This window comes from Bidens hawaiensis, unplaced genomic scaffold (assembly GCF_021521415.1).
Source record: "Bidens hawaiensis isolate Kalapana, Puna unplaced genomic scaffold, B.hawaiensis_p1.1 tig00055198_1, whole genome shotgun sequence".
NCBI classification, from domain to species: domain Eukaryota; kingdom Viridiplantae; phylum Streptophyta; class Magnoliopsida; order Asterales; family Asteraceae; genus Bidens; species Bidens hawaiensis.
In genome coordinates, this window is record NW_027499975.1 from 1 (window position 1) to 60,372 (window position 60,372).

General features: G+C 38.5%; 3 protein-coding genes, 2 non-coding genes and 2 pseudogenes across 6 annotated transcripts; 3 read left to right on the top strand and 4 right to left on the bottom strand.

The window, feature by feature from the left end:
• Nucleotides 1-14,550: 14,550 nt before the first annotated feature.
• LOC143601003 (UDP-arabinopyranose mutase 1-like) lies at nucleotides 14,551-17,359 on the top strand (annotated as a pseudogene). Its single transcript, XR_013147578.1, has 3 exons — nucleotides 14,551-15,090; nucleotides 15,817-16,056; nucleotides 16,711-17,359. The product of XR_013147578.1 is annotated as a UDP-arabinopyranose mutase 1-like (transcript).
• A 3,244-nt stretch (nucleotides 17,360-20,603) lies between these two features.
• Nucleotides 20,604-22,971, bottom strand: LOC143601004 (gamma carbonic anhydrase-like 2, mitochondrial). Its single transcript, XM_077078527.1, has 2 exons — nucleotides 22,575-22,971; nucleotides 20,604-21,009 (listed from the first exon to the last, which is right to left on the bottom strand). The coding sequence occupies exons 1-2, from the start codon at nucleotides 22,969-22,971 to the stop codon at nucleotides 20,633-20,635; spliced, it is 774 nt and encodes a 257-aa protein (XP_076934642.1). The 3' UTR covers nucleotides 20,604-20,632.
• A 1,798-nt stretch (nucleotides 22,972-24,769) lies between these two features.
• LOC143601006 (CBS domain-containing protein CBSCBSPB5-like) lies at nucleotides 24,770-29,403 on the top strand. The gene is made up of 13 exons (XM_077078528.1): nucleotides 24,770-24,886; nucleotides 25,569-25,701; nucleotides 25,786-25,956; nucleotides 26,045-26,123; nucleotides 26,222-26,335; nucleotides 26,439-26,505; nucleotides 26,578-26,683; nucleotides 26,769-26,827; nucleotides 28,228-28,337; nucleotides 28,396-28,529; nucleotides 28,620-28,705; nucleotides 28,786-28,875; nucleotides 28,984-29,403. The coding sequence occupies exons 1-13, from the start codon at nucleotides 24,812-24,814 to the stop codon at nucleotides 29,161-29,163; spliced, it is 1,404 nt and encodes a 467-aa protein (XP_076934643.1). The 5' UTR covers nucleotides 24,770-24,811; the 3' UTR covers nucleotides 29,164-29,403.
• A 1,151-nt stretch (nucleotides 29,404-30,554) lies between these two features.
• LOC143601007 (mediator of RNA polymerase II transcription subunit 30-like) lies at nucleotides 30,555-32,027 on the bottom strand. Its single transcript, XM_077078529.1, has 3 exons — nucleotides 31,722-32,027; nucleotides 30,772-30,855; nucleotides 30,555-30,671 (listed from the first exon to the last, which is right to left on the bottom strand). The coding sequence occupies exons 1-3, from the start codon at nucleotides 32,025-32,027 to the stop codon at nucleotides 30,573-30,575; spliced, it is 489 nt and encodes a 162-aa protein (XP_076934644.1). The 3' UTR covers nucleotides 30,555-30,572.
• Nucleotides 32,028-32,514: 487 nt separating this feature from the next.
• On the bottom strand, nucleotides 32,515-32,596 carry TRNAS-UGA (transfer RNA serine (anticodon UGA)). Its single transcript has one exon. It is a non-coding gene; the product is annotated as a tRNA-Ser (tRNA).
• Nucleotides 32,597-36,823: 4,227 nt separating this feature from the next.
• On the bottom strand, nucleotides 36,824-36,905 carry TRNAS-UGA (transfer RNA serine (anticodon UGA)). The gene has a single exon. It is a non-coding gene; the product is annotated as a tRNA-Ser (tRNA).
• A 5,709-nt stretch (nucleotides 36,906-42,614) lies between these two features.
• LOC143601008 (shikimate O-hydroxycinnamoyltransferase-like) lies at nucleotides 42,615-44,617 on the top strand (annotated as a pseudogene).
• The last annotated feature ends 15,755 nt before the right edge of the window (nucleotides 44,618-60,372 follow it).

A 60,372-nucleotide genomic window follows, 5' to 3' on the forward strand; every position in this document is an offset into this window, starting at 1 on the left:
AAGTTAACATCATAAGGGAGACTGAAGAGGTATGTCCCAGCAGAGCCCAGTTGGACCCGCAAGACTCACCTTGAACAGGGACGTCTGCGCAGAAACCAACTGGATCCGCAGGACCAACCATGCTCAGAGACGTGACGTCCTTACGCGCAGTACGCAAGCTGTTCCCGCAGGAAATGTCTCCCAATGGTGAAGGACTCCGCCTGTCCCCGCAGCCTCGGATACAAGCCATTAGGGAAGGCCACCCGCGCAGCAAGGCTACACGCACAAGGCACTTAGCTCTCGATCATTCAGTGTCACCTGAAGGAATGAGCAAAGCCGGGAACAATCCCGCACAAGGGCGGGAGGGGGAATACTCCCGCCCAAATAAGCCAGTCCGTACGATACGGGAAGATCTTCTGTACTGTACCTGACGAGGTATGGGAAAAAGATCTGACTAAAGATACGACAGCTTATTGACAACAGTATGGCGAGCAGCATGCTCCTGCACTGTATGTCACTATTAGCCGCTGCCTACTCACCAACTACTGCCATACCACGTGCATAGCCGGCAGTTGGTGGAAAATGAATAGTACACAGCAGGCCTGGTCACTATCAGCCGCTGCCTACCCACCAACTACCCGCAGGGCACGTGCGTAGGCCACTGTTGGTGGAACAGGAACACTGTTGCAGCCGGCCACACCTCCTTGGAAACCCACCTTCGGCTATAAATACCACAAATGGTATGATCATCTCATCTGAACATATCTTATCTTTTATCATCATATTATACCTGATATCTGCTCTAGCAATCTCTTAATATACATTTATATTTAAAGAGCAATCTAGTCTGATTCTCACGCCGGAGGGTGGTCACAAGGAGGAACCCCCCCTTCTCAGTGACAAGCTCACGGTGTCTGTTTTGCAGGTTATCAGAAGAACCATCTTCTCAGGGCCTAACCCCTCGTGGGAAACATCTATCTAACCCCCAGGTTACCCGTAATCTGCCCAGGGTCCGGTTAGTGTTTCTTCATTGGCGCTATCCGTGCATAAAGCTATAACTACATTTTTCTCCAGTTTTTTCAAACTTCTACAAAGATGGTTAAAGAAATTCCGGTAACCACAACCCCAGCTACTGGGGGGAATACCGGCAACACAGTATTTACAAACACTACCCCGGTTACCCAAACCGGGGCAAGTGAAGTAAATTTTACGAACACTACCCCAGTTACCCAAGCTGGGGCAAGTGCAGTAAATAATCGCTCACTGGGATTCACCGATACCCAGTTTGAGAAACGAAGACTCCCCCGCCAAACTCTCGATGAAGTTAAGGCATGGGCGGAGGCGCGACAAAAGGAATTCCAAGCTGAGTTGGACGAACGCTTGCGTTCCGTCCAACAGGCCGACGAATTCGAATACTTGGACGATGACTCGGAGGAATCCGACTCCGACGCGAACCCTCGCCATAGGGCAAAAGGGAAGCGTAAGAAAACGGACTTCCAACCGAGAAGGCATTTTGGACAAGCCTTCAAACCAAAAAGCACAGGAGGAAGTCCACGAGACTTCTCCAAAACATTCAGACCAAACGTTGCAAATGCGGGAACGTCCAAATTTGCAAGGGACATTGCGGAAGCAATCGCCCCAAAAAGTGCCAAACAGATGTCCAACATCGGCACTTATGATGGTATATCTGATCCAGACGATCATTTGAACAGATTCATAGCGGGGGCAACCGTCAGTAGTTGGACGGAACCTACGTGGTGTTACATGTTCCAAATGACGCTTGTGGGGGCTGCTAGAGCGTGGTTTGATCGTCTACCGGTCAACCACATCTACGACTGGGCAGACTTCCAACAGAAGTTTAGCCAACACTTCAGCCAGCAAAGAAAGTATACCGAAGAGCAATGGACAATCCTCAAATGCATTCGAGAGAAAGATGAATCTTTGCTGGACTTCATCACTCGCTTCAACTCGAAGAAGCTAAGTCTGGGTAACATTAGCGAAGATCTTGTTCGCGCTGCTTTCATCCAGAGCCTGAACTTCAACCTCGAGGGCCTTGAAGGCCTTCTCCTTCTCCGCAGCCACTGCGGTAAGTTTTTGGTTCTCCTCCCGGACAGCCCGCGCCTGAGCTACTTCTTTAGCGCGAGCTGCTTTTAACTTGTCGTTTTCACGACAAAGCAGCTCGACGCGCGGCTGCATCCGGGCCAGGAGAACCCGAAGCTCATTGCTAAGCCTACCCTCCTGGTAGCTAGCCATGGCTTCCCCCAACGCACCACTAGGAGCAGCGTGACGAGCCCATTCCACGCACTCCACAGGGGTACGAAGGGTTGTTCCTCGGCGAATGTTCCATCGTGGAACATACACTTCATTGGAATCCGACACTGCAAAAAACAAAAAGCAGTTAGGAAAAGATGATAAAAAATATATATAAAAAAGGGCCAAAGGAACCCTACGCACCTGTAGGGTCAATAACAGGCCGATAGCCGCCAAACCCATCACCTGAACCCAAAGGAAATCCATCCAAGAGGTCAGGCAGATGGGAAGGTGGCAAAGATTGGCGAGAAGCCCCATGCGTACCTGATGGACCGGCCGTCGTTGCCGATGGCGGGGGCATGGTAGCAGCCGACGCGGTCGCCGCCGCGGAATCCGCAGCAATAGTAACCGCCGGCTCGGTGAAGGATGCTGTAAAAATCGCACTCACAGCCGGCGGTGACGTCATCTCGGCTCGAACAGTCGGCTCAAATGAGTGAGCAACTGAACCAGCGGAAGCAGGCGCAGGGGGCTTGGTCGATGCCTCAGGTAGGCTGACCAAGCCTACCGTCATTGGCGGAGAGGTACTCATCTGCGCTCCACCCTGGAATGCGTCAACATCCACGCCTGCGTAAAGAAGAAAAGTGTTAATGATATTAAGCTATGAAGTTAAAAGACAAGAAATTTGTACTTACGGGTTTTCTTGAGCCTGAAGGTACGGAGAGGCGGGGACGAACCCGATGGAGCCGGCCTCTTTGCGCCGGTCACCGTCGTCTTCTTGGGCTCTCCGGAGGTGACAGTCGCAACCTCCGGAGCAGTGGTCTTATCACCACCGGGATTCCCCGCCACCTCTTCGCTCTCGGTCTCCGAATCAGACCGAGGCGCTGGATCGGCAGTGGAGGCCTTCTCCTTCCCCTTCCCGCCGGCAGCCTTCTTCTTCCGCACCAACGGAGGACCATCTGCGGATTCCTCATCAGAGCATACGATTAAAGGAATTCCAGCAGAGGTTTCAACATTGTGGGGTCGAGGGTTGAAGAGCGCCTTACTTGGCCGCCTGGCGCTCAGGATCTCATGGCCTTGCGGATAGACCTCCACGAACCGATCCGCCGTTTGTTCTAGGATGGGCAACTCGTTCTCGTCCAGAGCGCGAGTACCCATCCGAGCGGGACCATCAGCCTCCCGCGGGTTAAGGAGCGACTGCAGGTCGTTCCCCTCTGAAATAAACAGGAAAAAAGTTATAAGAAATTCAAAATCAACAAAAGGAAACAAAGCATACCGTAAGGAACAGAGTTCGAACCGTATTCGAGGACGATTGGGACCTTTTGCGCATCCGCCGCCTTCCACACCCGGCTCATCCCCAACATCACCATCCCGGACTCCGCAAACCGGTAAACCGGAGATTGGACCCGGGAAATCCTCGAAAACCATTCCGCCTCCTCGTAGTTGGAGGCGTGAAGGCTGGGAAGAGCTTGCCCATTTTTGAACTTCATGGCAAGGGGGATGGCGCGAGCGGAGATGAAGAAGAACTCCCGCTTCCACGCGCGAAGACTGTGCTCGGTCGCGCAAATCTTCAAACCCTTAACCCGGGTTATCAACGTGTACCACCCCTGGATGCACCTCCAAGTGTAGAAGGTCATCAGGCGGTCAACATAGGGCTCAATGCCCAAAATCCGGCACACCCACTCGAAGTGGCGAATCTTGGCGATCGCCATGGGGTGCAACTCGGTCAAATGAACGCCGTGCCTCTCAAGGACACGGTAAACAAACTTTGTCAATGGGAACCTAAGATTCCCATAGACAAAGAATGCTGCATAAACCCCGATCTTGCCTCTGGGGGCATCGTACACGGTCTGATGGGGTTCAGGAAACTCAGGCTCGAGAGACTCGAGCATGAACTTCCTGACAACATACCGGTACAGATCGCCAGGCAGAGCACACTGGCACTCGCCAGCAGTACTCTTGTCATCGGCTGTGGATTCAACATCACGAGACGACATCTTGAGAAGGAAAGAAGAAAGCGATTTCGAGAGAATGCTTGCCTGAAAAGGGGAGTATTCGCCGGAAATCGCTTAAAAGATGAAGAGAAGAGTGAAAGTGTGATTACAAATAACCCTCTCCCCCTTTATATACTAATCGCAATTAATGCGATGCATTTAATGCGGAAGAGAGAGAAATCAAAGGTGCAATGAAACTATGACATGTGGCAAAAAGCAAGCTGGCAACAGCTGTTGACAGGACGCGTACCATTAATTTCGCGGCCACGCGCCCGAAAAATCGCGCCCACGCGCCTGAAAAAGCGTCTGGAATGACCATGTACTGTCACGTCACCATAACTTCCTGCACGTCCTGACACAGTCAGAAGAAACCGTCGCACGACGTTTCAGAGGTTTGGACTGTTCTTATCCTTTCACCAACCTTTCAAATTTCAAAATTCAAAGACTCAAAAGTAAGCGGGAAAATACCCCTTACCTTGGCAAACAAGTAACCGTAAGACGGATGCGGGTACAGTGTTAAGGCAAAACCCTTCACATACCTAGCTGTCACACCCGGCCCTGAACGGCGGAAACAGCCGAGCGCGCGCGAGTGGGGATTGATACTTAAGCACGGGCCATTGCAAACATTCAAGATAAGATTTTCATTGCGCATGAAATGTTTAATACAAATACATTACATTGTTAAAATTTACATACAAACATCCAAGTATAAAAACTGTTGAAGATTTCCACGCCATATCCCCTTGCGCGGCGGAAACAACCACGCGCATCGAAGGGATAGAACTAAAATCTTCCAAAAAGCTAGTCTTAGATGTTCGGCGTGAGGTGCTCTAAGTGTGACTCCATTCGCTACCTAGTTATCTCCTGAAAGACACGTAAAATGTTTGAATCAGTATAAACTGAGTGAGTTCACAAGTTTTAGTAACTTGATAAATCGTATCGCGTCATAGTCTTGGCGAAAATCATATTAAAACACATTTCTAATTTCATGACTAAACATATGCTTGATAATCCGTATGAAAACATAGATCTGACAACATGTTTCTGTTAAGACCGTTCCGCGGGTTACGCGCGAACGTTTCTGGAAGACGTACTCGTCTATGCAAAGTGGCGCTGCCACTACGAGCTAAAAATAGTGTAATACCGTCCCGCGGGTTGCGCGTGGACATTTCTGAAAAGCCGTGCTCGTCCATGCAAAGTGGCGCTGCCACTACGAGCGAATAATACTGTAATACCGTCCCGCGGGTTACGCGCGGACGTTGTGCCGGAAAACAACGCGCTCGTCCATGCAAAGAGGCGCGACCCCTACGAGCGGGCTCAATCCCATAGTACTGCCCCATTCTAGGCACTCGTCCATGCAAAGAGGTGCGACCCCTACGAGTGGGTGGATCAAACCAGCAGTCCTTACCCTTAGAGTTCCAATGGTAAAGTGATCACTTACTCGAGTTTTGGCGCACATACATCGTAAACCATAGATAACCGTTTGCATTGCTCATCATGAAACATAATTTAAACACAATCGTTTACATAACTTGTAAGTATACCATGATAAATCGTAATTTAAGCACGTGTCCCTCGCCCCGAAAACAGTTTAAAAACAGTGAAAATAGTGAAAATAGGGGCTGTGAGACTCACCTGTGGTTCTTGTTAAGGGATTAATCGAGATTCGGGTTTTCTTGGTGTTGGCCTTTGAATTGAAGGTCTAGAATACGATTAAATAACAAGAAGTATATATATTAAGATCAAGAAATAGGAGAATACAAGGGTTGGAAAGTAGATCTCAAGGTTATAATCTCGGCTTACCTAGTAACAGGATCGGAAATGAAAACAACGGATGCTTGGGAGATGATTAGTGCAAGTTTGCAGTTCTTAAGAGAGGAGTTTGAAGTGTGTTTGGGTGATAATTTGGGTTACATATTTATAGGCAAACTCAAGGGAACACAATCCCTTGCTTTAGGGGATTGTAATCTTTTCATATCTAGGTGTAATGATGATAAAGTATGGAAATTATTATTATTTATTTAAAAGTGGAGTAGTGGATAAAAGATTTTGATTTGATTTGGTCAGGACATGCAGGTCTGTGGTTGGTGGGAGTAGGGTGGCTGACAGTTGACTTTTCATGTTACAGTGTGCTTTTTCAGGTACTTTTGTCAGTGTACAGTAAAAAGTGGAAAATCTCTGAAACACGCTACTGTTTCCTTTTGGGCGGGAGTAATCTCCTTACATTTGGAGAATAGACTAAGTGTTCTGCGCGTATCACTTTGTGCGCATAGCTTTCTGCGTGAAGGACATTTCTTCGCATGCGGGTAGGTACGTAACCTTCTCGCAGTTAGGGACATTGAGTTTCATTTGTAGATTCTCCAGGTGGTCTTGGTATTTCAACATAGTGATCAGTCATGTTGAAGTCAATTCCATCTTGGAGCTTCAGACAAACTAGCTCTCAATGTTCCCGCCATGCGGGGAGGTTAGTTCCCTTCCGCACGCGCATAAACGATTTAGGATGCACCCGCCTTAGCATCATGCGAGACGGTCAACCCAATAGACAACATTAAGTTACATGAAAACATAAAGCCAAAACATTCGCGCATGGCGCATATAACATATGCCCACGCTGGTTTTTACATCGCGCGCTCGCGCAGGGCGCACATAACGTGCCCGCGCTGACTCTAACATAGCGCGCTCGCGCAGGGCGAACATAACAATTGCCCGCGCTGATTCTAATATAGCGCGCTCGCGCAGGGCGAACATAACAATTGCCCGCGCTGATTCTAATATAGCGCGCATAATATTCACAATCACCTAATTATTAGGTTGATTACTTAGTTTATAGGATTGGGAAATTACCGGGTGTCACATTTTCCCCCTGTTAAGAGAATTTCGTCCCGAAATTTAGGAGACGTTGCTGGCAGAAGCCATGCTCTGAAAGAGGTGTGGGTATTTCATGCGCATTTGATCTTCTCTTTCCCAAGTGAATTCAGGCCCACGCCTTGAGTTCCATTGAACCTTTACTAACTTGATTCTGCTTCTGCGTAACTTTTGTTCTTTCCAATCGGTTACTGCTATAGATTCTTCTACGAAGTGCAGTTGTTTGTCGATGTGAATCTCTTCCAACGGCAAAATCAACGTTTCGTCAGATAAGCACTTTTTGAGGTTGGATACATGGAACGTATCATGAACTCCACTGAGTTCGGCGGGTAAACGGAGTTTATAAGCAACTGGACCGATCCTTTCCAGGATCTCAAATGGTCCAATGTAGCGCGGATTTAACTTTCCTCGCTTGCCGAAACGGGGGACTCCTTTCCATGGAGAGACTTTCAAAAGTACTTTATCCCCTACTTGAAACTCCAACGGTTTCCTTCGCACATCTGCATAGCTCTTCTGTCTGTCGCGCGCTGTCTTAAGGCGATCCCGTATCTGAAAAATCTTGTCTGTTGTTTCTTGGATCAATTCTGGACCAGTCATTTGCTTGTCACCCACTTCAGCCCAGCACAGTGGGGATCTACACTTGCGCCCATACAAAGCTTCAAACGGCGCAGCCTTGAGGCTTGTGTGATAACTGTTGTTGTAAGAAAATTCAACCAATGGGAGATGAGTATCCCAGCTACCTCCGAAATCGATTGCGCATGCGCGCAGCATATCTTCCAATGTCTGGATTGTTCGCTCGCTTTGCCCATCCGTTTGGGGATGATATGCCGTACTCATGTCAAGACGAGTACCTAAAGCCCCTTGTAACGATCTCCAAAATCTTGAGGTGAACCGACTATCTCTATCAGAAATGATGGACACCGGGACTCCATGTTTTGAAACTACTTCTCGAATATACAATCGGGCTAACTTTTCCATCTTATCGGTTTCCTTGATCGGCAGGAAGTGCGCTGACTTAGTTAGCCGATCTACAATCACCCAGATCGTGTCGTAACCCCCAGATGTCCTTGGCAGTTTGGTAATGAAGTCCATAGAGATTTGTTCCCACTTCCACATAGGAATTTCTGGCTGTTGAAGCAACCCTGATGGTTTCTGGTATTCAGCCTTCACCTTCGAACACGTCAGGCACTTACTGACATACGTCGCGATGGCGCCCTTAAGATTGGGCCACCAATACAGCGCTTTAACATCTGAAATGCTGCTTCCTGATTTTCGCCCCAAACAAACTTCTTGTCTTTCTGAGTTAGCGCGGTCAGGGGTAGAGCTATCTTGGAGAAGTTCTCAATGAAGCGTCGATAGTAGCCAGCTAGTCCTAGGAATTGCCTCACCTCAGTTAGGGTTTTTGGCGCTTCCCAGTTTTCGATGGCCTTGACTTTGGAAGGATCAACGTGTATTCCTTTCTCGTTTACAACGTGACCGAGAAAGTGAACTTCTCTAAGCCAAAACTCGCACTTGGAAAACTTCGCATACAACTTTTCTTTCCTTAACAATTCCAAAATCAATCTCAGGTGTTGCTCATGCTCGGCCTTGGTCCGGGAGTAAATCAGAATATCATCTATAAATACAATTACAAATTTATCCAAGTATGGTTTGCACACACGGTTCATCAGATCCATGAATACAGCCGGCGCATTAGTTAGCCCGAAAGGCATCACTAAGAACTCATGATGGCCGTATCTAGTTCGGAAGGCTGTTTTCGGCACATCTTCCTCATGGACCCTAAGTTGGTGGTATCCTGACCGTAGATCTATCTTCGAATAATAACTGGATCCCTGTAACTGGTCAAATAAGTCGTCAATCCTCGGTAAGGGGTACCGATTCTTGACTGTCAGCTTGTTCAGCTCCCTGTAGTCAATACACATCCGGAAGGAACCATCCTTCTTCTTAACAAACAGTACTGGAGCTCCCCAAGGTGAAAAGCTTGGGCGTATGAAACCCTTATCCAATAGTTCCTGTAACTGATTGGATAGCTCTTGCATCTCGGATGGAGCTAATCGATAAGGCGCTCGAGCTACGGGCGCAGCTCCTGGGACTAAATCAATACGAAATTCGACTTGTCGCGGCGGCGGTAATCCGGGCAAATCTTCAGGAAAAACTTCTGGAAATTCGCGCACTACTGGTAAGTCTTCAATTCTTCGCTCATCTTCTTTCTTCTCTACTACATGCGCCAGGAAGTCGTAGCACCCTTTCCTTAGGCACTTGCGCGCCTTTAGGCACGAAATCAGTTTTGTCGCAACTCCCCTTCTTTCCCCTTGAATTACCAAGGTTTCCCCGTTCAACAGTGGGATCCGAACCAGCTTCTCATGGCAAATAACCTCTGCGTGGTTCTCGACTAACCAATCCATACCTACCACAATGTCAAAACTTCCCAAGTCTATTGGCAACAAGTTAATATTGAACCCGTGACCTCCCATGACTATTACACATTGTTCAGTTTTTTTTTTCGTTCGCGCATAACTGCCTACCATTGGCTAGTTCTATAGTATAAGGCGTGTCTAGCCTACTGGTTGCTAAGCCTAGGGAGTCTTTAAACTCAGCGGATATAAAACTTAGGTCAGCGCCAGTATCAAATAAAACAGATGCAAAATGGCCGTTAAGCAAAAACGTACCGGTTACCACATTCGGCTCTTCTTTAGCTTCGCCTGCGCCGATCACAAAAGCTCTCCCGCGAGCTTGATTTCCCTTTTGCGGGCAATCCCGACTAAAATGCCCTGGCTTCCCGCATGCGTAGCAGTTGTCGCTCGCTCCAGCTTCTCTGATACGGCAATTCATCGCCTTGTGCCCTGGTCTGCCACATTTGGCGCATTCGATTCTTGCGCATTCACCCTCGTGGTGATACTTGCATTTGTTGCACCATGGGCGAGGCCCGCTGTATCCTTTCCTTGATGGCTCCGCGGCTTGGATCGCGTAAACCTTTGCGCTCTCCTGCTTCTTGAACGGTGGCTGCTTGGAGTCGGACCCTCGGTGGTGAGATTTCCATTTCCTCTTGGAGTCAGAGGTTCGCTGCTCGTTTCCGCGCGTAGTCAACATACCCGCACGGACCGTATCCCTTGTAAGGGTGATGGCCCGCGCTACCGCCTCATCAAAGGTTGGAGGCGCTGCGGCGTTGAGCGGAACCCTAACAACAGGAGGTAACCCAAAGATATACCTCTCGATCTTCTTTTCCTCCGTGTTTGCCATGTCTGGCACCAACTGGCAAAGCTCGTTGAACCGGTTGTTGTAGGCGTCGATATCCGTTCCTACCATGGTGTGGTTCCAGAATTCCTGCTGCAGACTCTGGATTTCTGCGCGAGAGCATAACTTTCTCATCATCATTTCCTTCAGTTCTTCCCAGGTCTTGTGAAGAGCAACTTCTCGCCCCAAAGTCTTCACTTGAAGCTTCCACCAAGACGAAGCTGCTTCTTGGAACATGCAGGTCGCGTAAAGGACCTTCTGGTTCTCACTACAACCGCTAATGGAGAGAACTGTCTCCATCTTGTCAATCCAGTTGTAGAGCCCAATGGCCCCTTCGGTACCCTTGAATGGCCAAGGCCTACAGGCCATAAATGTCTTATAGGAGCACCCTTTGTCCAAGGCTCCTGATTCGGGTTCTGGGGTCTCGTTCTGACGACCCTGACTTGATTCAGCCTTGCTGGCCTCATGTGTCGCGATCGTCTGCGCGATTATTTCCGCGAGTTCCTCGGGTGTCATGGTAATTCCCTTGGCTTTAGTTGGAGGCATTCTCGCTTTAAAAGAGAATGAAAATATATCAAACTTAGCGCATGTACTCTGAGCACATAATGTTCTTATCTTTATTCACTAGACACTGTGTGACCCGTGTTCCTAAGTGTGTGTATAGTTTCTTTTGAAAATATTCTTTGAAAAATATTTCATGCGATTCCCCAACGGTTATAGTCTAGGTTAAAACTTCTTTTCCTAGTTCGCTGTAACCAGTGCTCTGATACCAATCTGTCACACCCGGCCCTAAACGGCGGAAACAGCCGGGCGCGCGCGAGTGGGGATTGATACTTAAGCACGGGCCATTGCAAACATTCAAGATAAGATTTTCATTGCGCATGAAATGTTTAATACAAATACATTACATTGTTAAAATTTACATACAAACATCCAAGTATAAAAACTGTTGAAGATTTCCACGCCATATCCCCTTGCGCGGCGGAAACAACCACGCGCATCGAAGGGATAGAACTAAAATCTTCCAAAAAGCTAGTCTTAGATGTTCGGCGTGAGGTGCTCTAAGTGTGACTCCATGCGCTACCTAGTTATCTCCTGAAAGACACGTAAAATGTTTGAATCAGTATAAACTGAGTGAGTTCACAAGTTTTAGTAACTTGATAAATCGTATCGCGTCATAGTCTTGGCGAAAATCATATTAAAACACATTTCTAATTTCATGACTAAACATATGCTTGATAATCCGTATGAAAACATAGATCTGACAACATGTTTCTGTTAAGACCGTTCCGCGGGTTACGCGCGAACGTTTCTGGAAGACGTACTCGTCTATGCAAAGTGGCGCTGCCACTACGAGCTAAAAATAGTGTAATACCGTCCCGCGGGTTGCGCGTGGACATTTCTGAAAAGCCGTGCTCGTCCATGCAAAGTGGCGCTGCCACTACGAGCGAATAATACTGTAATACCGTCCCGCGGGTTACGCGCGGACGTTGTGCCGGAAAACAAGGCGCTCGTCCATGCAAAGAGGCGCGACCCCTACGAGCGGGCTCAATCCCATAGTACTGCCCCATTCTAGGCACTCGTCCATGCAAAAAGGTGCGACCCCTACGAGTGGGTGGATCAAACCAGCAGTCCTTACCCTTAGAGTTCCAATGGTAAAGTGATCACTTACTCGAGTTCTGGCGCACATACATCGTAAACCATAGATAACCGTTTGCATTGCTCATCATGAAACATAATTTAAACACAATCGTTTACATAACTTGTAAGTATACCATGATAAATCATAATTTAAGCACGTGTCCCTCGCCCCGAAAACAGTTTAAAAACAGTGAAAATAGTGAAAATAGGGGCTGTGAGACTCACCTGTGGTTCTTGTTAAGGGATTAATCGAGATTCGGGTTTTCTTGGTGTTGGCCTTTGAATTGAAGGTCTAGAATACGATTAAATAACAAGAAGTATATATATTAAGATCAAGAAATAGGAGAATATAAGGGTTGGAAAGTAGATCTCAAGGTTATAATCTCGGCTTACCTAGTAACAGGATCGGAAATGAAAACAACGGATGCTTGGGAGATGATTAGTGCAAGTTTGCAGTTCTTAAGAGAGGAGTTTGAAGTGTGTTTGGGTGATAATTTGGGTTACATATTTATAGGCAAACTCAAGGGAACACAATCCCTTGCTTTAGGGGATTGTAATCTTTTCATATCTAGGTGTAATGATGATAAAGTATGGAAATTATTATTATTTATTTAAAAGTGGAGTAGTGGATAAAAGATTTTGATTTGATTTGGTCAGGACATGCAGGTCTGTGGTTGGTGGGAGTAGGGTGGCTGACAGTTGACTTTTCATGTTACAGTGTGCTTTTTCAGGTACTTTTGTCAGTGTACAGTAAAAAGTGGAAAATCTCTGAAACACGCTACTGTTTCCTTTTGGGCGGGAGTAATCTCCTTACATTTGGAGAATAGACTAAGTGTTCTGCGCGTATCACTTTGTGCGCATAGCTTTCTGCGTGAAGGACATTTCTTCGCATGCGGGTAGGTACGTAACCTTCTCGCAGTTAGGGACATTGAGTTTCATTTGTAGATTCTCCAGGTGGTCTTGGTATTTCAACATAGTGATCAGTCATGTTGAAGTCAATTCCATCTTGGAGCTTCAGACAAACTAGCTCTCAATGTTCCCGCCATGCGGGGAGGTTAGTTCCCTTCCGCACGCGCATAAACGATTTAGGATGCACCCGCCTTAGCATCATGCGAGACGGTCAACCCAATAGACAACATTAAGTTACATGAAAACATAAAGCCAAAACATTCGCGCATGGCGCATATAACATATGCCCACGCTGGTTTTTACATCGTGCGCTCGCGCAGGGCGCACATAACGTGCCCGCGCTGACTCTAACATAGCGCGCTCGCGCAGGGCGAACATAACAATTGCCCGCGCTGATTCTAATATAGCGCGCTCGCGCAGGGCGAACATAACAATTGCCCGCGCTGATTCTAATATAGCGCGCATAATATTCACAATCACCTAATTATTAGGTTGATTACTTTGTTTATAGGATTGGGAAATTACCGGGTGTCACACTAGCACCCGCACGGAATTGAAGCCAAGTAAACCTTGGCAAACAAGTAACCGTAAGACGGATGCGGGTACAGTGTAAAGGCAAAACCCTTCACATACCTAGCACCCGCAGGGAATTGAAGCCAAGTAAACCTTGGCAAACAAGTAACCGTAAGACGGATGCGGGTACAGTGTAAAGGCAAAACCCTTCACATACCGAGCACCCGCAGGGAATTGAAGCCAAGTAAACCTTGGCAAACAAGTAACCGTAAGACGGATGCAGGTACAGTGTTAAGGCAAAACCCTTCACATACCTAGCACCCGCAGGGAATTGAAGCCAAGTATACCTCGGCAACCAAGTAACTATAAGACGAGTGCGGGTACAGTGTAAAGGCAAAACCCTTCACATACCTAGCACCCGCAGGAAATTGACGCCAGGAATACCTTGGAAGTAAAGTAACCGTAAGACGAGCGCGGGTACAGTGTTAAGGCAAAACCCTTCACATACCTAGCGCTCCGCTGGGAATTGAAACCAAGAAGGATCTTCTGGGCAATGCTTGCGGAAACGGAAATAACATCCCCGCATAGCGGGAACGTCGAGAACTACGTTGTTTGAAGCTCCAGGATGGAATTGGTGGTTTTAACATAATTGATCACTATGTTCAAAACTACCAAAACCTCATGGAGAATCCACACAAGTGGGACTCAACGCTCCTGACTTGCGAGGAGGTTACAGACCTACCCGCATCATACCCAAAGACCAAGCAGGAAACTCGGGAATTTCTGCAAGTGACAAGGACTTCCGCGGGAAGAATCCCCATGGAAAACCTTAAAAAACCCTTTTCAAAACCCTTTGCTTAAGTCCAAAAGTTCACCTCACTTTATTAAACACGCATGAGAAGAACATTGGACTGGGGGGACTTGAAGAGGTAGGTCCCAGCAGAGCCCAGTTGGGCCCGCAAGACTCACCTTGAACAGGGACGTCTGCGCAGAAACCAACTGGATCCGCAGGACCAACCATGCTCAGAGACGTGACGTCCTTACGCGCAGTACGCAAGCTGTTCCCGCAGGAAATGCCTCCCGATGGTGAAGGACTCCGCCTGTTCCCGCAGCTTCGGATACAAGCCATCAGGGAAGGCACGCACATTCTTCACATCACTCATAATTTATTTATCTCAACTGCTTTCTCATTTTTATTCCACAGCTGTCACAAAAAATAAAATAAAATAAAATAAACAAAACAGCTTTTCACCACCCTTCATAACGTGGTCACACCCTCTTCCCATGTGACTTGAACCTTATATATAACACAACACCCGTAACACTTCCATCACAACACAACACAACACGTCTCTCTTGTCATCTTCAATCCCTCAAACCCTCCGCTATGTCTGTTCCGGCCACCACCGTCGTACCGCCTTTAGCCGAAGACCTCGACATTGTCATTCCGACTATTCGCAACCTTGATTTTCTTGAGCAGTGGAGGGCATTCTTCCAGCCTTACCATTTGATCATTGTGCAAGATGGTGATCCCACCAAAACTATCAAAGTACCCGAGGGATTCGATTACGAGTTGTATAACCGTAATGATATTAACCGGATCTTGGGTCCGAAAGCTAGCTGCATTTCGTTCAAGGATTCTGCTTGCCGGTGCTTCGGTTTCCTTGTTTCGAAGAAGTATATCTTCACCATCGACGATGACTGCTTCGTAAGTCGAGATCTCTGTCTCTGGGTGTGAAAAAAACCGAGAAAACTGAAAATTGAACCGTATCTATAACAAAAAGAAAAAAAAACCCACCCGAATGGTGGATTCGGTTTGATTATTAACCGTAACTGAATTGCAAATTTGATTTTGATCGGATATACAGATTTTTGAATTCGGTTAAGCCGAATAACTATCTTTTTTAATTAATATTATTATTATTATTATTATTACGGTTTGAATCAAATGCAGATTACTTTTATTGTGAAAATTATACAATAACTATAGTAATTATATTAAAATTACAGTACTTTTTAACTAGTGTAATTAATTGCACTATACTATTTTTTATAAAATAATTATTTTAATTCAAAACTTTAATTAATCAATGTATTTGCATGCTTAGAATGTTACTTTTATTTGTATCGGATAGTGCCCTATTATTATTATTATTGACCCAACCCAATAGAGCCAAATACCAAATCATCTGATTATAAACATGAAGCAAAACTAGGAAAAATGATATTCGGTATGAATTAGGATCGGTTCATATTTCAATTATCGGCAAAAACATTTTAAATCCGAATAAACTGATCCAAACCAACCAAATAACCTATATCCAAACCTATGAAGGTCTAAAATTCAATCCAAACGACTAGTTTGGTGTAACAAATTAGTTTGTTAATTTAAGCATAATTGGAATTGAATTAATTAATTGTAACTGGATTGAAGGTGGCCAAGGATCCATCAGGACACGAGATCAATGCGTTGGCTCAGCATATTAATAATCTGCTGACACCCGCAACGCCTTTCTTCTTCAACACTTTGTATGATCCGTACAGATTTCGTGCGAGGGTACCCCTTCAGCTTAAGGGAAGGTGTCACCACCGCCATCTCTCATGGGCTTTGGCACAACATCCCGGATTATGATGCACCTACTCAGCTAGTCAAACCGCTTGAACGTAACTCCAGGTCCGTCAACGGTTAACAAACATTTCAGTTATTATCATACCATTTAATGACATTCTATGCGTACCGTTAATTGATTAATAAATAAATAATCACTTTTGGGTGGCAGGTTGACCTTTGTTTAAATAAACGGGTCACGTTCGAGTCGACCTGTTTAAAAACGGGTTGTCTTTTGTCTGCATGTTTAACAATCGGGGACCCATTTATAAAACGGTTCCCGTTCGATCCGACCTGTTTAAAAATGGGTCGTGTCCGGGTCGATCTTTTTAATAAAAGGGGACCTGTGTATATAAAGTATAAACTGATCGTGTTCGGGTCAGCGTGTTTATATGAATGGGCTCTGTCGGGTCGACCTGTTTATGTAAACGGGCCAGGTCCGGATCGACTTGTGGGCTGTGTTCGGGTTGACATGTTTATATAAACGGGCCGGGTTCTGGTCAATATGTTTATATAAATGGCATCTGTTCGGGTAGATGCTTTGTTAAATGGGTTGTGTTCGGGTCAACGGGTTGGGTTTGGGTCGACCTGTTTAGTTAAACGGGTCGTGTTTAGCTTGATCTGTTTAACCTGTTTAGTTAAACCGGTCGCTTGACTAACCCGTTTAACCCATGCTTACAACGCACCAACTCGATTAACACGTTTTAAAACTTAATGCAGGTATGTGGATGCTGTTATGACCATCCCAAAGGGAACTTTGTTCCCCATGTGCGGGATGAACCTCGGGTTCCAGAGGGAACTGATCGGGCCCGCCATGTACTTCGGGCTCATGGGTGACGGTCAACCAATCGGCCCTACGACGATATGTGGGCCGGTTGGTGTGCTAAGGTGATATGTGACCATTTGGGGCTCGGTGTTAAAACCGGGCTGCCATACATTTGGCACAGCAAAGCTAGCAACCCATTTGTTAACTTGAAGAAAGAGTACAAGGGTATCTACTGGCAAGAAGAGATCATCCCATTTTTCCAATCTGTGGTTCTACCTAAAGAATGCACAAGCCCACAGCAATGCTATCTTGAACTCTCTTAAGTTTGTGAAGGAGAAGCTTGGACCGGTTGACCCGTATTTTGAGAAGCTTGCTGGTGAGATGGTGACATGGATTGATGCGTGGAACGAGCTCAACCTGTCTACTGATGGAACCGTGGTCAAGAAAGCGGAGGTTGCAGCACCAAAAAAGAAGTGAAGTTATGCGAATTGGTTCGGTTTTGCCATACTTAAGTAATTTTTTATATTTTGTTTTATTGCTATAAGTTGATGAATTTTTAGTATTGGAATTTGGAATAATGTTTCTTTAGAAACTGTTTGTTCTACAGGCATTTGTTAAGTTATTAAGGAGTTGTAACTTATTTTTCTTTGTGATTCCCTTATAATTGAATCTATTTTAGCATTTTAATTTATGACTTCATTTTTCTAGAGGTGTATAGTTTTCAAAGGAATTCTCTATTTGTTTACCCCTTTCCACCTCTATAAATGGCAACTGCAAACGAGCCCGAACCTGATGGGTAAACCCGAAACATCTCGACGGGCATTTGGGTATGTGACTAGTTTTAGAAGCTTTTGTGATTATTAGACAAGCTTGGTATCATATGATACCAACTCAATTGCCTTAAAAGACCGAAACATAAATAACCGTTTACCACACCATTCCCACAAGCGTTTTCCTTTCTTTTGTATCTTTTTGGATGTCCTTGCGTAATGCAGAAATCTACTTGTTGGGGTAACATCCCAAATAACTCAACAAAGCCAACAACACTGCATTGACACGACCTAGCAAGTAGCATCGCGTCGACATAACAAAGCTACACTCCAACAGATCTACAATACAGTTGGAAAACCTTCATGATAGTGACAGGAAGTGGTCCCTGTGGGGGACCATTATTAGTGGCATCATTGTAGATGCTATGTAGGCTTACATATAGTCCATTGTTAAACCCAATGGAATATACTGTTGGCCACAATAAAACAAATATATTGTTGCACTACATGATTTGGAAAGGAGATGTGTTATTGGTCATGATTTAACATGGAGTGAACAAGGCGTGCCTTTGGGTAGCATCAAGCGTTAAGGCAAGCGATGAGAGATTGAGATGTCCGGGTCATCAACAGACGATAAAGAAAAAAAAAACATAGATGAGACTGAACAAGATATTAAAAGTCATGACTCATGAAGAAGATTGATTGAAAACAAAAATTGCATTGTGTGGACATTACAGGACTGTCCCCTCTTGTTGCGGGTCAGGCTGCGTTGAAAGCAGAATTAGACAAAGTTGCTAAACAAGAGAAAACTTGCTTGGACAATCAATACGTGTTTCTCCACTTTGCTTTTGATACATTTGGTTTCTTGGCCCTGTAAGCTGTTAATTTTCTTACGAGGGTCCAGTGAGTTGTGCATGGTAATTTCTCGGCCCCCATGACTCAAAGTTTCATTTTTAGTAGGATCGGTTTTACTATAAAAAGGGGGTTGCAGAGCAGCTTGTTTTCCATTTACCTATCACTTTATTATAATTGTTTGGAGTTAATGAAATATTTTCGTTGTGAAAAAAAAATGGAGTAAATTACTTTTTTTTTTATCCTTTAGGTATAATGGAAATTGCATATTTCGTTGTTTAGTTCTAATAAATACGCTAAAGCATCCTTTGCGTTTAATGTATGCCACTATTTTTGTTCTTTAAATGGTCATGCGTACTGTTAAAAATTGTCAGATGCGATGCATATGAGATCATTTTCATTGTTTGAAACCCAAGGATATGTAATTTACTCAAAAGATAATTAAAATAATAAAAAAAAGTATATAACCCCGCGTCCCCCCCCCCCCCCCCCAAACCGACCCTAGGCCCCTCCCATCATGTGGAGGTGGTTAGAGACAATTGCTATCGACTGAGAAGGTTTGTGACTTGATGAACACCAGCTACCCGTCCATCACTTCCCTCACCAAGAGGTCAACCGCTCCCATAATTCCAATCGAACACCAAACTCGAATGACATATATGGTCGATGTTGGGTGTTGGTAATTCCGCAACGTATTCACTAGTCGGTGAATATGGGAAGACCTAAGTTGACAAGTCAGTCAAATTGATTTAGTTTGGTAATTGTAATGTATTAGTATGATAATTTTTGGTCGCCAAGTTAGGGTTAGATCTATAAATATAGGGTCTGAGTAGAGGGTATTGATGAGTGATCGGTAGGGAATTATAGAAAGTGGAGGGTTGTAAACGAACCGAACGAACACGAACAAGACCTTGTTCATGTTCGTTCGTTAATGAAATAATTTTTTCATGAACGGTTCACGAACAGTTACCGAACGAGATTTTAAGTTTGTGTTCGTTTATTAAGGAAATGAATGTGTTCACGAACGGTTCACGAACACAAATGAACACAAATATAAAATCGACGAAGCCTAGAAATTGAGACAGATATATTCATCAACGTGAATAATAAAAGCATGTAAACAATTCGAACGAACATGAACAAGGGTATGTTAGTGTTCGTTCATTTAACTTTAAACGGAAACGAATGCTTAATCGAACGAATATTTAAGTTTTTGTTCGTTTATTTAAAATTGAACACTTGTGTTTGTCTAACATAATTCAACAAAGATAAACGAACATAAATGAACACAAACAAACATAAATTAACAAATACAAAACTTTTTAAGTAGATAACTTCTCAAAAAAATATTTAATTATTTTCTATTAACACAAACAAACATAAATAAACATAAACGAACGTTTATGAACATAAATGAACAAACGGAACATGTGTTCATGTTCGTTCGTTTAATTAAACGAACACAAACTTTTTGTTCGTGTTCGTTTGTTTATTAAATAAACGAACATAAACAAACTTCCCGCTGAACGGTTCACGAAAAATTCACCGAACATTCAGTTCGTTTACAGACCTATATAAAACCAATCAATCATGACACACGGCCTTAAACCATTCATGTAGTGGAACCCGATTTTGGTAACACGTTGATGAACTTGAGTTGTTGGCAACTTTCTGCTGATAGATGGAGTGCCAAACCTAGGGGTACCCAAACGGTGCCCCAACACCATGAAAGAGTTTAAAAACATGAATTGCATTAACATATTCTAAAATACAAAACAGCAACAACATCACTTAAACCATTCGGGTAGTGGAACTCGATTTTGTTAACCGATTGATGAACCCGAGTTGGTGCCGGCGTTTTGCTGATGGCTAGAGTGCCAAACCAAGGAGTGCTCGAACACCACGAAAGAGTGTAAAATTTTGAATACTATTTGGATATTCAAAAATACATCGCCAACATCACGTCGGCAAATACAAATATATATCAGAATTCCTAAACCAGTCCAACGAGCAGGGGCCACCGGGTCACCAGTTCAACTACCACTTGCCAAAAACCGGCATGTCCAATAAGTGTCGGTTCAAACAGAACAATGTGTCTAGTCTGGTTTTAACAACACTGGCCCAAACAGTCTAGTTAATCTTTGAATCAAGATACAGAAACAAGCAGACCGTGTCCTCTCAAGTTACTTATTTCTCCCTTTCAAGGAAAGCTGATACACAATAAACAAAACAAAAAAATAGATAATTATTTTATTCAAATTGAAATTCCATGAGCCTTCATCATCTTCTCAACCTCCAAATACACAGTTGAGTACGGCAAATACTCATTGAAATACTCTTTGCTGAGGTCGTTAATGGCAACTGCAAGTTTTGGAATTTCTAGGGTTTCTTCATGAGTAAGTTTCCTCACAAACCGAGCCGGATTTCCGGCCCATAATTCTCCACTTGGAATCCTTCTTCCTGGAGGCAGTACAGACCCAGCTTCAAGTATAGAATGGGTTTCAACCAAAGACCCTTCCATCAGTATTGAGTGCTGACCGATTATGCACTCTGGCTCGATCGTGCATGACCTCAGTAGGGAGTAGGCTCCAACCGTCACAAACCGTTCAATCATTGTCTCTGCTGGTAAACCTGTAAACCAAAGACAACTGTTTATGAAATAATGATAATAAAGATAACCAGTAAACTAATTTCACCTTCTCAAACTTAAGCCCCAAATAACCTTTTATGAAATAAAGATAACCAGTAAACTAAATTGCACTTACTCGAAAGTCAAAACGTGTGATCTCTGTACAACCCTTTCACTCTCTAAATTTAAGAGTGTGCACGGGACAGTTTGGTTCCCTTTTAAGCAAATGTGGTTGCTTCCTAATTTTATTTCCTAACTTTGTGTCAAATACTCAAATCTCGAAAAGAGAATGAGCTAAAACATTAGCAACCACTTATTTGGTTCGAATATTGATCTGTTTTTACGCTTACCCATATCTAAAACATGGTTTTTTCTATATAAAAAAAAGGTTTCTAATTGGGATTCAACCATTAAACTTAAGCATGTCTTAAAAAATGTGAATTGTGCGAGACCCAAAATAAAATGTGGTAAACTCTCAACTGATGAAGATAAGAGTATACACAGCTTCTATGCAAGATTGGTAGCAGGTTCAATTCAAATTTTGATATGAAACTTTTTTTCTATTTTAAAGCACTTAGCCAATGAGCCTAAACCACAAGTGATATGCGTTGAGCTATAATGGTTGTGTGGCCTGGAGTGTGAATCACTTATATAGAAAACCGAGATGTCACTAGCCCTTAGGCCCATTAGCTAGACACTTCAAAACAAAAAAAAGATAAATATAAAAAGTAAAACTGAACTTGTCAATATGCTAGCATACAAGCTGTGTGTATGATCATGTCTTATCATCTGAGAATTCACCACATTCAATATTAGACCTTATATAGTTTAGCCACCTTAACTTGCAACATTTTCCACGGTCATTTAAAAATCTGCTCAATATAAAAAGTGAGAGTTCCAAATAAGAAGATCAACTACTCAACTTGAATGGTTTATACACGCTTGTTGAGTATCATTTGCAGATTAAATAGAACAAACATGCAAAAAGCCTTCACTGAACCGTGCTACTTAATACACGTTAGAAGTTTAGACACAGCATCTCTAATAGTTAGCCACTTCACTTTTCTTATTTCCAGAATTATCAATCATCGCTTCAGATGTGTTGCAATAAACATAGACCAAGATAACAAGTGGTCTATAAAACTTCAGAAACTGCAAAGAGGATATGACATTTGAAGTTTTACACCTATGATATCTATAACCAAGTATTACCACCAAAGAAAACATGAACCCTTAGGCTTGATAACCAGTGAATTGACTATAAAACTAAACCAATCCATATACTTTCTTGGCATTATAACCATAGAAAAACGAACACAAATACTGTAAGTTCTTTACCCCTTGCACATTTCAAAAGTGAAATGTTATCAATTGGGAAACCTGCAAACAATATCTCTTAATAACATCCAAAAAGTATATCTCTAAACTCATCAGTGAAGCCTAATTCAAACATTTCCAAATCATAAAAACCCTAATTCACTAAACTCACATAAAATTTCTCAATCGATGACTTATTAATACAATAATATACTAAAACCCTAAATATTAGCTCAATAAAAAACAAAACCTGTAGGAGACGACCAAGCGGCATGAACAACGCACTTCTCCTGAACATTAGAACAAAACCCCACAGTAATCTTATTCAAATCTCCACGCAGCACAGCACCATTCCAAACAGAAGACCCATCGAGAACGTTGACCTGCCCAGCCAACACAACATTGGGAGCCACGTAAGCGTCCACGGCGATCTTCGGTAGCCACTGACCTAGCGGAATGATCTGCCGTTGGCCTCTGTAGTCCCACTTCACTCGGTCTGGAGATTCGGCAATCTTCTGAGCCGGTGGCGCCGACGGTTCGGATGCCTTGACGGCTGATGAGGTAGCGACGGCGCGGCTGAGCAGGTGGCGGTGGGAGGTGAGTGCGGTTTTCAGGGTTTTTCTTGAGAGCCGAGTTAACGAAGCCATTTCACGATCGGCGTTTGATAGAAGATGAAATGAGTGACGCCGTTAACCGGAGTGGGGGCTGTTTTGCTTTCGTTTGCCTTTTTTTCAATTGTGAACCTTGGTGTTTAAAAGTATTGCAAATAACCCCTATAGAAAGATTGTGTTGCTTAATGATAGCATCTATCTTATCAATATAATTATACTAAAATTCATTACATTTTTTTTTATCATTTTTTCAATTATTAAATAATATATTTTTATACTTTTAACATGACCTTTTCTCAAGTTTTCACTCACAACCACTTTCAATAAACATTAAGGTGTTGCTTGTTTTTTCAGTGGTAAAATGTCTGCAATTTGCAAACCACATCTAGAGATATGTAGAAGAAGATGTCGACCAAACATATGCAGTTTGCAAGAAGAAGACTGCTTGTTTTTTAACGTATGTAGATTTTTGAAACAAACTGGTGGAGTGCGAACTGTGGTATTGGGTGGTGGTGGTGCTGGATGATGATAGTGGCAGTGGTGGTGGTGGTGGACGGTGGGTGATAAACGGTAGTGGACGATGGTGGTGGATGGGTGGGTGGTGGCGAACGGTGGTAGGTGGGTGGTGGCTGGTGGTGGTGGTGGCGAACGGTGGGTGGTGGTGGCGGTGGTGGATCGTGGTGTTGGTAGAGTGTGGTGTTTTAACCCTCTACAAACCTTAAAATATCTCAGAAGTGGATGTGCCAAGTCTGCACCAAGAATAACCTGTGCAGATGTTTTTTAGTGAAACGTCTTCGAGAAAACAAACAGTTTGTAGGTGTCAATGTTTGCGCGGCGCAGACAAAACAGCCCACACAGACCTTTTCTAGAAAAACAAACAGCACATAAAAAATTATAGAGGTGGACAGTGTTTCTCCAAAGGAAATCATCAACAAAAGTTTCTCTATTTTCTCCACTTACAACTACTATATATAATACAGAGAACCTACTCATAAAAATACGAAGGACCTGCTGAGAATGCTTAAACACTGTGTTCCCGAGTTTCGTCTAAATACACAAAAAAAAGGAAAAGAAAAAGGAAAGGAAAGGAAAGGAAAGGAAAACGAGATATATGATTTCATGTCTGACAGTCGCGTCACTGCTAGTCGTTCATTAGAATCAACAAAACAAAAGAAAGAAAAAGAATGAGAATCACCACCTTAACCATCCCACGAGTGTCTGATAGTCCCTGCTAGCTATTTAGTAAAATCAAACACTTTTCAAACGAACAAATAAAACCCAAATGAATAAATGGGTTGAGTCTAGTTATTTTGGTTGTTTTTTATTTATTTGTTTTGTTTTTTCTCATCCCACTTTTCTAGAACGTATATAAATATCCGAAAAAGGGAAAACGTAAAACCCCAAAGCACCCTTTGGCTGAATCGTTAAAATTTTCTCCAATTCGAATAATAAGAGTAAAGAATTTATTTGCCTAAAATCAAACTCATGTTTTACAATCACAACTACTAGGGTTCCTCTCCTATCATTAATCAATCGCTTTAAATCCTCCAATACTCTTGGAATTGATTCAATTCTATTCTTGATCAACATGACCACAGGTTCTTCTCGAAGAAGCCTGGTTTCCACAACTTACTCTAAAAAAAAACCTTCTGAAAATGGCGCCACTCGAAGATCTGTTCCCGCTAATCGTCCAATGTAAGCTTTCATTCAGTTAATGTTTAATTTATATATTATATTATATAATTACACGCAACGATTGATCAAGATAGAACAAAACTTCAATAGGTTGACGGAAGAACGCACTGTGAAGCGATTGCGTCTTTCCAAAGCTTTGACGGCGCCTGAGTCGATCACGGTTGCTGAGGCGTGTAGGCGCATGACTGCTAGGAAAGCTGATGCTCTTTTGCTTACTGATGCGAATGCGTTACTGTCTGGCATATTAACAGACAAGGTTTATGTTCCTTTTTACAGTGCTAGTCGGATTGGAAGTTTATATGTAATTTTTCAATAATATCTGCATACAAAATTGTATGTATAAATATAAAGTTTTAGGAGGGGTTAACCTCAATCAAATTAACCATTCCGTTTTCAGTTAATTGCTTTGGTTAGTTTTTCGGTTTGGTTAGGTTAGGTTAGGTTAGGTTAGGTTAAGTTCAATTAATAACCAAAATCAAACCTGGGGTAAAATTTTTACTTAGAAATACATGAAATGGAACGGAGGCATAAATACATGAAATGGTGGTAAAAACATGAAATACATGAAATGGAGGCATAAAAGCTATAAACATATGAAAATATGAATGGTTTTGGTTCAGTTAATTTCGGTTAACCGAGGGTGCAAATAAAAACTGTTAAACTGATAATCGTTTTTGGGTTAAATCTGTTTTCGGTTAATTTTGGGTGGGATGTTGGTTTTCAGTTCAGTTATTGCTCACCCCTAATTTTCAAATACTAAAAATATTTTGACTGAAATTTGACTGGTACCGCTTTTAAGGCAATTAGGTGAATTGGGGTTGGTAGCCCTCTGATTTCCGATCAATCGGCGCCTAATCACGATTTATAAAACACTGACCTTTTAAAAGAATTTGTTTCTTCATAGCATATATTTTAACTAGATTTCGACATAATTGTAGGATATTGCAACACGAGTTGTGGCTCGTGAGCTTGATCTTGAAACCACTCCTGTCTCGGCTGTGATGACAAGGAATCCTGTTTTTGTAGTTTCAGACACACTTGCAGTAGAAGCCTTACAGAAAATGGTACAAGGTAGGAACATCCAATGAAAACTTGTGACGTGTCGCAATTCACAAAGAAATGTACTTGATTATTATCAAAATGTTTGTCTTGCAGGAAAATTTAGACACTTGCCTGTTGTAGAAAATGGAGGGGTTGTTTCCATTCTTGATATTTCAAAATGTTTGAATGACGCGATCGCGCGTATGGAAAAAGCTGCTGAAAAGGGGAAAGCTATTGCAGCTGCAGTTGAAGGTGTTGAGAAGCATTGGGGAACCTCGGCTGCTGGTTGGTTAATACTTAATAATATCTATTATAAGTTATTTGTTAATAGATTTCAGTTCTTGATTATATGTTATTCACTTGTTTAAAACAGGTTCCAGTACATTCATTGAAACACTTCGAGAGCGACTGTTCAAGCCTTCTTTATCAACCATAATATCAGGAAATCCAATGTAGGTAATATGTTTTACTTTGATAAATTAAAAAAAAATATTTCTTAACGAATTGCACATGATTATGAATTACTTACCTGAAATTGCTATTTTCATAGGCTTGTAACTGTTTCACCATCAGACATGGTGCTAGTGGCAACACAAACCATGCTCGAGGGTCACACGAGCTCCGCCATTGTAACAGTTGATAGCAAACCGCGTGGAATTTTGACGTTAGTATATTTAAATTTGTATTTTATATATGCATATATATCAAACAAATCATGTGGTTTTCAGCTAATGGTATCATAAAAATGTGATTTTAATGTATAATAGGTCAAAGGATATCTTGAATAGAGTTATAGCACTGGGTCTTCGTCCTGAATTAACCTTAGTGGAAAAGGTTTGTGTATTTTAATTATTTGTTTATTAATATATATACATATATATATTTGATGATTTATTTATTATTTAGGTGATGACCCCAAATCCTGAATGTGCTAGCATTGATACACCAATCGTTGAAGCTCTGCATACTATGAATAAAGGAAAGTTTTTACATCTTCCTGTTGTTGATAAAGGTAAATTTTACATCATATTAATATTTTGAATAATTTATATTTATGTGCCTGATTTATTCAGTTCATTTGGTGTCTTTTCATGCAGATGGAGTAATTCTTGCAGTTACTGATGTACTTCAGATCATTCATGCAGCTGTAGCCTCAGTAAGTTAACTTCTTAAATGGGCCAGGTTTAGATTGAAACGACTCAGGTTAAAATCTGATTATTGTTCATTATTTATGCATGAAGTTAAAATCTGATTATTGTTCATTATTTATGTCTAATTATTGTTCATTATTTATGCATGAAGTTAAAAGCGCAACTTTGCCATCTTCTCACTTCTCTCTGCAACCTTTTTTCTCCTTCCAACTTCACTATCACAGCTTCGCTTGATTTCCTTAGAGACAAAAGGTTACTTGCTGATGTTCGCAGACGATATTGTGTTACTTGCTGAGAAAAAACAAGATCTAAACATGAGGCTTGAGGAGTGGCGAACAACCTTAGAGACAAAAGGTTTAAAGATTAGCCGATCTAAGACGGAGTACCTCCACTGTGATTTTGGTGGGATAAACGACAATGAAGACGCACAGATCACAATTGAAGGGCAGGTGGTCCCGCAGGTAACGAAGTTCAAGTATTTAGGATCATTTGTACAGAGCGATGGGGAATTAGACAGTGATGTCACCCACCGAGTTCAGGTAGGATGGTGTAGATGGAAAGCAGCCACAGGTATATTGTGCGACAAGAGTTTCCCGACTAAACTAAAGGGAAAATTCTATAGGGTAGTAGTTAGACCTGCAATGCTATATGGAACAGAGTGTTGGGCCATCAAGAAGGCACAAGTGCGGGAGATGGAGGTAGCAGAAATGAGAATGCTACGTTGGATGTGTGGGCACACAAGGCTAGACCGAATAAGAAACGTTGTGTTTCGCGAGAGATTAGGGGTGGCGAACATAGCAGACAAGATAAGAGAGTGGAGATTGAGATGGTTTGGACATGTAAAGAGAAGACAGACGACGAATCCTGTTAGATCCGTAGAAAACATTACTATAGAGGGGAGGAGGGGTAGAGGACGACCGAAATTGACTTGGATGAGAGGATTAGGCATGATTTGATAGACCTAAACCTCTCCGAGGACATGGTTGAGGATAGGAATTCGTGGAGAAGTAGAATTAAAGTTAAGGATTTTTAGAGAGAATTGAATACCTTAGGGCTTAGACTTAACTTATTTAGGTCGCATACCATAATGGTATTTCCCTTACATATATTATTATTATTATTATAATTATTATTAGCTTTTATATAGCTGTTAAACTGTGATCTTATTATTAATATTATTATAATTAGTAGTAGTTTGTATATAACTGTTAAACTTTGATTTCCTTTATTTTGCTTCATACACATGTACTTAGAGCCGAGGGTCTCTCTGGAAGCCACCTCTTCATTCCTTTGGATGGAGGTACGGTGTGCCTACATCCCACCCTCCCCAGACCCTACTTATAGCTTTGCTGTCGGTGGGATTTTACTGGGCATGATTGATATGATTGATTTATGCATGAATTAGGCTGGAAGTACTGCAGCGATTGATAATGATGCTGCAAATTCAATGATGCAAAACTTTTGGGATTCTGCCATGTCAGCACCACCTGCAGACGATGACAGTGAAACAAAAAGGTATGAGCACTGTGTTGACTTTTTTGGTCAAACCTAAACAGAAATAATGATTTTGCAGTGAGGGTTCTTTCAAGATTGCTTCTGAAAATGGGACAGAAATTGGAAAAGCTGTTTATCCCTCACCTTCGTTACCTTATACGTTTAATTTCAAGATTCAAGATAGAAAGGGTCGGATGCATAGGTTTATGTGTGGTATGTTTTTTTCTTTCATTACTTTAATTATTATTGTGATAAAATTTGATATTACAGATGTTAATTTACTTGATTTTGTCATTGTGTTAGAAACTCATAGTTTGGCGGATCTTATAACCGCCATACTTCAAAGAGTAGGTGGTGAGATTGACCGCAACAACCTCCCACAGATTCTGGTAACTCTCGTCATCTAAAAAGTGAAAAGGTTTACTGAATGTTGAATGACAGACTTTTGACTTTTGGTGAGACATTGTAGTATGAAGATGAAGATAAGGATATGGTAATGCTTGCAACAGATAGTGATCTTATCGCAGCTGTGGAACATGCTAGATCAGCTGGTTGGAAGGTATGAACGTACACTTTTGAGTAAAATTAGTTTTTTACCCATGGTCTTTGGTCCTATTTCATGGTATTTGTATGTATAAGTTGATACAATTTTTTTCATAATACACAGGGATTAAAGTTGCAGCTGGATTATTCTGGGATGCCTAGAAACCGAAAGGGTTCATCAGGTGGTGGTTTGGAGCATGTTCATGCAGATACATGGGCTTCGGCTTACAGTTCGGTTGCAGCCGGGGCTGCATTGGTGGCTGGTTTAGGTGTATTAGCATTCTTGAGAAGAGCTGGCAATTGATGTTTGTTATTTTCTTCTTTTCTTTTTCCTCTGAAAAACGTTACAAGGGTGACTCCAGGTTTTGATGTCGTAAAACATGCCTATTTTTGTGGCGACACATGGAAAAACGAGACTCGGGTGCTCTCCATTTGAGAGTATTATAATTGATATAGATACTTGTATTGTATGATGATTCTATCTTGTTAAGTGAACTGGTTTAACGTTCAGTCCAGTCATAAATAGGATGGAATTTTATAACAGGGAGAATGCTCTTTGTGATGAAAGCACCTTCATTTTTATAGGCATTGAATCTTTCTACAAGACAAGAATAGTGTTTCGATAGTTAAAATCTTTCATAGCTGGCACAGGATTCGGAACTGCTTTCAAAGTAAGCAGATCCTTTTCTACTTGGTAACAGGTTTGAAACCGGGAATAGTTTTGATAAAAAATAGTTTTGACTTTTCTTGCCCTTAACTTGTTTAAAAAAATACCTGGTTTGTACATCTCTATCATGTATGGCTTTTGCTAAGAGTTTTAGGCCCTAATTTGAAAAGAACTCAAATCTTGATAGGGCAATTTTTTTTAAAATAATTATAAAAGAAAATAATGTGTATTTTATATTACTTATATGCTCTAACTCTAAATCTATATTACAAGAATTAAAAGTCTAAAACAGATGGTAAATTTGGTTCCTTTTATCTTTAACGACCAATTTTACTGAAATAATGTATTTAGGATCTAGCACTCCTACTAGTATACGGTATAACAAGTTACATTAAACAAACTATTATTTTTTCTTTACTAAGGTTGATGGGTTTGGGTGTCAGGGTTCCAAACTTCCAAGAATTGTTTCGTTGTAAAAAGATTCAAACTTTCTTGATTCTGGTGATGTTTGTGTGCTTTTATTGTGGCATGTGTTATGCTATGATTAGTAGCCGAAAAGGATCAACACCCAGTTCAGAATCTGCACCAAAAAAAAAAAAAAAACACTAATGAACTTAGGGTTGATTGCAGAGGTTTGCCTAAAGCTGCACGCCTGCACCATTAAGAAAAGAACTGAGCCAGACAAAACAAGAAGGCTCTTATTTCAAATGAATTAGCTCGGCGTGAAAGAAGCTTACACATATGTGAAAGATGCGGTATCAAGGTTAATAACAGCTAGCAAGATCGAGTGCAGATGAATCTGCCATTCTTGACATGGGATCCATAACTAACGATAACCTATTTATTGTACTTTCTCCTAATTGTAAACTAAAAAACTGGAACCAGATCAATCAAGTAACAGTGAAACTGTCTATAGATATCCGATCTAAACTTTCGCACCAATTTACACATTAAATTTGTCAACAAATCAACTGCAAACATCAATTAAAGTTCATGCCCTATTACAAAAAAAACCTATATAATCTTCATCAAACTTACAGTTACCTTCATCCAGAAACCGGACTTTGCCAACTTGCAATGTCAGTAATGAGCTCTCGGAACTGATCTATGAGATTCTTCAAATGCCTGTTCTTGTTTTCAAGCTCCTACAAAGCACAAAATAGATAACACACATATTAACAATAACCTGCAACATACTATACAAAATGACTAATTGAAAACAGAGACAATAATAATAAAATATACCTTTCTTAAAGCAGAAGCCTGCTCTACCAGCTTCTCAACATCCAAATCATCACTTGACATTGGATCAACATCATAAGCCTTTGCCTTCATAAATAAATTTTATGTTTAACAAAGCTTGTAAACAGTTTTAAGACTTATGAGAATCACATCAATAGTTAGGCGTGTGCATGAAACCGAAAAAACTGTACCAAAACAAAAAACGACGGTCTGGTTTTATGTTTTTGTAAAAATCAAACTTACGGTTTGGTTTTGCATGTAAATAAAACCAAACAAACCAAACATAACCGAATTTTTAGATTTTCATTCTTTACTTTATATTAGAAGTAATTACATGAATTTAAGAAATATGTAACTCAAATATTTTATCCCAAAATGTATTAATAATCAATTATATTATATATATATAAGATAAAAATCAACGGGTTGGTGCCGCAAGACAGTCATTGGTCCATGTGGCGGCACCGGTTCGTGCCATGCCATCCAATTTTATTTATTTTTTCTTTAAATTTGTAAATTTTTTGTTTTAGTTCCGGAACCATAACAAACGTAAGCGAAACTGACCCAATTCGCGTCAACTTGCCACCAAAACTCCTGGGTTTTACAAGCTGAATAAACATCGTTTTTAAATACATATTTTTTGTATTATAAGCTATACGAATTTTTGGGTTTAGCGCCAGTAACGAATGTGTCGCTTTGATCATAAGCTGCTTTTTTTCTTTAAAATACTAAACTTTTTATTATAAGTTATATGAGTATCGCTGCTGTCTTCTGCGTGGACAGAATAAAATTTTCAATTCGGTCGTAACGAACTAAACAAATTTATAATTTTTTCAGTCCTAAATTTTCAATTTCAAATGACAGACCTAACAAAAAAAAAACCGAGCCGAAGCTACAGTTTTAGTTAAAACCCAACCCGAACCGAACCGTGCGTGCCCCTATCAACAGTGTACCTTTCTAGAATTGGGAATAGCGGCGAGGACGGACCGGAGAGCTGCGACGGATGACTTGTAGCGGAGACGAGCTTCATCTAGGGCGGCGCCGCCCATCTCGAACTGATGTGTGGTGTCGGATGAGGTAGCATTGGGATGTGGAGAAGAAGATGAGGACCATAGATTAGGGTTACAGAGTTCGTCGTTCAAAGAAGACAAGATCTGAAACGCTGATTCTATTGTGTCTTCGAGGTACTTCTGGCCTTCCATGGCTAGCTCTTGTGTTGATTTCTGACTGCTGATGGATGTGCTGCTGGTTTCTTCCATTATGATTATGGTTGATTGAATGAATGAGAGTAGGAGTGAGTGATGGGAACTGGGAACCCTAATAAATCAATTGCAGGGAGACTAGAGAAAAGAAAAAATTATATATAAATAGATAAAAGAGTGTTGTGAAACCACTAACGATTTTACAAATTGTATAACACCTTTTCACATTTGTCAAAAGTCTTGGCCACATGAACACTCCACATAAGTGTTATGAAAGTGTCGGTAAGACACATCCATGTGATGGATGCCAAATTTTCAATCCCAACTATATGAACATGCCCCCTAAATAGTATTACCTTTTTGTATATATATATCTACCTTTGTAATCTAAGTAGAGACCATCCAAATTTACTGAATCATACATTTTCTTATTCTCTTGTTTTGTTATCTTCAAGTTCTCATATTACACTAATAATATTGTTATAGTTAGAGCTAATATTATAACAAAGAGATATTTATTAAAAATAACAAAAAATTTAAAATTCGTCGACAGCAGGGTTCAATCCTGCGCGGGCGCAGCCCAACAGATTTCAAGTCTGTCTCCTTAACCACTCGGACATATCGACTTGTATAATTTCTTGGCACCAGATTTTGTATTATACAGGACTAGTGAATGGTAAAAAGACAATATAAGGGTTATAGTAATATAGTGTTGATTGATAAGATTTCTTTGTAATGTTATACTCCTTTTTAGCTGTAACGGTTCCTGCTAAAATTAGTTGTTTTTTTTATGCATTTATAAGACATGTTTCATGATCAACAACATTACAAAAATAACGATAATGGTGCATGTGTGTCTTGACAACAAACCGTCTCAATCTAACAAAAGCATATGAAAGGTTGTGGTTGTCGCATGCTTTATATGTCTAGCCATCTTCAGTTTGAATCTTCATGTATCGGACAGCTTCGGACTTATCCTCGTTTTGGGTTCTTAATGAAAGGGATGTTCATATGCTTTGATCTCAAAGGCTCAAACCCGTCCAAAAAGACCCTGTGCAACGCCCTCGATTGTTCGGGGGCTGAAGAGATATGGTCCTGGATCCAATTCGGATATGGGTCCAAACCTTAAAACAACCAAGATGACATAAAGAGAAAACCGCCAAACACCCTCAAGCGCACACTTGACCGGATACACCCAAGATGTTGCACAGAGGGAGGTACAATCGGGACCAATGTCAGTGCCAGAGTTGTGCAAGAAAAAACACCAACAGGGTAGCACTGCCTATACGATAGGTATGTTCTGAACTATTGTTAAGAAGATGATAGTATTGAGAAGTGGCCCCACACAAAACAACACCCACAATCTCCACTATGGCAGCTATAGAAGGGATAGGCCAAATATCCCCTTGACACGCGGCCCAATAATCCTTACACAAAGCTTCACACCTTTGGCTATAATTACAAGACTCCACCAAACGTTAAAGGATTCCGCTCTCACCCTCTCTAGCCATATACTATTTCTTTGTGCTTTTCACACTTGTATTTTATGCACGGAGAGACCATCATGAAGGCGAAGATGACGTTTTTCTGAGCTGGAAACGTTTCTCTCTTCTAACCACCACCACATGATAGTTTTCTCTACATTTGCGTTTATAGATTTTTTATTATGGGGCGCTGTATTGCCTACCCATGATTTCATCAAGTGAGTGGCCCCAATTCCCAAATGGTACACGAGAATACAATAACTTCTTTCGTACCACTTTCCTTTAATGTTGGCGTTCTTCTTGATGGGATATATATTACCTGGTAAACTTAAATGGTTGCTCGAGGGTCGGCCATTACATCTCCCTTATTAAACGTCACAGGTTTCATACTATGATGGATTCATCAAGGGAGGGGCCTCAACTCTTGAGTAGTACCGGAAATTGCAAGAGCTTCTATGGTACAAAATTTCTTGATCATTAACTCTCTTCGGGACGAGATGCATACATAGCGTGTATACCCTAACATTTTAACACAATTTTAGTAAATGTTAACTTAGAAATTTTTGTCATGTCACAAACTCACAATAACTCATAAACATTATATAAAATGTTTATAACTTGTTGGTTACGCTCCGTTATAAGTATGCAAATAAATCAAGAATCTATTTATATGTTTCCTTTTAAGGATTTTTGACAAAATTTGACCTATAGTGGGATTATGTACAAAATTGTGGTATGACCAACGCTATCTGGATGATAATTAGTTTGGACACCATTCAAACTTACACCGTTCAAACTTACACCATTCAAACTTAAAGAGTTCAAATAAAAAGATAAATTGAAAAAATGTGTTTTTTTTAATGATGTATTTATGTTAAAAATGACTCAAATCATGAATTGGTTGATCTAATTGGCTAAACATGGTGTCAATTTTCAAATGACAAATTGTACTTCACAAAGATGAAAAGTTAGTTTTTAAGGCTCATATCCACTAAGCATATTTACAATTTACCATGCTACTAGAATTATTTATAACTAAAAATCTTGGTAACTTGATTTATGGGCTGAATGTTTTGACTTCACATTGAGGTCTATGAACCTCACATACTTGATTGAAGTCTTTGACCTTTACAGTTGATATCAATAAACCTCACACAACTAAAACGTGGTGAGTAGTGTATAGTTTTAAAGTCAAAAGAATTTCACAATGATTTTCATCATTTTAGTAAATGCAATTCTCACACTCTAGCTAGATTGTTTGATGTAGTTCATTAATTACAAGCGCTTCAATATTTGGTTAAGAAGATGCTTATATAACAAACACAAATTCATTACAAGCGCATGACTAATGTGACCAAATTGACATTAACCATGTCTCCAAGGATAGAATCACACGGCTAGGCAAAAAGGCATGTAGTCGTGGTACTCGGTTTGCTGAAATTTTGAATTTTTTTTTTATCTATATATGGGATTTGGCTTTGATTTTTTTAGACATGTTTAACACCACAAGAGATGAAGGAAGAGTGTAAGCTTACTTTGTAGATGCAAATACTGGGACATCTAAATCATGTAAATATGTATTATGGACAGTTAAAAAGGAAAACTTACAAAAAGAAAGAAAAAACGTCGACGGCAGGATTCGAACTTGCGCAGGCAAAGCCCAACAGATTTCGAGTCTGTCTCCTTAACCACTCCGCCATATCTACTTTTTGTTAATCTTGGCCAAGTGTTTGCTTATGGCTCAACATAATCAGTTAGTTGCAAACACTGAATCTTCTGATTTGAAATGGTTAAAAAAGAACAATATAGTAATAATATGTTTTTAAACAGATTTATTAATAAAAACGGGTAAATTAACTCTTGAATGGAAATCTGTTTATAAACTCAGCGCGCTTTGTCCTGGCTCATTTGGCTGGCGCTACAAACCGTTTATAGATCTGTTCATCAAAAATAAGCTTGAATTGTTTTCGAGGAATTCTAATCTCTAATCAACAAAAGTTTCACATCTTAGTTGGAGTTTATTCTTTTCTAGTAGATTCACATAATCATATGGTATGAGCCAACTCTAGACGAATTAGAATACTTGATCAAGAAATTAGTAGTCCATAATAGTTTATCAATAACTGATCGCTGATACTATAATAAAAAATCTTATAAAAAAATAATATGTTAAAACTCAAATAAGAAGATGGTTTTTCCCACTTTCTAAATCTCAACAGCTAATAATAATTTACTTATCTATCTATCATATATATAAACGAAAACACTAAAATCCTACGTGTCGCGATGTGGTCGCTCCCCCTCTTTTATGGAAGCCACCAGATTGCTTGATTTTTAAATGGATGTCTCTCATCGATTTAACCCAAATTCATGGGTATGGTTCTTACAAAAACCAGATAGCTCTTAAACGGGTTATAATATCTCATTAAATTAAAAATTAATCTTACCAATTATTTGATATGAAAATCCTATAAAATAGGGATATACAAAAATTTAATATCCGATTTAGAAAAAAAAGTATTACTTATCATTAATAAATAATTTTATAATAAAAACATAAGCGGGTCATGGGTCACCAAAAATCCAGATAGCTTTCAAAACGGGTTATAATATATCATTTATTTATGAAACCCTTTCATCATCAAACCTTAAGTATATTATTAACTTTCTTACGATAAAGAAAATTAAAATCCAAAAAATAAATATTAAAAAACGAAAAATGTAACAACCATTATCTCAAGCTATCAGATTGCTTTATTTGTAAATGAAGGTTTCTTGCGCATTTGACCCGAATTCACGGCTAAAGATCTCACCAAACCCAGATAGCTCTTAAATGGGTTATAACATTTCATTATATTAAAAATTAATCTCATAAAATATTTAATATGAAAATCCTATAAAATATGGATATACTAAAAATTAATATCCTATTTTGTTTAAAAAAAGATACTATTTATAATTAAGAAACAATTTTATAATAAAGAAAATAAACGGGTAATGGGTATCACCAAACCCAGATAGCTTTTAAACCGGATTATAACATATCATTTATTTGTGAAACCATTTTATCATCAAACCTCAAGTATATTATTAATTATTAACTTTGTTACAATAAATAAAATTAAAATCCAAAATATACATATATATATATATATTAAAAACGAATAATGTAAAATAATCCTCGTAATACGGGGGATAAAATCTAGTAAGAAATAAAATAAACCTTTGATTTCACAAAACCGAACAATAAAAGGCAGTAAGGCACAATCTAGTTGCCTCACAAGTCACAAGCGTATCAACTATTACTTTGCCAAGTCATTAAAATGAACCTATCCGTCCTGTTAATAAGCAGAATAGAAAAATTAAATTCGTCGACAGCAGGGTTCGAACCTGCGCGGGCGAAGCCCAACAGATTTCAAGTCTGTCTCCTTAACCACTCGGACATATCGACCTATATGATATTAATCACATAGCATTATAAATCAATAAACATAAATTCAACCTCTTAAAAAAGAGGGAAGTTTATAAATATAAATATATTATTTTGTGTATATTAAACGTGTATCTTCGGTAATTTATTTTTGAGTTTCGTCCACATTTATCTATATTTGTCTTTTTAATTAGTTAATTAACTTACTCTAATAATGATTGGGGTTGGGGTTAACGGTTAATGATGGTAATCTAACAAACCAAGGGGTAAATTGATAATTTACCAGACTACGGAATGCAACATGTAGAGAAAACGTAAGGGCATAAGCTCAATGGGTCGAATTTTAAAAATTTGGTTGCAAGTTGATTTCGCTCTTCCACCACATGAACACAACTTGTACTTAACTCTTTCATATATAACGTAGGCACAAAAGACAAAGATAGCTTCTATAAACACCAAAAATACTTCAAGGCTTTGGTAGTGAAATGGAAAGAATAGAGAGAGAAGTTCTTGGGCCTTGGTTTGTCAACTTAGAAAAAATAACAAACTATTGATTGTAGGTTTTGTGTTTTAGCTGCGTTGTTGATAGATTTATGAATCTTGTTGTCTCACTTTCATATTAAAGTGTTTTGAGTGTATGAAATCAATAATTGAAAAACGAATGGGCATGAATTTTATGAAAAAGGAAGTTGTAAGTTCGTAGGTTAAATATATCAACCAGTCCAGCTTATCTGGAAAATCTTTGTTGAGGCCATTTACTATTTACTATTGGATAGAAGACAAATGATTATACTTAACAATTTAATAATATGAAAAGCCCGCATACACAAGAGACTTTTTGATGCAATCGGAAATAGATTTCCTTATATAAAACAATAACAACGATTTAATTGAAACGTTGTAACTCTTCGTGCAAGAGTGCATCATTTGACATTAGTAACTCAGTTGTATCAGCAAAAAGACCTCAATATAAGTTTATACTACTCCGTAATAAGCAAATGCTACTACTTCAAATATATATTACTATATCAAGTTGCTACTATCTGTAATTACTACTGCTAAATAGCTACTTACTACTGAAAATAAATATGCCAGTATTCAAAGATAATTTTACTTTTTACTAGTGATGAAAATCTCATTATTGGACTATGCTGCTCTATCAGGGGTGTTGCCCATTGAGTTTACACTTTCTAACTCGTATAAACACTTTTTTCAATTGTTGATATGGTCTTAAATAGATAACAAATATAATTACATTAAAATAAAATCGCATAAATAGTTAAATACATGACTATTTGAAATCATAACTGATAGGCTTAGGATATACACACACCAGAAAGGTTATTTAAGCATCAGGAGAATCTATACGACTCGTATAGGGGCTATACGAGTCGTATAGGCGCAGAGTTATGCCATTTTGTGTAAGCTAGTGTGAGGTCTTGTTCCCTTGTATCGTATAGCCCCTATACGAGCTGTATCAGGCTATATGACTCGTATAGCGACTATTTGTCTCATATAGGTTTTTTTTGGATTACTTTAAAATTACAAAATATTAAAAATAACAGCCGAGTTGGTTATAAAACAGAAACATGTAATTTAAAAATAAATATTTTGCTCCATAATAATCAAGCAACTACGAACAACATAAGCGTTTCGTGGTAACAAGTTTTAGATGTCATGCCATCTGTTCTGGTTGACATCTATATGAGTTATCTAATCTTTTGAAATATAGTGTTAGAAAAATAATTTTATTTATTGGCGTAGATGTTTTAACTCATGTTAACTCAACTTTTGGTATAATCTTACAAAGCAGCACAAAATTTTGACATGGTTGGAGCAAGGAAATTTGGATACCTGGTCTGTGTAGGTCGTATACCATCTATACGGCTCGCATAGACTAGAAAATAATTATAAATCTCCAGTCAAAGTGCATATTGGCATGCTGTCTATATGAATATGAGTTAGCCCCCATACGACTCGTATAGTCACATGTGGTAAGTGGGCTATACGAGCCAGGAAACCTGTACGGCTCGTATAGGATCTATATGGCTCGCATAAACTGAAAAAAGCTGTATAGAGTTGTCCCATCCGTATGTATGCCAGTAAATGTGGGCTATACGACTCGTATAGCCCCTATACGAGCTGTATAGAGTTGTTCACACACCAAGGGTGGTGCAGGAGCATTCAGCTCATTAACCAGGCCCGACCCAGATGTTTGTTTTTTATTTATAAATAGGATTGTTAGGTCTTTTGTTTAGACAATTGATTGATTTTAATAAAGAATTGTAAGCTCTTTGCTAACCGAATCATTCGGTTCGAATCGTTTGGATGGAATCATTGCGTTCTTGAGCCATTTATTTGCTAGTCGAAACTGCATCAAAGGGGTGGTTTTTGAATATAACATCCCAACTGATATAGTGTATGGTTTACTTCTAACACCATCTTTTCATTTGTGGTACTCGTTACAATCGTTAATATGTTCCAAATCTTCCTGAAAATGACCGAATAATTCATATGGAATTGGAAATACAAGATTGAAGATTGGTCACGATGTAAGACTTGAAAAACACTAGATCAAATGATTTCAGAGTCCATTTTCCTTTTTGACCATTTCTCAGCTTTCTTGAAGACAAATTCATTTTACTCTCCTATAACAACTTTAAACATAACCATGGCAACTAAAAAAGCTATTAAATATGATGATTATTATTTTTTTTGAATGTCTATAAAACATGATTTAAACTGCACTGATTAATATTCCTTTTCTCCAAAAATGACAATATTTTTTCCTTTCAAAAATAGAATATTTACAACTATTTAGGAAATAAGGATAACATTAGGGCCACTCACCATGATCATTATTTTAGTGACAGCAAAAACACTATCGTGTCGAAAAGTATAAGTCAAAGTCTGAGGGTGCTTGGACAGTTGGACCTACATGGGTGACACATATTTCCATTTCCATTATTATAAGTCTAAATGAGAGTTGGTGAAGTGTTTGGACGTTTTCTCTCACCAACTCCCCTTTACCCACCAATATCACCTTCCTTATCCTAATCATTTTTTCACCAACAAACAACTTTCCAGCATATTATTTCTCTTCGAAATCAGTTTTATGTATAGAATTGTGATCACAATATACATATTGTTACTTACTTTTTTCTTGAATGTGAAACATAAAACAATCTTTTGTCATGTGTTTATGTTTCGTGCATTGTTTCCGTATCAAACTGGTCATTGACGATTTACCCAGATGTCACAATACTTAATTTTAATAAATATTTAAACAGTAATGAAGAAGCGTGGATCGACTCACTGGTAGACGATCTACTTTCCTCGGGTGTGATTATGCTATTTCACCGATGGTTTCTCTTGGATCTGTGTTCTTCCACCTACAAAATGAACAGCACCTTCAACTTACCCCTCAGAAAGGGACAGAGGGGTCCTCTTTGGGGTAACCCTCCGGTGTGAGAATAAGTATTTGTGGAGAAGATAATAATATGTGAGAGTAAGGAATTCTGGAGAGTATTGCTTAATAGCTGAATACTCTGTGTGATTGTGTTACTGACTGTAACTGTCTGTGAGTGAATGTAATTGATGAGGATTGAATGTGATATGATATGTTACTGGCTGTAACTGTGTGTTGTTGGATGTCTCTCCTTGTGGAGTTGATGCTGTATATATAGTGCTAGGGTTTCCACTGATTTGGCTCAGCCTTGTTGGCCTCCTCCAATTGCTCTGCGCCACGTGTCCTCTGGGACACCTGGTGCTTTCTCATTGGTTATAATCACGTGGTAGCACATGGGTTATGCTGAGTTGTCCACCTTTCATTTGGCAGCTGTCAACATCAGCATATTCTTATTCCTTAAAAAGATACCTTCTGGAAGGTTGTCTGACGTGCACAATCAAGGTTGCCCTAATCCTGATTTGGATAAGGACGAGGTTGATTATGTGCATGTGTGATATGCGCCAATCCTGAGGATGCGCGAGGTCTTCTCTTTATTCTCACGCGCAGATGTTTCATGCGCAGATGTGATATGCACAAGCATGTGATATGCGCCGCGCGCTGATGCGCCGCGCGCATATGTGATATGCGTGAGCATATGTGATGCGCGAGCATATGTGTGCCTGGGCATATGATGCCTGAGCATGTGTGGTGCCTGGGCATATGATGCCTGAGCATATGTGATATGCGCCATGCGCATAGGTTTTGGCTTTGTGACATCATAATGTCTTGATTTCAAGCTTCTTGTCTTTATCTTGTGGGTTGACCCGCCTCGTTCGTTGTTGAGGCGGGTACATACCTCTTCAAGTAACATGTGATCTTCAATTAAATTGAAAGCTTATACAAATTTATTGTTATGTTAGTTATATTTAAAGAATTTAAAAATATATTGTTTTGTTGACATAGAAAAGGAAAAATAATAAAATAACGAAGATACCTTATAAGATAAAGTAGATTAAATGAATTTGAAATGTATAATTTTATGTTAAGAATTAGAGTATTTAGTAATAGAGTTGACAAACCCTCTTTTATAAGGCTTAACCTACTCTTAATAAACTTTATATAACCATAAGTTGCCCTCTGTTTTAGTGATATTGAGATGATGATTAAGGCTTGGAGTCTTAAGTTTGAAATCTGATCCAATAAGGCTTTCTCACAGTAGTGAGTTTCATTCTTGATGGTGTATTTGAGTGAGTCAGATATGGAATGTCAAAATCAGTATGAACGGTTGACATCCTATCTTAGAAAGACTTATCCAGATATTAGGGATGGTTCCAAACGTTGTTAAGAAAAACACATATAACCATAGTTGATGACTTTATGTATCGTATATTTTTTTAATTACAAAGCTATCATATTGTCATTGACACCATGACTAACTTACATAGCACGCTACATGGTATATATTCTTGAATTTACGCGTGATGAGCCATAGAATGTCTAGAAATCATGAAAGCTCAAATAAATCATATTCATTTTTTTGTAATAGATTCTTATAAAAAGATATACTACTTTCAGCATCATCATCCTTTACAAATTAAGAAATTTGTTACCCTTTCCTGTGACTCAAAACAAACTTAATTCAACTTATTATTCGAACGAACTTGAATTATCTCACATTCCTAACAGAATAATCAAGTCATTTTTACAAAACCGATCGATTATAAATTCAAAAGAGAGCCAAACCAATCTACGTTCTCCTTAACTTGTCACGCCTAAATTATTTTTTTTCTTTGCGTATTTACAAAATCCACATATACATAACTCACCCGGTCAATAAAAAAAGCATCAATTAGCAATTCAGCATATGTATATTAAGCCTACACATAACACATATAATAAATCGTCTTGTGACAAAATGTACATCAATTTTTTTTAAAATTTTAATCAACTAATCGTTCAACTCTCCCTATCATAGATTTAAAATATATAGCCAAAATTTCACTAACTATTTGGTACTTGCTTTACTTTCAAGCTTTCGTTTATCTTAAGTTGAAGTCGTAATATTATATTTCTTAATTCCTTAATTCGCCATTAGTCAAAACTCAAAACTAAAACTTTTGATTAGGTCATCCACCAAGCGGTAGGTGAAACCAATTTAAATTTTTTTTAAAAAAATAAAGGAAAACGAGTTGCATTATAAAACCAACTCAAAACACGCTTCACACCAAATAAACACCAACTTGTAACATATATTCTACCCTGACACATTTCATAATTTTGTTAACGTACACAACGAGATGAAGATCGAGGTAAGAGAATCCACGATGGTGAGGCCAGCTGACGAGACACCAACGATTGACCTATGGAACTCTAATGTGGACTTGGTGGTTCCGAATTTTCACACGCCTAGTGTGTATTTCTACAGGCCGAACGGTGCGTCTGACTTCTTTGATCCCAAGGTGATGAAGGACGCGTTGAGTTGGTTCCGTTTTACCCGATGGGAGTGCGGTTGAAGAGAGACGAGGATGGTCGGATTGAGATAGATTGTCGAGGACAAGGTGTGTTGTTTGTGGAGGCCGAGTCTGATGGTGTGGTGGATGATTTTGGTGACTTTGCACCCACGTTGGAGCTCAGGAAACTCATACCCGCGGTTGATTATTTGCAAGGAATTGAATCGTATCCGTTGCTGGTGTTGCAGGTATTACAACTTTAACCATGTGTACGTGGATGCTTAGATGATTATGTATTATCACATGAAACTTATTTTTTTAGAAGAACTTATCATCGAAACATAGATAATAATAATTGCGTCGTGATGGCATATTCAGAATTTTATAAAACAAAATATTAGAAGTTATAAATAAGAAACAAAATTAAAGCTTATAGTGTAACTTACACAATATTTATTTTAAAAATGAAAAGAAAAAATGGATTTTAAATGACATGTTTGGGATTGAGTTTAAAAAATGCTTATTGGCTTACTGGTGTTTTCAAAAAGCTAATAAATTAAAATGTGTTTGGCAATCACAAAAATCTTTCTTATTTTAGTTTTTTTGAAAGGGTTAAACAACAGTTTTCCAGAAGCCCCAAATCTTAGCTTTTCAAAATGGCTTTTTGAAAAAGCCAATAACTAATAAGCATTTTTCAAACTCAATCCCAAACACTCAAAATGAATGAATCATTTTGTAAATTGTTGAAGGTCTATATAATAAAAATAAGGAAAATTGAATTTAAATAATCATAAACTATTGTCAAATAACAATCCTAAGTAACGAGTTGGTTGGTGATAGTCTCCTTATTGAATTGTAACTCATGTTTAATAACTTATATTTATGTTATGGTATCTTTAAATGCGGGTGACTTACTTCAAATGTGGTGGGGTGTCACTAGGAGTCGGTATGCAGCACCACACTGCAGATGGCGCATCTGGGCTGCACTTCATCAACACCTGGTCAGACATGGCCCGTGGCCTTGACCTCACCATCCCACCCTTCATTGACCGAACCCTTTTACGTGCCCGTGACCCACCCCAACCAGCCTTTGACCACATCGAGTACCAGCCCGCCCCATCAATGAAAACCGTACCCGAAACCACAACGGTTCCTGAAACCGCCGTCTCTATTTTCAAGTTAACACGAGACCAACTCAATGCTCTAAAAGCCAAGTCAAAAGAAGCTGGCAACACGATTGCTTACAGCTCATATGAGATGCTCTCAGGCCATGTTTGGAGATGCGTGTGTAAAGCTCGTGGCCTGCTAGATGATCAGGACACGAAGCTTTACATCGCTACTGACGGGCGGGCCTGTCTCCGCCCGTCAATCCCTCCCGGCTACTTTGGGAATGTAATATTCACTACCACCCCGATAGCAGTAGCCGGGGACCTGCAGTCAAAGCCTACCTGGTACGCTGCGGGTAAAATTCACGACGCGTTGGCAAGAATGGATAATGATTATTTAAGATCCGCACTAGATTACTTAGAACGGCAGCGCGATCTAAAGGCACTTGTTCGTGGGGCCCACACCTTTAAGTGCCCGAATCTTGGGATAACTAGCTGGGCTAGACTATTCATGATGCGGACTTTGGATGGGGTCGGCCCATATTTATGGGGCCCGGTGGGATTGCTTATGAAGGGTTGAGTTTTGTGTTACCGAGCCCGGTTAATGATGGGAGCTTGTCAATTGCCATTTCATTGCAAGCTGAATACATGAAGCTATTCAGCAAGTTCCTTTATGACATTTGAAATGATAGTTGTTGATCATAGCAATATATACTCATTATTCATAAAACATTTCTTTGAAATACAAATTGCTGTATGTCAATGGAGGCTGAAACAGTTTTTCATAGGCTGGTCGGTTTTTTAGTTTTATATGAAGTATTCAACTTTAAATGAAATATCATTCAATTGGCAAAACAAACTGAAATTTTGACAAAACTGACATTCAATAAATTGAATCAGTTCAGGTGCTCTATAACACATTAGCACTGCATATACTTGATTGTAGCAGAACATATATTTTTAATATGGTTTTTTAAAGTGACGGAAGTCATCAACGACAAGTTAGCAATGAGATAACGGATGCATCATGCTTAAATGAGTTTGCAAATGGAATGAGCACAGTCCAAACCCCTTAACGAGGATCTATTGGAATGCAACTGACATGATTAGACATTAATTTGTCTGAATAATCATAATTTTAAAATCACACCAAACGAAACTGAATTGACACAAAATTCATTTTCTCTTTAACTTTGCTCGCAATTCGCAAAAGAAAAGGATAGAGCAAAATAGCCTTGCTTCAAATTGTGTTGGAATCTAAGGAAAAAAAAACAATTAGTTTACATGTGTTGTGTGGTAAGTAATATATGTTGTGGATGCTTAATTATTGAAGTAAGTGATCCTACCATATTAGTTCGAGATCGTGTTTATGTTTATTGCATAATGTATACCCCTCGTGATGTTATTTTGGTAGGTATGGTATGGTAGCATGTAGGTATATATGCTAGTATGTAGGATAGTAATATTTAGTGTGTATATATGCTTTGTATCTGATAAAAACATTTTAATTTAGTTATAAAGTCTGATACAGAAGTTTGCTTATTGGAACCATCGTCCTGGTAGGCTATGTGTTTGCATCTAATCTATACAATGTAAAGATGATGAATAAAGATGTGTAGGATAATAAGCACAGTTTGTATTTACTATTAAAATGAAGTCAAATTTGAGGCCGGTCATGTTTCTAATTCAACAGTAAATAAAGATGTGTAGGTTAGTAACTACAGATAGTATTAATATGTAGCTACATTTTTACATATAAAGGCATACGGAAGTACTATATACATTGCATAAGTACATATTGTGTAGGTGTAGGGCATGCACTTCAGGGGTGTAGTGCTGTTATTATAGCCTTATAGGTGTGTAGAACTCTATTAATCTGTCTTTTTTCTGTCATACTTTTTTTTAACAGAATGATCCTTCCCATAATATGATACTTCTTTTTTTTTTCAAAAAAGATACACATTTGGCTTTTAGAGACTACGACTTAACAGAGACGTGGCGTTGTAGAGACAAAAATTACTCGCATGCTGAATAAGGATATGATTAAAATGACACCAACCACATATGATATGGTTTTCATTTCGATTATGTCAGTTAATCATTTTATTTGGTTTGTTTTGTTTTGATCAAAAGAATATTTTAGTTGACTGGTAAAAACCTGTTGACTCCTTATAGAGTGTAGCCTTTTTATTATGTATTGATATTGTACATATTATAAAATAATTCATGTATGCCGAAGGAGTTTTTTTGTTGGTTATCTACGGTTTGTTGGGAATACAAAGGGTGATACATTAGATACGTTAGCACCGAAATGGAGGAAATTAAATTGTGAAACAAAAGGTAACTATGCAGAGTTTGGGATTTATATCATGACGCATTTGGAGACATTCATTGGGAAGAATAATTGTGGTTGTAGTCAAAGGGAGGAGTAGATGCACATTTAGGTTCGTGATAGATAACACCATCTCTGATGGACTCTTTCTAGTCCTGACAATATTCACAACATCTCTGATGAACGTATTCTTAAAGTTTGATTATGCAAACACGCTATCTTTTAATTATCTATCAAAATGAGTAGTCAACAAATCATGTTTATGTGGCTTTCGACCGGTAAGGATTAGGCTGTTCAGTTTTTTTCTGTTGTATTTTACCACTGCATTTTTTGTGTTGGATTCTTGTGCTAAATTTTAAGAAAACAAAAAGGGTGACAGTTTAGTTTTAAAGAGCAAAATGCCATTTAGTCTTAATATAAATTATAAAGAAGGCAAATTGGAAATAAATAATCTCACCTTTTGTGTATTGGCCGATAATAATCTCACCTTTAAAAATCACTACCAATGGTCCAACCTTTCAACTATTTTTGTCTCAATGGTAATCCGTTAAGAAACACTTAACACCGTTACGCTTGTTTCCGAGTTTCAACCCGATGTTTTAGGGCTTTTGATCGGAAGAATGGTACGCGTCAACGGACGTAAACTTATCTCGAAACGGTGATCCAAACAACGAAACATAAACAATGTTTCAATTCGGGTGCTTGAATTTCCAATTAACAAAAATCAATCCATTTGATACATCGTTTCGAGATAAGTTTTACGTCAGTTGACTCGTATCATTCTTGCGATCAAAAGCCCTAAAACATCGGTTTGAAACTCGGAAAAAAAACGTAACGACGTTAAGTGTTTTTTTAACGAAAGACCATTGAGACAAAAATAGTTGAAAGGTTGGACCGTTGGTAGTGATTTTTAAAAATGCGATTATTATCAGCCAATACACAAAAACAAAAGATATGATTATCTATTTCCAATTTACATAGAAGTCTCACATGTCACCTCCATAACCTAAATCCATTTTAGCGTGGTTAAGCAAAATTCATTTTAGTTCTTATTCTTTCTCTCTATTTCTATGGAAGTGATCCATAACTTCTAGCTTCATTTTCTCTTTAACTTTACTAGTAAAAGAATACGGAAAAAAAATATACCTTGCTTCAAATTGTAATGGAATTCAAGTAAAAAACCAATAAGTTTACATGTATTTCTTTTATAATTTTTTTTAAATAAAAAAGAGATGATGGTCATAACTAAAATTTTAATTACTTTATTGACATTTTCGATACCTACATGACTTGTGTCGCCAATAATACAAATAAAGCTAAATACATATTTTGCTTTTTATTTTTGATATATATTTTGAATTATGATTTTTTTTTTATTTTTTTGGGGTTTTAACTCAACTATCTAAAAGCCTGCAAATTCTTATCACCCTCATCATTTTTATGACCTTTTATGTTTTAACATCTACATATACGAAAATCTTTATGATTCAATATCCATAGCAATTTAGCAGAATAACTAGTTTGAGTCCTTGTGTTATGAGGATTTATTTAGGTTTTTGCTTTTAATCGTTTTGTTATTTTATGTTTTGTAATGATTTGTTTTATTTTTTAACATAGTTTTGTCTTGATTTAATACGTATATATTAGTTTGTTATGTTTGTTATATTTTTAACGTTTTGGATCTTTCAACTGAGATGTGCACATTTTTTTAGATTTTTAACGAACGAACATAAAAATAGAACATGTGATTTTTTTAAATGAACAAATATGAACACAAATATTTGTTTTATGAGAAAGGGACGGTTGATGCAGGTGGCGATGATGGTTGATGCATGAGAGGGGAGGTGAGACCCATGACCCGGGTTTGGTGAGACCCAGACCGGCGAAACTTATTTAGAGGAGAGAAATTAAATTAGGTTGACGATGATAGATCTTATAACCCATTTAAGGGCTATCAGGGTTTGGCGAGACCCATGACCCGCGAAACTTATTGTTTGATAATTAAGGGGTTATTTCACAATATAAATAAGAGGTTATAACCCGTTTAAGAGCTATCTGGATTTGATGAGACCCATGACCCGTGAAAATTATTGTTTGATTATGAAAGAGTTTCACAAATAAATGAGATGTTATAACCAATTTAAGTAGTATCCGGTTTTGATGAGACCCATAACTACGAATTCGGGTTTAAACACATGAGAAGTCTCAAATCACAAATCAAGCATTATAGTAGGTTGAGAGAGATGGGAAGCAACTACAGAGTGATACGTATGATTTTTTTGATAATCATTTATATAGATAGATGGAGATGGATAACATCGATAGATGATACTTTTGCAAATATCAATTTATCCAACAAATTTTTTTTTGGGTATAATACAACTGTAAAAGTGTTAAAAGTATTCTACTTCGTTAATTCTAAACTTAACAATGAAGATAAGGATGTATATATCCTTTTGCATTAATCCACAAAGTTTGGTTCTTACTAGCCATCTGTTTTATTTGCGAGCTTTATTATACAATCCTTTTTCTAACTTGATCATCCCTTCTCATTTTCGATTGTACTATCTTCCCAGTTCTCATTTCGTTTCAAAACATTTGCTTTCATTATATAACATTTGTTTCTTCTCATACTATATTGAAAAAAAATATCATGTTTGAACACGAGCATCCATTAAAACTCATAGATTTGTGGTTGGAACAACTGCAACACGAAGAAAAGTACGAAGAAGACGAGGAAGACGAGAATGAACTAATTGCAAAACAAGACTTTCAATGTTTATGCTTCCAATGTCATGAAGAAATCAACTGGTTTCATGGGTATTATTACACGTGTTCTCAATGTGGTTACTCTATTCATAAATTTTGTACACAACTTCCAGAAAGGATGGAAGACATTTGTCATGCTCACACTCTTCACTTCCGCAAATGGCATGCCCCTTGGCTGTGTAATATTTGTAACGACTTTCATAGGCGTTACGTCCTTGCTTATCATTGTTCTCAATGTTTTTTTCATGTTGATGTAAAATGTGCCGCAAAAAGGTTACAAAAGAATATCATATATCATCCTAGCCATACACACCCTCTAGTTTGCATGGCGAAACAAATTTTATGCAAGTGTGACGCCTGTGGTGAGAAACAAGAAGGGACATTCTATCATTGTCCTATGTGCCACGGCCCATTTATTCATAATCATTGTGCTTTCCTACCGAAAAATTACAAATTCAGCATATTACAGATAATTGTGTATCCCATGTTCATCCGCTCGACCTTGTTATTCCTTTCCAAAAGCAGATCAAGAAGCCAAATTTAACCCACCATGTAGGCGATGCCGTCTAACATTTTATTATGATAATCTTTGGATTTACAAATATGAAAAATGCAGATGCTATACTCATCTGAAGTGCGTAACATCAATAAACGAGCCTTTCATGTCCATCCTTAAACCTCTAGGTAGATTTGCATAATATATTTAGAGTTGCTTTTATGTTAGTGGTAGAGGTGTAAACAAGCCAAGCCGAACCCGAGCTCAACTACGTGAATAACTTTTCAAGCTCGAGCTCAGCTTGTTTCTTATTAATTGTTATATATATAGAAAATGGTTCAAATAAGAATAGAAAGTTTCCTATGAATGGTAAGAACCAATACATTTTTTGACATTTGGCATTAAAACCTATGGTAAAAGAATAATTCTAGGAAACTATGTCGGTTATAATGGTGAAAGAGTAATTATAGGAAACTATGTCGGTTTTTGTTAATTTTAAATCTCAACACTTGGATCCCCTAATCTAATGGCCCATAATTATTCTTACAATTTCTAGGAAGCATTGTCTTTTTACAATAACCTATCCCTATATATATACATATATATATATACACATATATATAGGAGAAATATAGTTTGAAAACCCTCTTGAGTTTAGAAAACCCGTGAAAACCCTATGTAACATCTTTTTTTTTGTAACATGTAATATATGTTGTAACATTTAATATAAAACATCGAAAACATAAAAAAAATGTTTTGCTATTTTTTTACATTTTTTTAGAAATTTATATATATGTTTTCAGGAGAGAGAAAGTGTAAGAAAACTTTAACATTTTTTTATTAACTTTAATTGTGGACCACAAGATTTAATCTTTAATTAAAAACATGTGGTTGAGAACGAGTTTCAAGAGTTTTCACAACTCAAGTGGGTTTTTATTCTAACCTAACCCTCTCTCTCTCTCTCTATATATATATAATACAAATTATATAAATAATATAGGCCTTTTTAGGCTAGCGAGTCGACTTGAGCCCGGGCTCGTTTATTAAACAAGCTTATTTATAAGCTCGAGTTTGGACTTAGCTCGTTTAAGCTCAACTTTATATTAGTTTTTTTCGAGCCGATCTTTAGTAGGTCGCATGTGGCTTGGCTTGTTTAAGCCTTTAGTTAATGGTTTCTCATTACTAATCATTTAGTACTCGAAGTAATTTTGTTTTTCTATCAGGTACAACGGTAAAAATCTATAAAGATGCCGAACATCCTGACCTTCTTCACCTCCCATTTCCTGATCCATCTTGTAGCATACTAAAACACTTGTTTTTCAAGGAAAATGGACCACATGTATTAGAAATTAACGATGGCACCAAAGTACACATTAGCCACTAACATCCACTAATGTTGGAGGATGCACAATGTAGTACTGATATCACAAGCCCCACCTATTCAAGAATAAAATCAATATCCTATCATGATCCAACGAAAAGGATTGAACTCTTATGCGACGTATGTGTTAGACCAATAATGAGTGGCCCAATCTATGTGTGTGCCAATGAGGAAGAGCACTGCAATTTTGTGCTTCATGAGTGGTGCTCCCGGCTACCTACTGAATTGAAAGGCCACCCTGATCACTCACAGCATATCCTAATTCTCCGTTCGAAAATCCCCAATAAGTTCTTTGGGGTGTTCTGTTGTAATATTTGCAAACTTAATTGCAATGGATTTGCCTGTTGTGAGGAATGCAGTGACTACAATATTGATGTTCTATGTGCCTTCTTACCTAAAGAAATCACTTATATTTCTCACCCAAATCACCTCCTTTCAAGAGTTTATAACACGCCATATGATTTTTGTGATATATGCCGTGTTATGTTTTCATTTAAGATTTATGGATTCCGTTGCCATGCTTGTGATTTCTATGTACACCTCGAGTGTGCATTGTTAATACCTGAGACAACTACAATCAAGTGTGACAAGCATCCTATGAAGTTAAGTTACTTTCCCGTTGAGAACCATAAAAGCGAATACTTTTGTGAAGTTTGTGAGGAGGAACTTAATCCCGAATGTTCATTCTATCATTGCCAAGAGTGCATGCAGTCTATGCATACGGATTGTGCTCCATCAATACTTAGGTACAAAACATATACGAGAAGGGCCTATCATGTGGAACCCATTTATGACTTTCTGAATGTGAAGTTTGGGGGCACATATAGCAATGCTAAAGTGCATCCACACCCCCTTTCATTCGTTCAAGGGATTGCAAACGATGGCGCATGTGCTAGAAGTGGTTGTGGTGCAAGACTCCAATACCATATGATCTTAAGTGTTTAAGCTGTAAGTTTGCAATTCATATAGACTGTTGTGAAGGTATGAGTAAATAGCCAATTACATATTCGTTTTATGTTGGTTTGTTTTTCTAATCATTTTTTCTTCTTATGTAAGTACTAAGTAAATACAAGTAATAAAAAAAAACGAAATTTAATGCATGTGTTCACTTTTTACAATTCATTTGCTGAAGACACTCAAAAATTGATCAAAATTGGGTTCCTATCGTGGGAGGATTTGTGGTTGTAAATACTCGTGGCTGTTATGCGTGTTTATACATAATATTTAGTTGGTTGTTATAGAAATTAATTTGGTGAAGACACTCTTGTTTACATGATTGGATACAAATCATGGTTTTAAAAGTCGTTAGGTGGATCCTAGGCGGTCGATTGGGAAGTTGGGTGTACTCGGGGAGTACTCGGACATGGTAAATATAATGAAAATTAATTTTTGGGTATTATATATATGCAAAATATCATTAGTTTACCAATATTTATAACAAAATATGTGAATATCAATATAAATAAGAGAAATACATTTTTAAATGATAAATTATTCAAAAAATTGCTAATCATTAATTAAAAAAATGATATTTGTTCATTAATATTATAGAAATACGAATTATGTTTTATTTTTTAAGTCAAAATCGGCATAGGTTCACCAACAAGATGTGATTCTGGCTGAGGTTAACCACCTTTGATCGATTCTTAGTAACTAGCTAGGCGGAGTTTAAGAAACTCCCCTCGGCGACATACCTTGTAGCGAGTACTCGGAGAGTACTCGGCCTTGTAAACCTACTTTTAAAACATTGATACAAATACAGCAAACTACGTTAACTAAAAGCCAAGACAAAAGAAGCTGGCAACACGATCACTTACCTCGTATGAGATATTCCCGGGGCATGCTTTGTAAGGCCCTGGACCCCTGCTTTAGTGTCGGATTTACTCATAAATTCAGTTCAACAACGCGAAAGCATATACAATTTGCAGCGGAAACTAAAACTTTTCCACAAACTTTTCTTTCACTAACTAATCTTCAATATAGATAGTCTCCTACGCACCTTAAGCTCACCACGTCATCAACAACACATGCATGCATACTAAAAGTCAGTGGTGGATAATTTCAAGGGAAACGTTCAAAAATATATTTTTTACCATATTTCATACAATGCAAACAAAATATTTTTTACCGTATTTAATATAATAACCGAAATTTTTTACCGTATTTTCATACAATAGTTTGTGATAATATCACCATTTTCTTGAAATTTTCGTTTAAAAAGATTACTAATAAGTCTAGTTTCATTTTCCAAGTTTTCTAATTTTAGAAGGGACAAAATTTAAACCATAAACCCATAATCAATTTACACATAAACTATAGGCTCCTAACCAATTACAATTTCCAATGTACAGTACCCAAATATCCAACAAACCAATATCAATCACTCAATTGCTACCATGGGGGTGGTGGTCCATTCACAAAGGTAAATCATTTCAATTGGTACTAATGGAGTTTTGGAGGGGGAGAGCTTGGGTTCAAGCCCCGTAGCCAACAAAAATTAAAAGAAGTTTTACTGTTAAAAAATAAAATAAAAATCATTCAATTGCCCATAAACAATTCCAAATTAACAATTTATATAAACAAATAGACAATTAAAATTTTAAATAGAAGTAGAATAATACCTAAATTGAACAAGTAGAATTCAAACCGTGGGAGAGGGACCGAAGGAGCACCGACCATCAGCTACTCGGCTGCAGCATGGAGGTCCAGTGCCGGAGGAGGCAGTAGGGGGTAGGGTAGCGTGGGGTGGAAGCCGCGGCTGAATGAAACTTTGTTTTGTTGAATGTTGATGTACGGCCTAAACCAAGCGTTCAAGCATCAGAGAACAATAAACAGTGGTTTTATTTGGGTTGGGCTTTAATTGGTTTCGGCTTTTAATTTGGTTGGCCTTTAAACAAACAGAGGTAACGTTATATTTTTTTTATGGGTAGTGAAATATGAACCGACAAAAACATATGAAAATTTACACTACCGACGAAAAGTTAAGGGGTAGCGAGGCTACCCCTGGTTTGTTTATACGCTGAGTGAGTTCTAACATTTCTTTGTTTTCATAAATGATCAATTTTAAGCAATTAACATGTGACTATTTCGTATCCGAAGATACATTTAACATAACCTTCAATTCTTGCACAATCATTTACGTCCTTACCTTGACCTCTTCATGCATACCAGGGCATGCACGCCGTTCACATACTCTATCTATTCTACTAGTATCCATAACTGGACCAACAATTCTACAACACATGTGTATACATTCATTAACTACGATACCAAGCATTCGACCACTTACACATACGTATTTACTGCCATACTTAGTATCCCTAATTGGACCACCTATTCATTGTGTCCATAACTGGACCACATTGCAATCGTATTCATAAATGAACCATATTATCCTTTATATCCATAACTAGACCACATTATCCTTTGTATTCATAACTGGACCACATTATTCTTTGTATTTGTAACTGAACCATCTTACCATAGTATCCATAATTGGACATCTTACCATAGTATCCATAACTGAACCACCTTACCATCGTATTCGTAACTAGACCATATTACACATATATTAATATTCTATTAGTCAGTACCTTGTATCTATAACTAGACCACATATACGCATATTATGTCCACGTTCAGTACCTTGTATCTATAGCTAGACCACATTTCCATAACAACGCATGCCCTAAACACAGTATAGGCTTTTAGTCCTTTATTGTGTTAAGGCTCGTGCTTTCCTTTCCATTACAGCAGACTATCATTCCCACAAAACGAACATCTATACATATCCATAGAAGGAACGTGTACTCATATCCATAAAGGAACGTCTGTCTATCGTATAAGAACTTGCAGACTGCCCACGAGCATTCATGATGCGGACATGTATAAGGGACTACGACCCCCCCCCCCTGATGTCCACGTCATGACTTACTCACATTCTTCATACATCTTTAACATAAAAGAGTTACGTACATTTGTTACTAATTTACTTGTTTACTTTTTCATATAAAACATGTCACGTTCCTCTTTTATCTTCTTCCATGAGTATGCATACAGCCCCAAAATGTTTAAAGGTAAAAAGGGGGCTAGAACTCACCTGGATACTGTTATGTTGTGTATTGATTGGAATCCCTTCCTTTAACTAAGCACGGCCAACTGTTTAACATGCACACGTGTTAATTAACCGTATAACAGACTAACATAGCTAACTACATTAACTTAACTCGAGCTAACTAATTTAGTTAACTAAGTTGACAAAATTCACAATTTGCGAATCTACTTAATTCGCATCTTGCAAATCTGGTTTATTTTGCAACTCGCAAGTCTGCTTATTCTTGCAATTAAGATCATTCTCACAAATAAGCTTATTCTCGCAAGTTCAGGCTTATTCTCGCAAATAGCCTTATCTTGAAACTGACCTTTATCTTGCAAATGACCTTTATCTTACAACTGGCATTTATCTTGGAACTGGCATTTATCTTGCAAATAGCCTTTATCTTTTAACTGTCCTTTATCTTGCAAATGGTCTTTATCTTGCAAATAACCTTTATCTTGCAACTACATTAACTTAACCTGAGCTAACCAATTTAGTTAACTAAGTTTACCAAATTCATAATTTGCAAATCTACTTAATTCGCATCTCACAAATCTGGTCTATTTTGTAACTCGCAGGTCTGCTTATTCTTGCAGTTAAGATCATTCTCGCAAATAAGCTTATTCTCGCAAGTTCAGGCTTGTTCTCGTAAATAACCTTTATCTTGCAACTGACCTTTATCTCGCAAATGACCTTTATCTTGTAACAGGATTTTGTCTTGAAAATGGCCTTTATCTTGCAACTGGCATTTATCTTGCAAATATATCTTGCAACTCCGACTTCGTTTAGTCCTCCTTTTTACGAACCGAACACTACTCATTTTACTCAAACCGAACCGATCGGTTCGTTTATGGTAACTTTTGTAATTTTTAACACTTATTCAAACCCGTCCTAACATCCTAACGAGTTTATGGCGATTCAACATCAAACACATAACCTTTCTAACTAAAACATACCTTTTTTCGAGTTCGGTTCAGATTTGGTTTCGGACACAGGTTCGATCTTGATCTTTCTACTTGAATGCACGACAAACGAATACCATGTGATTCTTGCTCGTTCCTATTGTTTCTAGATATATTTGGTTTTAGATGGGGGATGGAGAGTGTGTGTGTTTTGAGTGTGCTTCCTTAGGTGGAGGTGGAATGGATGGAATGATATCTAGGGTTTTAGGAAGCTTTAAGGAGCTTATATATGCTAAGTCCATGGACCTCAAGCCATTACCACCCTAAAGTCCATGTTTTATATCCAAGCCTACCACCCAACTTATTATCATTTAACATAATTAAATAATAACACACAATTATAAATAAATTTCCTTTATTTATTATTTTGATAAAGGTCGGATGTTACATGTTTGGAGGTGCGTGTGTAATGCTCGTGGCTGCTAGATGATCAGGACACAAAGCTTTGCATTGCGACTATCAGTCGGGCCCGTCTCCGCCCGTTACTCCCACCCGGCTACTTCGGGGATGTAATTTTCACTACCACCCCGACAGTAGTAGCAGTGTCCTGCAGTCAAAGCCTACCTGGTACGCTGCAAGTAAAATTCATGATGCGTTGGCAAGAATGGATAATGATTATTTAAGATCCGCACAAGATTACTTAGAACTGCAGCCTGATCTAAAGGTGCTTGTTCGTGGGCCCACACGTTTAAGTGCCCGAATCTTGGGATAATAAGCTGGGCTAGACTCCCGATTCGTGATGCAGACTTTGGATGGGGTCGGCCCATATTTAAAGGGCCCGGTGGGATTGCTCATGTCTAGGGCTGTGTTTTGTGTTACCGAGCCCAGTTACTGATTGGAGCTTGTCAATTGCCGTTTTATTGCAAGCTGAACACATGAAGCTGTTCAGCAAGTTCCTTTTTGACAGTTGAAATTACAGTTTTTTTTATCATAGCAATATATACTCATTATTCATAAAACTTTTCTTTGAAATACAAATTGTTGTATGCCAATGAAGGCTGAAACAATTTTCCATAGGCTAATTGGTTTTTAGTTATATATAAAGTAAATAAGTTTAAATGAAATGTCATTCAATTGGCAGAACAAACTGAAATTTGACAAAACTGATATAATACAATAAATTGGATCAGTTCAGGTGCTCTATAACATTGCATATATTTGATTGTAGTATAACATATATTTTATGATATTTTGATTAGTTTTTAAGGACATATTTGATATTTTGAAGTTCGGTTGGATATATATATATATATATATATAGGATGAGTATCATTGCAAAACTCTTAAATTATTTAAGAACTTGAAGGAACTCTTGGTAATTAATGTTTTTATAAAAATTTTTGTATTTTAATGTTATTTGAGTATAGTTTTATCACTTATATGATATTTGCAAGTTTGTGGGAATATATATGAAATCACCCCTTATAATATGGTTTTTAAAGTGACGGAAGTCATCGACGGCAAGTTAACGATGATGGATGTATCCATGTAACGACCAAGCAAATTATCCGATCTTGACATGGGGAAGTAGCGATCATAAATAACAATATCATGCTTAAACGAGTTTGCAAGTGGAATGAGCACAATCTAAAGTGCTGTTTGTTTTTTAAGAGGTAAAGTGTCTGCAGTCTGCAGACCACATCTGTAGTAGAAGAGGTGGACCAAGCCTCTGCAGTCTGCAAGAAGAAGACTGTTTGTTTTTTAACACGTCTGCAAACTGTTAAAATGAACAGAAATTTAAATAAACCGAATTTTTAAACATAAAAAAGGTCTTCAAACAACTTAAACTTTATGCAAACCTAATGTAACAAGATCTTCATTAAACCTAAAATTTCTACAAACTTTTTTAAACAAAAAACCTAATGATAATTGGACAATTATACAAACTAATAGTTGAACAAAAACTAATAATAATTCAACAAATCAAATTCTACAAATCATTTTCTTAAAAAAAACTAATAAAAATTCAACAATAATTGAAAAATAACTCTCGAGCTCTCGTAAGTCAAAACGAGCCAAGCTCAAGCTCGTTTACACAAAATAAACCTAAATTGATATACATGACATCAATAATCACTCGACGAACATCAATTAAACCTGATTTCAACAAATTCCGATCTTATAAACTTTCAATTGTATAATCCAATACACAAATTCAAACCGATTACATCACAAATCATACAAATATAGGTAAAGTACACAAATCAACAAAACAATAATACACGGACTGGAGTTGTGGATGTGTGGCAGTGGGCGGCGGAGACGACGGACCTGCAGCAGTCGAAGGGCGATGGAGATATGGGGTGGTCGGAGAGAGGGCGGCGGAGGCAGGGGAGGGGCGACGGAGGTGTAGGGTGGCTGGATAGGGGACAGCGGCAGTAGGGGTGTGGGCGGCGGAAGTGTGGGGTGGCCGGAAAGGGGGGCGGCGGAGGCGTGGGGTGACTGGAAAGGGGGGCGGCGGAGGCGTGGGGTGGCCGGAAAGGGGCGATGTTGGAGAAGAGAGGAGAGGGGTGGAGGAGTTGCTAAGGTTGATGGAAGGGTTTGATGAGAAGATGTGGGAAGATGTTAGAAACTGATGGTCCAAGTCTTCTCCAAGAAGAGGGCGCACAGACGTTTTTTAATGAAATGTCTTCCGGAAAATAAACAGTCTTCAGACCATAACATCTGTGCGTGGTTTTGCGCGGCGCAGACATAAGAGGCCAGGAAGATCTTCAGACAAAAAACACCACCACCTAATCTCTTAACGAGGATCTATAGGAGGGTAGCTGACAAGATTTGACATTAATTGGGTCGAGTAATCATAACCTTAAAATCTCACCAAACAAAACCGAATTGACTCGATAGTGTACTCAGAGGTAGCAAGTAAACCACCCCATGCATTCGCTCGAACTTTTTTATACGACATTAATTTAATACGAACACACACCAGAAATCGAGTTTTTTTTTTTTAATAATTTGAATACTATATTGTTATGAGAAAAGTGACCATTTTTAAAAAAATATAAAAAAAAAACTTTGTTTAACCATATTTTTCCTGTAGTTTTATGCAAATATTTTTTGTGTTGGAATTTTGTGGTAGTTTTTTATGTTGTTGGATTCTCGTGTTGAATTTTGAGAAAACGAAAAAAGGGTGAGATTTTAAATGTCTTTTATTCCTAACTTAAAAGAAGTTTCACATATCACCTCCATAATCTAAACGCATTTTACCCTACATAAGCAAAATATCATTTTAAATCTTTATCTATACTTCTATGGAAATGATACCTAACTTAAAACTTCATTTTCTCTTTCGTTTGATTCTTACTGTATGGAATGATACATAACTTCACACCTAACTTTCTCTTTAACTTTGCACGCAAAAGATAAGGAAAAGAGAAATACCTTGCTTCAAATTGTATTGGAATCCAAGGGAAAAAAACCATTAAGTTTACATGTTTTATTTATAAAAGACTATTTATAAAAAGAGCTGGTGGTAGGAACTAGGAAGGGATATTAAATAATTTATTTTATAGTTTTAATGGCATTTTCGATACCTACAAAGCTTGGGTGGTCAATAATATAGATATAGCTAAATACAACTTGTAACGTTTGTTGTTTGTAGTTGTGTTTCTAGCTACTTGATAGTTGTTGTTTAATAAAATTTATGGTTCAAAAAAAAAACTCTGTAAAATAGATTCAGTAGGTAAATAACGTCAAATAAAAAGTAAATACAGAAACGACCTCACATATATTATCACTTCATTTATTTAATCACATAATTTATGCCTGCTCGGTTTTATATATTATTGCAACTATCAATAATATAAGATACACCAATCAATAGGTTTTAAAAATTTTCTCATAAGATAATTTTTATACACGCCCATTATTATAAAATAGATACATGAATATTTTATCAGCTACAAACGTAGGGCAATAAGCTAGATGACAACTAACAAATGAAACTAAAAATGATGCTTATGTAATTAATCAATTAAAAAATAATTATACATAATTTCAAAATGTTTTCATAACAATTTGGTTATAAAAATCAGGGTCGGTTCGAGCATAGGGCAACGTGGGTGACCGGTCGGGGCACTTGATTTTCGGGGGCACTAAATTATATATATATATATAGGGATAGGTTATTGTAAAAAAGACAATGTTTCCTATGAATAGTAAGAATAATCATGGGCCATTAGATTAAGGGATTCAAGGGTTGAGATTTAAAATTACCAAAAACTGACATAGTTTCCTATAATTACTCTTTCACCTTTATAACCGACATAGTTTCATAAAATTGTTCTTTAACCATAATTTATAATGCCACATGTCAAAAAATTATTGGTTTTTATCATTCTTAGAAAACTCTTTATTCTTATTTGAACCTTTATATATGTGTGTGTGTGAAAAATATGTATATTTAATGTCTTACCCTAATTATAGAATATCTAGCTTGGTCTATTCTC

Bases quoted from the DNA above. Each gene is read 5' to 3' on its own strand.
- LOC143601004 (XM_077078527.1), bottom strand. From the start codon at position 22,971: ATGGCTTCGTTAACTCGGCTCTCAAGAAAAACCCTGAAAACCGCACTC. The intron at 21,010-22,574 runs GTTTTGTTTTTT...TTTGGTTTACAG, and splicing joins CGCTTGGTCGTCTCCTACAG to GTTTACCAGCAGAGACAATG.
- LOC143601006 (XM_077078528.1), top strand. From the start codon at position 24,812: ATGACTGCTAGGAAAGCTGATGCTCTTTTGCTTACTGATGCGAATGCG. The intron at 25,957-26,044 runs GTTGGTTAATAC...TGTTTAAAACAG, and splicing joins TTGGGGAACCTCGGCTGCTG to GTTCCAGTACATTCATTGAA. The intron at 28,338-28,395 runs GTATGAGCACTG...ATGATTTTGCAG, and splicing joins GATGACAGTGAAACAAAAAG to TGAGGGTTCTTTCAAGATTG.
- LOC143601007 (XM_077078529.1), bottom strand. From the start codon at position 32,027: ATGGAAGAAACCAGCAGCACATCCATCAGCAGTCAGAAATCAACACAA. The intron at 30,856-31,721 runs GTACACTGTTGA...TTATTTATGAAG, and splicing joins CTATTCCCAATTCTAGAAAG to GCAAAGGCTTATGATGTTGA. The intron at 30,672-30,771 runs GTATATTTTATT...TGTGCTTTGTAG, and splicing joins AGGCTTCTGCTTTAAGAAAG to GAGCTTGAAAACAAGAACAG.